Here is a 72,089-nt window from a genome sequence, read left to right as displayed (position 1 = left end):
CTTTTGAGCAGCAAATTGATTCTCTCATTGCACTTAGTCCAGGCCTTTTTATTTTCATATGCTTGTTTCTTACCCTCCTTGGAAGATTTGATCATTAGATTGGACATATGAGAAAACTCATCCAACACATTTTTGACAAATTCGGATATTTTGGAGGAATTAGAGGGATGATATTCATTTTCACTATCAGATTCCATTGAGCTTTTTCCTTTTTTCCCTTTCATTGACTCAGAAATCCTGCCTCCCTTTAAAGTAGAAACCCTGTTTTCTACAGGCTCATTGATTAAATCAATATTAAAGTATTCAAAAATATAGGTCAGAAAAATACCATAGGGTAGATTCGCCTTTTTATCACTGCGAACACAATCCCACATGTGTCGCACCATGAGATAAGCAAAAGAGATAGATGCAGAATTAAGAATGGCAAATAAAACCAAAGTATCATAGACTGTTACTCTTTGATAGGAACCGCTCTAGGGCATCAAAATGTGGTTGATGATGTGGTGAAGTAGCGCTCTCAAAGGGCCAAGAGCTTTGTGTGTTAGAGTAGTTCCATCAAGAGCTGAAAAATTCTCACAAACCCGAGACAAAGCAGTCTGAAGAGAAATCCCAACCTGAGAGTCTCATTTGCCAGACATATATACTCTTGCACCTTCATCTTCATACCCTAAGACAGCACTAACAGTCTCTCTGTTCAAAGTCAGATGCACCTTTTTGACATAAGAATGTAAGGCTCCATCATGGTACATCATGTTCACATAAAACCCGCGAACCAAATTTGGGTAGACCGGCTTGCGAATCTTAAACAGAGGAGTCCATTTGAGTTTATCAAAGAGAGTAGAAAAATTAATACCCTTGTCAGACAGATTCTCCAGATTGATAACATATGAGGCACACAAATGGCGGTTCACTAAAACTTGAGAATGGAACTCAAATGCAGCACAGGATGTGAACCGAGCAGGATCAAAGTGAGAATGATTCTTACTAAACTTATTTTTAAAGTCTAGTGAGTCCAAGTTTGGTGGCTCTCAAGTGTTGTGGAGGATGTAGCGCTTTGGATGCTGAGAAGAAGCAGTTCGGCCAGAAGGATGTGGAGTTGAGCACCGTGGAGGTGAGGGTGGTGGAGAGGACAGAGACGCATCTTCTTCTTCAGGTATAGGTCCCTTCTCTTTTCCAGTCTTCTTGCGTGAAGAGAATCTTTGATGAATCACCTTCTTCCTCATAGATGTGGTTGAGTGTGAAAAGGGGGAGGAGGATGAAGCAGAGTGTATATGAATATGGGTGTGAGTTTGGGGAGTATAGGAGGAAGGAGAATTTTTGGAAGAAGGAGTTCGGTTGCTTCTTCTAGTGGCCAACTTCTTTTTTCATGATGAAAATTGATGAAGAGGGGAGTGAGAAGATGAAGAGATGGTCGAATGGATTGGAAGGTGGAAAGGGGTTACACCCGCATTAAATGCTGAGTGGAGAGAGGATTATTTAAAATAATGAGCATTGATAAAGTGGTTATCAATCAAGGAAGATAAAAAAGTAACTAAAAGATCTTTTCGTTGAAACATGGGAGAGAATAAGGGAGAAGATTTTGATTTGACATAAACTCCCCCTATAAAGATATGATGTGATAGCCTCCAAAAATTATTTTAACGAAAATATGATGAAAAACTGAAAACGGGCCAGAGTCATAGAGTGGGTTCAAAAGAGTATGGTTGGGCTCAAGTTTAGTGACACCAAGGATCAGTCTCCCCCTGCTTCATGGCTTGTTTATCACATACCCAGATTTGTCTCCTTGTTTCCTACGAGAGAAAAACAAACAGACTCGTTAAAATCACAATTTTTCAACAGAATTTAACTCTAACATTCCCAAACTGTTCTTTAACGAACATAACCTATCTTCACACAAAGGTTTAGTGAATATGTCAGCCAGTTGTTCTTCAGATTTCAAAAATTGAATATCAATAGTACCTTTTTGCACATGTTCTCTAATGAAATGATATGTAACTTCTATGTGCTTAGTTCTAAAATGCAAAACAGGATTTTTAGAGATGTTTATTGCACTCATATTATTACAAAATAAAGGTATACTATTGATTTTCAATTTATAATCCTCTAATTGAGTTCTTAACCAAATTAATTGAGAACAACATACTGCGGCAGATATGTATTCAGCTTCAGCCGTGGATAGTGCAATAGTGGCTTGCTTCTTGCTTGACCACATGTTGAGTGAGCTGCCAAGGAAGCAACACATTTCGGATGTGCTTTTTCTATCCACTCGATCACCCGCATAATCTGCATCATAAAACCCTACTGCACAAAACTCATCAGATTTAGGATACCATAAGCCAAAATCACATATTCCCTTAATGTATCTAATGATTCTCTTAACAACTAAAAGATGGATTTCTTTTGGGTGAGACTGAAATCTTGAACATACACCCACACTTTGGACAATATCCGGTCTAGAGGATGTAAGATACATAAGTGATCCAATCATTCCTCTATACCGTGTTTCATCCTCATCTTTCCCACTTTCATCCTTATCAAGTTTAGTGTTTGGATGCATAGGTGTTCCTATAGGTTTGGAATTTTCAAGGCCACATTTCTTGATTAATTCTTTTGCATATTTACCTTTGTGAATGAAAATACTACTAGGAGTTTGTTTGATTTGAAGACCAAGAAAAAAGGTTAATTCACCCATCAAACTCATTTCAAACTCACTAGTCATAAGTTTTCCAAACTCTTCACACAAGGTTTCATTGGCCGAACCAAACACTATATCATCCACATAAACTTGAACAAGTAAAATATCATCATTAGATGCTTTATAAATAAAGTTGTATCGGTGGTTCCCCTTTGAAAATAATTTTCCAACAAGAAGGCACTAAGCTTTTCATACCAAGCTCTTGGAGCTTGCCTAAGGCCACAAAGAGCCTTTGAAAGTTTAAAAACATGATTTGGAAATTCTTTACTTTCAAAATCGGGGGGTTGAGCCACAAACACTTCTCTATCTATAAAGCCATTAAGGAAAGCATATTTAACATCCATTTGGAACATCTTAAACCCTTGTGGACAGCATAGGCAAGAAGCAACCTAATTGCTTCCATTCTAGCTACCGAGGCAAATGACTCATTAAAATCAATTCCTTCCTCTTGATCGTAACCTTGGGCCACTAATCTAGCCTTGTTACGAACAACACTACCATCCTCACCCAATTTATTTTTAAAGATCTACTTTGTACCGGTTACCTTCTTATCATTTGGATTAGGTACAACTGTCCAAACCTTATTCTTTTCAAATTGAGGTAGCTCTTCTTCCATGGCTTAGACCCATGAGGGGTCACCAAGAGCTTGCTTCACATTGAGAGGCTCCAATTGGGACAAGAAAGCAACATCGCTTTGATCAACTTGCTTCTTGCTTGAGGATCTTGTAGTTATGCCTTGAGATGGGTCACCAATGATGAAATCATGAGGGTAGCCTTTTAGGAACTTCCATTCTCTTGGCCTTTGAGGTAAGGCTCTCCCTTGATGAGCTTCAGTAGACTGTTCTATTCCGGATTCTCTGGCTTGTCCAGGAGACAAAACTGAAATGTCTCCTCTTTCCTGATGAGACATTTCTGGACGGACATATTCATCGCTTGGGATAGTTTTGGGATTTCCTTCATTGGTTCCTTGGTTGACATCAGCTTCACTACCTGCATCATCTTCTAACACAACATTGGAAATTGAATTAGTATCACAAAAGGACACGTGTATGGATTCCTCTATGGTTCTATGTTCCTTGAGGTAAATTCTTACGCTTTACTAGTGGTGGAGTATCCAACAAACATTCCTTCATAGGATTTTGGATCAAATTTTTCAAGATTTTCTTTATTGTTAAGAACAAAACTTTTGCATCAAAAAACATGGAAATACTTAAGATTAGGAGGGGTACCTTTCCAAATCTCATATGGAGTTTTCTTTAAACCTTTCCGAATGATTGTTCTGTTCAAAATATAACAAGCTGTATTCACAGCTTCAGTCCACAAAAATTTTGGTATATCATTTTCACAAAGCATTGCCCTAGTCATTTCTTGAAGGCTTCTATTCCTTCTTTCAACTACTCCATTTTGTTGAGGAGTTCTAGGACATGAAAAGTTATGTGCAATGCCAAAATCATCACAGAATTTTTTAAAATCTTGATTTTCAAATTCTTTTTCGTGATCACTTCTCAAGTGGGAAATTTTCAAATCTTTTTCATTTTGAATCTTTTTACAAATAGTGAAAAAAGCATGGAAAGCATTGACAAACCCCAATTTGACGGTTTGTTTTGCATTAAATTTAGAGTATTTTGATAACCTTTTGTCACATTTAGCCTAGGAATTAGCATGGTTTTGTTATCTCTCCCATATTTGTGCTTAAGTGTAAAAACATGCTTTTTAAGCCTTATTTTGATGAATTCTAGTTTCTCTTGATTCCATAAGATGCTTTGATGTGTTTGCTAGTAATTCCAGGATTGAAATAGGCTAGGCATGGATCAAAGGAAGCAAGGAAGAAAGCATGCAAGTGGAGAGAAGCACAAAAAGCCAAAGAATTGATCTCGGCCATGCACGCGCACGCGCACAAGGCGCTCGCGCGCACATTGCGATACAGGCCAAGGACGCGCACGCGTACCGTGCGCGCACGCGTCGATGATGGCACATGACCTCACTAATGCAACACGTGCCTGGCGATTTGAGAGGGTTTCTGAACCCATTTTGGCGCCAATTGCTAAGGGAAAGGAATAAAAGGATGAAGGATTAAGGGGAAGAGGGGAACACTCATTAGGAGAGCATTAGGATTAGTTTAGAGTTAGTTTCTAGAGAGAGAAGTGATGAGCGGATAATTTATATACTTTTTGGCATTGTTTTTAGTATGTTTTTGGTATGATCTAATTAGTTTTTAGTATATTTTTATTAGTTTTTAGCTAAAATTCACTTTTCTGGACTTTACTATGAGTTTGTGTGTTTTTCTGTGATTTCAGGTATTTTCTGGCTGAAATTGAGGGACCTGAGCAAAAATCTGATTCAGAGACTAAAAAGGACTGCAGATGCTGTTGGATTCTGACCTCCCTGCACTCGAAGTGGATTTTCTGGAGCTACAGAAGCCCAATTGGCGCGCTCTCAACGGCGTTGGAAAGTAGACATCCTGGGCTTTCCAGCAATATATGATAGTCCATACTTTGCCCAAGATTTGATGGCCCAAATCGGCGTTCAAAGTCACCTCAAGAAATCCCAGCGTTAAACGCTGGAACTGGCACCCAAATGGGAGTTAAACGCCCAAACTGGCATAAAAGCTGGCGTTTAACTCCAAGAAGAGTCTCTACACGAAAATGCTTCATTGCTCAGCCCAAGCACACACCAAGTGGGCCCGGAAGTGGATTTTTATGTCATTTACTCATCTATGTAAACCTTAGGCTACTAGTTTTCTATAAGTAGGACCTTTTGCTATTGTATTTTCATCTTTGGATTATTTTTAGATCCTTTGATCATCTTTGGACATCTAGTTCTTAGATCATTGGGAGGCTGGCCATTCGGCCATGCCTAGACCTTGTTCTTATGTATTTTCAACGGTGGAGTTTCTACACACCATAGATTAAGGTGTGGAGCTCTGCTGTACCTCGAGTATTAATGCAATTACTATTGTTCTTCTATTCAATTCCGCTTGTTCTTTGTCCAAGATATTCATTTGCCCCCAAGAACATGATGAATGTGATGATTATGTGACGCTCATCATCATTCTCACTTATGAACAAGGTGACTGACAACCACTTTTGTTCTACAAGCAACCAAGGCTCTAGTGAATATCTCTTGGATTCCTGATTGCACGATGCATGGTTGATCGCCTGACAACCGAGTGCTCGCCTGACAAACGAGCCAACCATTCCGTGAGATCAGAGTCTTCGTGGTATAGGCGAGAACTGATGGCGGCATTCAAGAGAATCCGGAAGGTCTAACCTTGTCTGTGGTATTCTGAGTAGGATTCAATGATTGAATGACTGTGACGTGCTTCAAACTCCTAGCAGGCGGGGCGTTAGTGACAGACGCAAAAGTATCGATGGATATTATTCCGGCCTGACCGAGAACCGACAGCTGAATTCCGCGTGCTATGACAGAGCATATGCAATCGTTTTCACTGAGAGGATGGGAGGTAGCCATTGACAACGGTGAAACCCTACACGAGCTTGCCATGGAAAGGAGTAAGAAGGATTGGATGAAGACAGTAGGAAAGCAGAGAGACGGAAGGGAAGGCATCTTCATGCGCTTATCTGAAGTTCCTACCAATGAATTACATAAGTATCTCTATCTTTATCTTTTATGTTATTTTCGTTCATCACCATATCCATTTGAGTCTGCCTGACTAAGATTTACATGATGACCATAGCTTGCTTCATACTAACAATCTCCGTGGGATCGACCCTTACTCACGTAAGGTATTACTTGGACGACCCAGTGCACTTGCTGGTTAGTTGTGCGAAGTTGTGTAATGCCATGGAATTGAACCACCAAGTTTTTGGAGTTCATGACCAGGGATTATGAGAGTTGTGAAAAGTATTGTTCACAATTTCGTGCACCAAGAAGCTCTCACTTCTCTCTAGAATTAGGATTAGGTTTAGTTCAATAATCTTAGGTCTAGATTTTAATCTTTGCTTTCTTCTACTTCTATCCTCTTAATTCCTTGTTGTTACATTCATCTTCCTCTATTCCTTTGTTGTAAATTCCTTTATGTTGTTTTTATACTTTGTTGTAGATCCACTTTTATTCCTTCCTTTCTCTTTCAATTCAATTCAAGGTAAATCATAATAATTGTGTTCCTTTTGGTTTGTGTTGTTAATTCCTCTCAATAATTGTTGTTAGATTTTGTTCTTGTTGTTGATTTACTATGTTTTCCTTTTATGCCATCCAAGTGTTTGATGAAATGCTTGGTTGGATTTTAGTGTAGGTTTTGTTCCTCTTGGCCTAGGTAGAGTAATTAGTGACACTTGAGTTATTTAATCCCTTTGTTGATTGATAATTGGAAGTTGCTAATTGATTTGAATGCCTCTAAAGCTAGTCTCCCCTTTAGGAGTTGATTAGGACTTGAGGAATCAAATTGATTCATCCACTTGACTTTCCTCCATGGTTAGAGGTTAACTAAGTGGGAGCAATACACAATTCTCATCACAATTGAGAAGGATAACTAGGATAGGACTTCTAGTTCTCATATCTTGCCAAGAGCTTTGTTAGTTGTTAGTTTACTTTCTTGCCATTTATCTTTCATGCTTCATATCAAAACCCCAAAATAACTCACAACCAATAACAAGACACTCTATTGTAATTCCTAGGGAGAACGACCCGAGGTTTCAATACTTCGGTTTATAAATTTAGGGGTTTGTTACTTGTGACAAACAATCTTTTGCATGAAAGGATTATTGCTTGGTTTAGAAACTATACTTTACAACGAGATTTCATTAGTGAAATTCTAAACCGTCAAAAATCTAATCATCAAGCATCATTCTTGTGAGCTAAGAAGAGAACCCAACCGAATCTAGAGTAGTCATCCACCACCACCAAACCATAGTGTTTAGCTCCTAAACTTTGAGTTCTATTTAGACCAAAAAGATCAATATACAACATTTCTAATGGCCTCTTGGTGGAAATTTCATCTTTAGGTTTAAAAGAGGATTTTACTTGTTTGCCTAGTTGACAAGCATCATAAGTAATATCCTTATCAAATTTAATGTTAGGAATTCCTCTCACCAAGTTCTTCTTAACAAGCTTAGAATTTTGGTACATGCTTGCATGACTTAATTTCTTATGCCAAAGCCATTTTTCAAATTCAAGTAAAGTAAAACATGTCACTTTTTGATCTTTTAAATCCTCAAGAGTCAATCCATACACATTATTACACCTTTTATCTTCAAACAAGATTTCACCAGATTTTTCACAAATAACTAAGCAATCCAATTTTCTAAAAATAACTTCATAACTGAGATCACATAATTGGCTAATGCTTAGTAAATTGTGTTTCAAATCATCCACAAGTAAAACATCATTTATGAAAGAAGATAAACTTTTACCAACTTTTCCTATGGTCACTATTTTTCCTTTTCGCTTATCACCAAAAGTGACAAACCCTCCATCATACTCATCAAGCTTGATGAAGAACGTTGCCTTTCCAGTCAAATGTCTAGAGCACCCACTATCCATATACCACATGTTGTCCTTTCTCTTGGATGCTAGGCAAACCTACAAAATAAGCTCAAGTGACCTTAGATATCCAAATCTTTTTGGATCCTTTGACGTCAAACCATCTTCTTTGTCCCCAGCCATTATAATCACAAATAATTTTACAAACTTTATTTCCAATCATTCTTTCACTAAAGAAATATTGAATAGGAAAATGATCATTCCGATTGTAAAATCTGCAAAATCTATGAGTTACTGTTTTCACAAAGCCTGTTGGATTTTGAAATCTTACATCATTTGAAGATGACGCCATGTTTGTAAAGGAAGGTTTTTCAACAGATTTTGAAGTTTTATGAAAATCCAAACCAGCTTTATCATAAAGAGGTTTTTGACTAGCCAAGAGTTGATTTAGATTTTCAGAACTTTGAGCAAAGTTGGCTAAGTCTTCTTTAAGCCTTTTTATCTCTTTATGCAGCCACTCATTTTCTTCAAAATAATTCAGATTTGCAGTCACAAAATGATGGTATTCACAGCTTTTAATTTGAACTTTTAACTGCTTGTTTTCTTCAACAAGTTCAATAGCAGTTTCAGCCTCCCTTAATTTATCTTTGAGAAAACCATTTTCAGCTTTTAGAATAGCAATTTGAGACTCAAGATCTTGGTTTTCACTTAGGAAGCATTTGATCTTTTTAGAAAGATGATCAATCATGAGATGAAGGTCTTCAATGTCAGGGTTATGAAATATTACCTGCTCTACGTGATCTGCCATGAGGCAAGTTTGAGACTTGGTTTCTAATTCTTCATCTTCATCAGAGTCATTTTCCAAGTCTTCCCAAGAGGCCATCAGTCCTTTCTTCTTTTCCTTCGTTGGCTTATCCTCCTTCTTCAATTTAGGGCAATCAGATTTGAAGTGCCCAACCTCTTTGCAGTTGTAGCAGATCACTTTATTGAAATCCTTCTTTGTCTTTCTTGAGTTGCTTTCTCTGTTTTTTCTCCTTCAACTTCAACATTTTCCTGAATTTCTTAGCAAACAAAACAAATTCATTTTCAGATGAGTTATCACTGGATTCATCATCTAGAGTTTCAGTAACATATTTGAGAGAAATTCCTTTCCTTTTTGTATCTTTTTTATATAAGTGTTTTCAAAAGTAAGCAAATTTCCTCTCAAATCATCATATGTCATATTATCAATGTTGCTACTTTTAGCTATCACTATTGCTTTTGTTTCCCACTCTTTTGTGAGACATCTCAATATTCTCCTCACAAGCACAGATTCAGGATATGTGATTCCCATAGCATCCAAGCCATTGATGATGACGTTGAATCTTTCGAATAACTCATCTATCGTTTCTCCTTCTTTCATTGAGAATATTTCATACTTTCTATTTAGCATGTCTATCCTGATCTTCTTCACTAGGGCATGAGTAATTTGAAGTTTGTCCTATATTTCCTTTGCTGTTGTGCATCTTGATACCCGTCGGTATTCCTCAAAGTTGACTGCATAGTTGAGCAAGTTGACAGCTTTGGCGTTGAGCTCTACTTTCTTTCTGTCTTCCTCAGTCCAATCGACTTCATGCTTGAGAGAAACCACACCATCAACTCCTATAGTGGTTGAAAATTGTGGACCTTCAAGGATTATCTTCCAAAATCTGTAATCCACAGACTGAAAAAATATCTTCATTCTTTCTTTCCAGTAACTGTAGTTCTTTCCATTGAAGAGTAGTGGTCTGTTGCTTGACTGCCCTTCTGTCAGAGTATAGGCAACCAAATTAGAGCCACTATTAGCCGCCATCAGGATCTTTTCTCCAAGCTGCAAAGCTTGATCTCTTTGAGACCAAGCTCTGATACTAACTGATGGTTATCAGTGACTAAGAGAAGGGGGGTTGAATCTTTGCCCCTTTTTTTTGCTGAGTAACACTTGCTACCTTTTAGAATGCTTTTAGGAGATATTTTTGTTGTTTGTCTCGTCACTAGTCAAGAAACATTTTTTTTTGTCTCATAAGCGATGAGGAGATATTTTTCAATTTTGTCTCCTACGCATCAGAAATAGAAATGGAGTTGAAGAGAATGAGAGAATCACACCAAGAAGTATCCTGGTTCAGCTGCTAGGTGAAATGCAGCCTACATCCAGTCTCCATCACAACAGTGACGGAATTTCACTATAATAATCTGATTACAAACACCAAATTCTCCTTAGGAACTACCCTTCCTATCCGGGACAAGTCCAGAAACTATTTCCAACACTGAACTTGACTTGGTCACCTACCAAGCTTTCAACTGCTAAGTGCTAACCTAACTTGCAAGGGAATTCTCACAAAATCATGATACACAACAAATAGATGTACAAAGGACCTCTAAGACACCTATGGCTTTTTCTTTAATTTTGTAGACTCTATCTTTTTTCCTCTTACTGGCTTCTTCTTACAAACCTCACACTGTTTGTCTTTTTCACCATGAGACTCAGACAAACAAAACTAAAGAAAAGAAAACAAAATGTAACACATTGAAGGAGAAGAACTTCTGTTAGCTTGGGTAGCTATGAGAACTATGTGCTTACTCTCCTTGTCTCAAGCCTTGGCCGTTCACCCTTATTATAGAAGGGGAAGCTTCCAAGGTTGAAATGGTTCAACCGAGCCAACTTCTTCTTCTTCAACACCAAAACTAGTTCGGACAGAGAGAAGAGAGAGAGAAAACCAAAAGCAAATCAACATGCATGTACCTCTCTCTCATTCCTTTTCATCAAGCTTCATCAATCTGAGCCTTCCATCTTGACTTTGTCCCCAAGAAAGATTTCTGACTCTTAATGAACTCTTGATCCTTGACAGCTCCATCTGTTCTATTTTTTATTCCTCCTCCATGTAGCCTCTGTAGCTACCTTCTGTGATGGATAAACAAAAGTAGAAATGAGCTTTCCCTCAGGGATCTTCTTCTCTGACTAAGGGTGATTGCTACTACTTTTGGCATGGAGATCTTGAAGCTTCTTCTTCACATCTTGCCTTTTGTGGAAAAGATCCTAGCCATGTCATGCATTGGATCTTCTTTTTGCTAAGGCCATCATCACCTTAGCCTCCTGCTTGTTCATAACTTCTCTGCTTCTTCCTCTGATTACTTGCTTCTACAATTTTCTTCCCTGACAGTGAAGTGACCAAAACAAAAGAGAGAATAGGGAAGAGAGAAAAGCTTTCAATAGAAGTAAAGAGAGATAATAAAATGAGTTAATTTTTCACTTTCCCTTCCCCTATGCATTGTAACGTGTGAACTCTTAATTGCCATCAAATAAATTTTAAACTTTCTCTTTCTTGTTACCAATGCAATTAAACCAAGTTAATTAAATTTGAATTCCATCAAAGAGGAGAGTGGGTAGACGAACCAAACGAACTCCATTTCCTTTCTTTCCTTTTTAATTTCGGACCAAGCAATTTGTTGGATCTAAAAGAAATATTTTTGGGCTTCAAATTGATTTTCCTGGCCCACTTGATACAAGAAAAGTTCAGCCTCAATGCTTAGAAAATTTTTGTACTAAAGGCTGAATATTTTCTCAACATATTGGGCTTTATGTTGCCAAAAAAATCTGCACACAAAACAAATATTATTAAACAAATAATTTTGAAGCCAAAATTGAATTAATAATTTCTAATTAATATTTTTAACAATGTTTATTCATCACAATAGTTTGAAGTTTTCCAAACTCATCAGAGTTAAATGAGGAGATTTATGCGCTCAAACACGGAGACATGTCCGTTATTGCCTATTTTGCTTGGCTTAAGAACCTTTGGGAAGAGGTTGATGATTTCAGATCGATCCCTGGATGTGACTGCGTTAAGTGTGAATGCGGTTTAGGCATAGTAAGGCAGCAAAGAGAAGAAGATAGAGTCACAAAGTTTCTTTGAGGTCTTGGAGAATAGTATTCAACCGTTTAGTTTCAAGTGATGCTTATGGATGAATTGCCTAGCGTTAACAAAATTATATCCATGATTACTCAGCAGGAGAGGCAACTCTTCAGTTTTGATAGTGCTTTGAATACAAAGATTTTGGTGAGCTCCTCAGCCTCTCCTTCTCAGAATGAAGTGAAAAGGAAGAGCAAAGGAAACAAAGGCCAATCTACCAGAGGGTGAAATAGGCTACAATGTACTCATTGTTGAAAGAGTGGACACATAGTGGATAATTGCTACAAGAAGCATGGTTATCCACCAAACTTCAAGCCTAGATTTGATAAGAAAAATCATGTTCTTAATTGCTTAACAGCAGCTGATGCTTCTGAGGATGATAATGACAATCTCAGCGTTCAGCAACTAGCAAGGAGTGAACCGACCATTAATGAATTCACTCCAGAGCAAAGAGAAGCGCTTCTAGCATTGCTCAGCAGACGAGATCAATCTCATTCTCATAGCATTAGCCAGATTTCAGCCAAAAATAATCATTCACCTCATAAAGGTAGAGTGGTGCACATTTTCCATTTTGAATCTCATATCATGGCTCTAAACATTTCAATTCAGAAACACAAGCCTTGAGTTATAGACACTGGTGCTACAGACCATGTGTCATATTCTTTGGCAGATTTTCAAAATTATTTTAAGATAGATCACATTGTTGTTAGATTACCCAATGGTGCTCTCACGACAAGCAGCTGCATCATGGGAACCATTGTGTTTTCTAATGATCTTTACATTACAAACGTATTGTTCATCCCTACCTTCAATTTCAAACTTATTTCAGTTTCAAAGCTCACTACATCACTGCACTGTAAAATGCATTTTACTGACAAAGATTGTGAGATCCAAGATCTGCACACTTTGAGGATGATTGGTGTAGCTAGTAATGTTGATGGTCTATACATTCTGCACAAGAAAATCAGGACTCTTCCTTATATCACAGCAATTTCTCGCAACCATCACATTTCAAGCTTCTTGTGGCATGCTAGACTAGGGCATCCATCACATGATAGGCTAGTTATTGATAATGCAATTATTGTTAGTCTAGAAATTTCTCTTATAGAAAAGAATTCCTTCGTTGTAAGTATAGTTCCAAACTAACTAATAACTCTCAATCAAATTTTAATTGCTTTGGTTGTTGATGAGCGGATAATTTGTATACTTTTTGGCATTGTTTTTAGTATGTTTTTGATAGGATATAGTTAGTTTTTAGTATATTTTTATTAGTTTTTAATTAAAATTCACTTTTCTGGACTTCACTATGAGTTTGTGTGTTTTTCTGTGATTTCAGGTATTTTCTGGCTGAAATTGAGGGACCTGAGCAAAAATCTGATCCTGAGACCAAAAAGGACTGCAGATGCTGTTGGATTCTGACCTCCCTGCATTCGAAGCGGATTTTCTGGAGCTACAGAAGCCCAATTGACGCGCTCTCAACGGCGTTGGAAAGTAGACATCCTGGGCTTTCCAGCAATATATAATAGTCCATACTTTGCCCAAGATTTGATGGCCCAAACCGGCGTTCAAAGTCACCTCAAGAAATCCCAGCGTTAAACGCTGGAACTGGCACCCAAATGGGAGTTAAACGCCCAAACTGGCACCAAAGCTGGCGTTTAACTCCAAGAAGAGTCTCTACACGAAAATGCTTCATTGCTCAGCCCAAGCACACACCAAGTGGGCCCGGAAGAGGATTTTTATGTCATTTACTCATTTCTGTACACCCTAGGCTACTAGTTTCTTATAAGTAGGACCTTTTACTATTGTATAGAAATCTTTTGATCACTTTTAGATCTCTAGATCATCTTTTGATCACTTTTAGATCTCTAGATCATCTTTGGACATTTTAGTTCTTAGATCATTGGGAGGCTGGCCATTCGGCCATGCCTAGACCTTGTTCTTATGTATTTTCAACGGTGGAGTTTCTACACACCATAGATTAAGGTGTGGAGCTCTGCTGTACCTCGAGTATTAATGCAATTACTATTGTTCTTCCATTCAAATTTCGCTTGTTCTTTATCCAAGATATCACTTGTTCTTCAACATGATGAAGGTGATGATTGACGCCCATCACCATTCTCACTCATGAACAAAGTGACTGACAACCACTCTTGTTCTACAAGCATTTGAGGCTTGGTGAATATCTCTTGGATTCCTGATTGCACGATGCATGGTTGATCGCCTGACAACCGAGTGCTCGCCTGACAAACGAGCCAACCATTCCGTGAGATCAGAGTCTTCGTGGTATAGGCAAGAACTGATGGCAGCATTCAAGAGAATCCGGAAGGTCTAACCTTGTCTGTGGTATTCTGAGTAGGATTCAATGATTGAATGACTGTGACGTGCTTCAAACCTGTAACCTACTGGGCGTTAGTGACAGACGCAAAAGAGTTATTCTATTCCGGTAGGGGAGGGAACCACACCGGTGATTGGCAGCACTGTGACAGAGTGTGTGCATTAGCTTTCACTGCGAGGATGGGAGGTAGCTGCTGACAACAGTGAGACCCTATACGAGCTTGCCATGGAAAGGAGTAAGAAGGGTTGGATGAAGACAGTAGGAAAGCAGAGAGACGGAAGGGAAGGCATCTTCATGCGCTTATCTGAAGTTCCTACCAATGAATTACATAAGTATCACTATCTTTACCTTTATGTTATTTTCGTTCATCACCATATATATCTGAGTTTGCCTGACTAAGATTTACAAGATGACCATAGCTTGCTTCAATACTAACAATCTCCGTGGGATCGACCCTTACTCACGTAAGGTTTATTACTTGGACGACCCAGTGCACTTGCTGGTTAGTTGTGCGAAGTTGTGTAATGCCATGGTATTGAGCGCACCAAGTTTTTGGAGCCATTACCAGGGATTATGAGAGTTGTGAAAAAGTATAGTTCACAATTTCGCGCACCAAGTTTTTGGCGCCGTTGCCGGGTATTGTTCTAGTTTTGAGCAAGCCTTTGGTAACATCAGTGCCAAGATCCGGCAACAACATCAAAATTTTTGGTGTTATTGCCCGGGATTGTTCAGGCTGGACAACTGACGGTTCATCTTGTTGCTTAGATTAGGTATTTTTTTTTTTTCGAAATTCTTGAAGATGAATTCTAGAGTTTCATGATGATTTGTTGAAATCTGGCTGGCTGAGAAGCCATGTCTAATCTGATTGGACCGAGGTTTCAACTTATCACCACAAGAGCTTGTTGATTTCGTATCAATCTTGCTTTTGGAGCAGTGATTTGCTAAGGCTTGGCTGACCTTTGGTCATGTCTAGTGTTTTGGACCGAAGCTTTCTTTGGAAGCTTGGCTGGCTGTGAAGCCATGTCTAATTCCTGGACCGGAGTCTTAGACTAGCATTGCACTGATTCCTGGAATTCTCATTAAGAATTTTGATACCTTCTTTTTCCACTTAATTTTCGAAAAACACAAAAAAATTAAAAAAAATTAAAATTAAAAAAAAAAATCATAAAATTCAAAAATATTTCTTGTTTGAGTCTAGTGTCTCATCCTAAGTTTGGTGTCAATTGCATGCATTCATATGTCTTAGTGATCTTCAAGATGTTCTTGATGATTCACTTGCTCTGATCTTTGAATTCTATTGACTTGAGTATTTTGTGTGTCTCATATGCATTTTCAGTTCATTAGTGTCAGTAGTATACAAACTGCTAAGTTTGGTGTCTTGCATGCATTGTTATTTGATTCTTGTTGCATTCTAATTATTAAAAATCCAAAAATATTTTTAATTTGTGTCTTTTCAAGTCAATGATACAAGGGATTGAAGATTCAGAACATGCTGCAGAGGAATTATACAGAAAAAGCTGAGCATTCAAAAATGCCCAGTGAAGAAGGCAGACTGGCGTTTAAACGCCAGCCAGGGTACCTGGTTGGGCGTTTAACGCCCAAAGAGGTAGCATTTTGGGCGTTAAACGCCAGAATGTATACCATTCTGGGCGTTTAACGCCAGGATGGTGCTAGGGGGAAGATTTTGTTTTCAAAATCAATTTTTTTTTCAAGTTTTCAAAGTTTTTCAAAATCAAATCTTTTTCAAATCAAATCTTTTCACTCAAATGTTTTCAAAATTAATTTCTTTCCTTTCAAAGATACTTACTAACAATTAATGATTTGATTGAACATTTTTTGCCTTTTCTGTTAAGGAAGGTTTTATGTTTGAATCATATCTTTTCTTGTTAGGCAAGTCACTAATTTTCCAAATCAAATCTTTTAAAATAATTTTCAAAACATATATTTTAAAATGGTTTTCAAATCATATCTTCTCAATCACATCTTTTTAAGACAATAACCTTTCAATCATATTTTTTTTATCATATCTTTTTCAAATTAGTTTTCAATCAAATCTTTTTAGTTTCTAATTTAAAAATCTTTTTCAAAAAAATCACTTGATTCCTTTTCCAACTTCAATTTTCGAAAATTATCAACATCTTTTAGATTGAATTTTCGAAAATTCTCTTCCCTCCTTCCCACATCCTTTATTTATGGAGTACCACTCCTACTAAATGCACAATTCGAACCTTATCTAATTAAAGTTCGAATTCTTCTTCTCCTTCTTCTTTCTATTTCTCTTTTCCTCTGACATTTCAAGGAATCTCTATACTGTGACATAGAGGATTCCACATTTTCTTTTTCTCTTCTCTTTCATATGAGCAGGAGCAGAGACAAAGGCATTCTTGTTGAAGCTGACCCTGAACCCGAGAGAACCCTGAAGAGAAAGCTAAGAGAAGCCAAAGCACAACTCTCTTTAGAGGACCTGACCGAATTCTTCAAAGAAGAAGAACCCATGGCAGCCGAAAATAACAACAATGCCAACAATGCAAGGAAGGTGCTGGGTGACTTTACTGCACCTACTCCCGACTTCTATGGGAGAAGCATCTCTATCCCTGCCATTGGAGCAAACAACTTTGAGCTTAAGCCTCAATTAGTTTCTCTAATGCAACAGAATTGCAAGTTCCATGGACTTCCAATGGAAGATCCTCATCAGTTTTTAGCTGAATTCTTGCAAATCTGTGACACAGTCAAGACTAATGGGGTTAACCCTGAGGTCTATAGACTGATGCTATTCCCTTTTGCTGTAAGAGACAGAGCTAGAATATGGTTGGATTCTCAACCTAAAGAAAGCCTGGACTCTTGGGAAAAGCTAGTCAATGCCTTCTTGGCAAAGTTCTTTCCACCACAAAGATGGAGTAAGCTTAGAGTGGAAGTCCAAACCTTCAGATAGAAGGATGGAGAATCCCTCTATGAAGCTTGGGAAAGATACAAACAATTAATCAGAAGATGTCCCTCAGACATGCTTTCTGAATGGAGCATCATAGGTATTTTCTATGATGGTCTCTCTGAACTATCCAAGATGTCTTTGGATAGCTCTGCTGGAGGATCTCTTCATCTGAAGAAGACGCCTGCAGAAGCTCAAGAATTGATTGAAATGGTTGCAAATAACCAATTCATGTATACTTCTGAAAGAAATCCTGTGAACAATGGAACTAGTCAGAAGAGAGGAGTTCTTGAGATTGACACTCTGAATGCCATATTGGCTCAGAACAAGATATTGACTCAACAAGTCAATTTGATTTCTCAAAGTCTGTCTGGAATGCAAAATGCACATGGCAGTACTAAGGAAGCTTCATCTGAGGAAGAAGCTTATGATCCTGAGAACCCTTCCATGGAAGAGGTGAATTACCTAGGAGAACCCTATGGAAATACCTACAATTATTCATGGAGAAATCACCCAAATCTCTCATGGAAGAATCAAGAGAGACCTCAACAAGGTTTCAATAACAATAATGGTGGAAGAAACAGGTTTAGCAATGGCAAGCCTTTTCCATCATCTTCTCAGCAACAGACAGAGAGTTCTAAGCAGAATACTTCTGACTTAGCAACAATGGTCTCTGATCTAATAAAGACCACTCAAAGTTTCATGAATGAAACAAGGTCCTCCATCAGAAATTTGGAAGGACAAGTGGGTCAGCTGAGCAAGAAGGTTACTGAACTCCCTCCTAGTACTCTCCCAAGTAATACAGAAGAAAATCCAAAAGGAGAGTGCAAGGCCATCAACATGGCCGAATATGGAGAGGAAAGAGAGGAAGAAGACGCCACTGAGAAAGACCCCAGTGGGCGTGCACCACTCTCCTCTGAGTTCCTCAATGAGGAACAATGGGAATCTGAGGCTCAAAATGAGACCATAGAGATTCCATTGGACTTACTTCTGCCATTCATGAGCTCTGATGAGTATTCTTCCTCTGAAGAGGATGAGTATGTCACTGAAGAGCAAGTTGCTAAATACCTTGGAGCAATCATGAAACTGAATGACAAGTTATTTGGAAATGAGACTTGGGAGAATGAACCTCCCTTGCTCACCAAAGAACTGGATGACTTGTCTAGGCAGAAACTACCTCAAAAGAGGCAGGATCCTGGGAAGTTTTCTATACCTTGTACCATAGGCACCATGACCTTCAAGAAGGCCTTGTGTGACTTAGGGTCAAGTGTGAACCTCATGCCCCTCTCTGTAATGGAGAAATTAGGGATCTTAGAGGTGCAAGCTGCAAGAATCTCATTAGAGATGGCAGACAACTCAAGAAAACAAGCCCATGGACTTGTAGAGGATGTTCTGGTTAAAGTTGAAGACCAGTACATCCCTACTGATTTCATAGTCCTAGAGACTGGGAAGTGCATGGATGAATCCATCATCCTTGGCAGACCCTTCCTAGCCACAGCAAAGGCTGTGATTGATGTTGACAGAGGAGAGTTAATCATTCAAGTGAATGAAAAATCCTTGGTGTTTAAGGCCCAAGGATATCCCTCTGTCATCATGGAGAGGAAGCATGAAGAGCTCCTCTCAAAACAGAGCCAAACAGAGCCCCCACAGTCAAACTCTAAGTTTGGTGTTGGGAGGCTACAACCAAACTCTAAGTTTGGTGTTGAAACCCCACATTTAAACTCTAAGTTTGGTGTTGGGAGGTTTCAACACGGTTCTGAGCATTTCTGAGGCTCCATGAGAGCCCTCTGTCAAGCTAATGACATTAAAGAAGCGCTTGTTGGGAGGCAACCCAATGTTTTATAATTAATTATTTTCTTTTGTTATTTTATCTTTTTTGTAGGTTGATGATCATAAGAAGTCACAAAAACAATGAAAAAAGCAAAAACAGAATGAAAAACAGGAAGAAAAATAGCACACCCTGGAGGAGAAGAAACTGGCGTTCAAACGCCAGTAATGCTAGCTGTTGGGCGTTTAACGCCCAGTCTGGCACCATTCTGGGCGTTTAACGCCAGAAAGGGGCACCAGACTGGCGTTAAACGCCAGTAAAGGGCAAGAACCCGGCGTTAAACGCCAGGAATGGGCACCAGCCCGGCGTTTAACGCCAGAAATAGCTCAAAACGTGATTTTGAGCAACATTTGGTGCAGGGATGACTTTTCCTTGACACTACAGGATCTGTGGACCCCACAGGACCCTACCATCACTCTCTCTCTTCTTCCCCCATTCACCAATCACCTCAACACCTCTTACCCAAAAACCCTTCACCTATCAAATCCCATCTTTCTCTTCATCACTCACATCCATCCTTCATAAATCCCCACCAACCTCACCCTTCAAATTCAAACCACTTTCCCTCCCAAACCCACCCTCCATGGCCGAACCATTACCCCCCTCTCTCCTATATATACCCTTCTTCAACCTTTCATTTTCACACAACCTAAACACCCTTTCTTCCCCCTCTTTGGCCGAATACACCACCATCTCCCTCTTCTTCATTTCTTCTTCTTCTACTCCCTTCTTTCTTCTTTTGCTCGAGGACGAGCAAACATTTTAAGTTTGGTGTGGTAAAAGCGTTGCTTTTTCATAACCATTTATGGCATCCAAGGCCGGAGAAACCTCTAAAAAGAGGAAAGAGAAGGCAAAGGCTTCCACCTCCGAGTCATGGGAGATGGATAGATTCCTCTCAAGGGTGCATCAAGTCCACTTCTATGAAGTTGTGGCCTTGAAGAAGGTGATCCCCGAGGTCCCCTTTTCACTCAAAAAGGGTGAATATCCGGAGATCCGCCATGAGATCCGAAGAAGAGGTTGGGAAGTACTCACCAACCCCATTCAACAAGTCGGAATCTTGATGGTTCAAGAGTTCTATGCCAATGCATGGATCACAAAGAACCATGACCAAAGTGTGAACCCGAATCCAAAGAACTATCTCACTATGGTTCGGGGGAAATACTTGGATTTTAGTCCGGAGAGTGTGAGGGTGGCGTTCAACTTGCCTATGATGCAAGGAGATGAGCATCCTTACACTAGAAGGGTCAACTTTGATCAAAGGTTGGACCAAGTCCTCACAACCATATGTGAAGAGGGCGCACAATGGAGGCAAGATTCAAGAGGAAAGCCGGTTCAATTGAGAAGGCATGACCTCAAGCCCGTGGCTAGAGGATGGTTAGAGTTCATACAATGCTCAATCATTCCCACTAGCAACCGGTCCGAAGTTACCATAGACCGGGCCATCATGATTCATAGCATCATGATTGGAGAAGAAGTAGAAGTTCATGAGGTTATAGCTCAAGAACTCTACAAGGTGGCGGACAAGACCTCCACTTTGGCAAGATTAGCCTTTCCTCACCTCATTTGTCACCTCTGTTATTCAGTTGGAGTTGACATAGAAGGAGATACCCCCATTGATGAGGACAAGCCCATCACCAAGAAAAGGATGGAGTACACAAGAGACCCCTCTCATCATGAGATCCCTGAGATTCCTCAAGGGATGCACTTTCCTCCACAAAATTATTGGGAGCAATTAAACACCTCCCTAGGAGAATTGAGTTCCAACATGGGACAACTAAGGGTGGAGCATCAAGAACACTCCATTCTCCTCCATGAAATTAGAGAAGATCAAAGAATCATGAGGGAGGAGCAACAAAGACAAGGAAGAGACATTGAGGAGCTCAAGCACTCCATAGGATCTTCAAGAGCAAGAAAGAGCCGCCATCACTAAGGTGGACCCATTCTTTGATTTCCTTGTTATTGTTCTTCTGTTTTTCGAATTTTAATGCTTATGTTTATCCATGTTTGTGTCTTATGATCATTAGTGTCTTAGTGTCTATGCCTTAAAGTTATGAATGTCCTATGAATCCATCACCTTTCTTCAATAAAAACGTGCCTAATTGATAAAAGAAAGAATTGCATGAATTTTGAATTTTATAATAGTTTAATTATTTTGATGTGGTGGCAATATTTTTGTTCTCTGAATGTATGCTTAAACAGTGCATATGTCTTTTGAATTTGTGGTTCATGAATGTTGGCTCTTGAAAGAATGATGAAAAACCGAGACATGTTACTGAGGATCTGAAAAATCAATAAAATGATTCTTGAAGCAAGAAAAAGCATTTCAAAAAAAAAAAAAAAAAACCGAAAAAAAAAGAGAGAAAGGAATAAGAGTTGTGATCCAAGGCAAATAAGAGTGTGCTTAAGAACCCTGGATACCTCTAATTGGGGACTTTAGCAAAGCTGAGTCACAATCTGAAAAGGTTCACCCAATTATGTGTCTGTGGCATGTATGTATCCGGTGGTAATACTGGAAGACAGAGTGCTTTGGGCCACAGCCAAGACTCAATAAATAGCTATGTTCAAGAATCATCATACTTTACTAAGAGAATCATTAACACTATCTGGATTCTAAGTTCCTAAAGAAGCCAACCATTCTGGATTTCAAAGGATAGAGTGAGATGCCAAAACTGTTCGGAGGCAAAAAGTTAAAAGCCCCGCTCATCTGATTAATGCTGATCTTCACAGATGTTTTTGGAATTCATTGCATATTCTCTTCTTTTTATCTTATTTGATTTTCAGTTGCTTGAGGACAAGCAACAATTTAAGTTTGGTGTTGTGATGAGCGGATAATTTGTATACTTTTTGGCATTGTTTTTAGTATGTTTTTGATAGGATATAGTTAGTTTTTAGTATATTTTTATTAGTTTTTAATTAAAATTCACTTTTCTGGACTTCACTATGAGTTTGTGTGTTTTTCTGTGATTTCAGGTATTTTCTGGCTGAAATTGAGGGACCTGAGTAAAAATCTGATCCTGAGACCAAAAAGGACTGCAGATGCTGTTGGATTCTGACCTCCCTGCATTCGAAGCGGATTTTCTGGAGCTACAGAAGCCCAATTGGCGCGCTCTCAACGGCGTTGGAAAGTAGACATCCTGGGCTTTCCAGCAATATATAATAGTCCATACTTTGCCCAAGATTTGATGGCCCAAACCGGCGTTCAAAGTCACCTCAAGAAATCCCAGCGTTAAACGCTGGAACTGGCACCCAAATGGGAGTTAAACGCCCAAGCTGGCACCAAAGCTGGCGTTTAACTCCAAGAAGAGTCTCTACACGAAATTGCTTCATTGCTCAGCCCAAGCACACACCAAGTGGGCCCGGAAGAGGATTTTTATGTCATTTACTCATTTCTGTACACCCTAGGCTACTAGTTTCTTATAAGTAGGACCTTTTACTATTGTATAGAAATCTTTTGATCACTTTTAGATCTCTAGATCATCTTTTGATCACTTTTAGATCTCTAGATCATCTTTGGACATTTTAGTTCTTAGATCATTGGGAGGCTGGCCATTCGGCCATGCCTAGACCTTGTTCTTATGTATTTTCAACGGTGGAGTTTCTACACACCATAGATTAAGGTGTGGAGCTCTGCTGTACCTCGAGTATTAATGCAATTACTATTGTTCTTCCATTCAAATTCCGCTTGTTCTTTATCCAAGATATCACTTGTTCTTCAACATGATGAAGGTGATGATTGACGCCCATCACCATTCTCACTCATGAACAAAGTGACTGACAACCACTCTTGTTCTACAAGCATTTGAGGCTTGGTGAATATCTCTTAGATTCCTGATTGCACGATGCATGGTTGATCGCCTGACAACCGAGTGCTCGCCTGACAAACGAGCCAACCATTCCGTGAGATCAGAGTCTTCGTGGTATAGGCAAGAACTGATGGCAGCATTCAAGAGAATCCGGAAGGTCTAACCTTGTCTGTGGTATTCTGAGTAGGATTCAATGATTGAATGACTGTGACGTGCTTCAAACCTGTAACCTACTGGGCGTTAGTGACAGACGCAAAAGAGTTATTCTATTCCGGTAGGGGAGGGAACCACACCGGTGATTGGCAGCACTGTGACAGAGTGTGTGCATTAGCTTTCACTGCGAGGATGGGAGGTAGCTGCTGACAACAGTGAGACCCTATACGAGCTTGCCATGGAAAGGAGTAAGAAGGGTTGGATGAAGACAGTAGGAAAGCAGAGAGACGGAAGGGAAGGCATCTTCATGCGCTTATCTGAAGTTCCTACCAATGAATTACATAAGTATCACTATCTTTACCTTTATGTTATTTTCGTTCATCACCATATATATCTGAGTTTGCCTGACTAAGATTTACAAGATGACCATAGCTTGCTTCAATACTAACAATCTCCGTGGGATCGACCCTTACTCACGTAAGGTTTATTACTTGGACGACCCAGTGCACTTGTTGGTTAGTTGTGCGAAGTTGTGTAATGCCATGGTATTGAGCGCACCAAGTTTTTGGAGCCATTACCAGGGATTATGAGAGTTGTGAAAAAGTATAGTTCACAATTTCGCGCACCAAGTTTTTGGCGCCGTTGCCGGGTATTGTTCTAGTTTTGAGCAAGCCTTTGGTAACATCAGTGCCAAGATCCGGCAACAACATCAAAATTTTTGGTGTTATTGCCCGGGATTGTTCAGGCTGGACAACTGACGGTTCATCTTGTTGCTTAGATTAGGTATTTTTTTTTTTCGAAATTCTTGAAGATGAATTCTAGAGTTTCATGATGATTTGTTGAAATCTGGCTGGCTGAGAAGCCATGTCTAATCTGATTGGACCGAGGTTTCAACTTATCACCACAAGAGCTTGTTGATTTCGTATCAATCTTGCTTTTGGAGCAGTGATTTGCTAAGGCTTGGCTGACCTTTGGTCATGTCTAGTGTTTTGGACCGAAGCTTTCTTTGGAAGCTTGGCTGGCTGTGAAGCCATGTCTAATTCCTGGACCGGAGTCTTAGACTAGCATTGCACTGATTCCTGGAATTCTCATTAAGAATTTTGATACCTTCTTTTTCCACTTAATTTTCGAAAAACACAAAAAAATTAAAAAAAAATTAAAATTAAAAAAAAAATCATAAAATTCAAAAATATTTCTTGTTTGAGTCTAGTGTCTCATCCTAAGTTTGGTGTCAATTGCATGCATTCATATGTCTTAGTGATCTTCAAGATGTTCTTGATGATTCACTTGCTCTGATCTTTGAATTCTATTGACTTGAGTATTTTGTGTGTCTCATATGCATTTTCAGTTCATTAGTGTCAGTAGTATACAAACTGCTAAGTTTGGTGTCTTGCATGCATTGTTATTTGATTCTTGTTGCATTCTAATTATTAAAAATCCAAAAATATTTTTAATTTGTGTCTTTTCAAGTCAATGATACAAGGGATTGAAGATTCAGAACATGCTGCAGAGGAATTATACAGAAAAAGCTGAGCATTCAAAAATGCCCAGTGAAGAAGGCAGACTGGCGTTTAAACGCCAGCCAGGGTACCTGGTTGGGCGTTTAACGCCCAAAGAGGTAGCATTTTGGGCGTTAAACGCCAGAATGTATACCATTCTGGGCGTTTAACGCCAGGATGGTGCTAGGGGGAAGATTTTGTTTTCAAAATCAATTTTTTTTTCAAGTTTTCAAAGTTTTTCAAAATCAAATCTTTTTCAAATCAAATCTTTTCACTCAAATGTTTTCAAAATTAATTTCTTTCCTTTCAAAGATACTTACTAACAATTAATAATTTGATTGAACATTTTTTGCCTTTTCTGTTAAGGAAGGTTTTATGTTTGAATCATATCTTTTCTTGTTAGGCAAGTCACTAATTTTCCAAATCAAATCTTTTAAAATAATTTTCAAAACGTATCTTTTAAAATGGTTTTCAAATCATATCTTCTCAATCACATCTTTTTAAGACAATAACCTTTCAATCATATTTTTTTTATCATATCTTTTTCAAATTAGTTTTCAATCAAATCTTTTTAGTTTCTAATTTAAAAATCTTTTTCAAAAAAATCACTTGATTCCTTTTCCAACTTCAATTTTCGAAAATTATCAACATCTTTTAGATTGAATTTTCGAAAATTCTCTTCCCTCCTTCCCACATCCTTTATTTATGGAGTACCACTCCTACTAAATGCACAATTCGAACCTTATCTAATTAAAGTTCGAATTCTTCTTCTCCTTCTTCTTTCTATTTCTCTTTTCCTCTGACATTTCAAGGAATCTCTATACTGTGACATAGAGGATTCCACATTTTCTTTTTCTCTTCTCTTTCATATGAGCAGGAGCAGAGACAAAGGCATTCTTGTTGAAGCTGACCCTAAACCCGAGAGAACCCTGAAGAGAAAGCTAAGAGAAGCCAAAGCACAACTCTCTTTAGAGGACCTGACCGAATTCTTCAAAGAAGAAGAACCCATGGCAGCCGAAAACAACAACAATGCCAACAATGCAAGGAAGGTGCTGGGTGACTTTACTGCACCTACTCCCGACTTCTATGGGAGAAGCATCTCTATCCCTGCCATTGGAGCAAACAACTTTGAGCTTAAGCCTCAATTAGTTTCTCTAATGCAACAGAATTGCAAGTTCCATGGACTTCCAATGGAAGATCCTCATCAGTTTTTAGCTGAATTCTTGCAAATCTGTGACACAGTCAAGACTAATGGGGTTAACCCTGAGGTCTATAGACTGATGCTATTCCCTTTTGCTGTAAGAGACAGAGCTAGAATATGGTTGGATTCTCAACCTAAAGAAAGCCTGGACTCTTGGGAAAAGCTAGTCAATGCCTTCTTGGCAAAGTTCTTTCCACCACAAAGATGGAGTAAGCTTAGAGTGGAAGTCCAAACCTTCAGACAGAAGGATGGAGAATCCCTCTATGAAGCTTGGGAAAGATACAAACAATTAATCAGAAGATGTCCCTCAGACATGTTTTCTGAATGGAGCATCATAGGTATTTTCTATGATGGTCTCTCTGAACTATCCAAGATGTCTTTGGATAGCTCTGCTGGAGGATCTCTTCATCTGAAGAAGACGCCTGCAGAAGCTCAAGAATTGATTGAAATGGTTGCAAATAACCAATTCATGTATACTTCTGAAAGAAATCCTGTGAACAATGGAACTAGTCAGAAGAGAGGAGTTCTTGAGATTGACACTCTGAATGCCATATTGGCTCAGAACAAGATATTGACTCAACAAGTCAATTTGATTTCTCAAAGTCTGTCTGGAATGCAAAATGCACATGGCAGTACTAAGGAAGCTTCATCTGAGGAAGAAGCTTATGATCCTGAGAACCCTTCCATGGAAGAGGTGAATTACCTAGGAGAACCCTATGGAAATACCTACAATTATTCATGGAGAAATCACCCAAATCTCTCATGGAAGAATCAAGAGAGACCTCAACAAGGTTTCAATAACAATAATGGTGGAAGAAACAGGTTTAGCAATGGCAAGCCTTTTCCATCATCTTCTCAGCAACAGACAGAGAGTTCTAAGCAGAATACTTCTGACTTAGCAACAATGGTCTCTGATCTAATAAAGACCACTCAAAGTTTCATGAATGAAACAAGGTCCTCCATCAGAAATTTGGAAGGACAAGTGGGTCAGCTGAGCAAGAAGGTTACTGAACTCCCTCCTAGTACTCTCCCAAGTAATACAGAAGAAAATCCAAAAGGAGAGTGCAAGGCCATCAACATGGCCGAATATGGAGAGGAAAGAGAGGAAGAAGACGCCACTGAGAAAGACCCCAGTGGGCGTGCACCACTCTCCTCTGAGTTCCTCAATGAGGAACAATGGGAATCTGAGGCTCAAAATGAGACCATAGAGATTCCATTGGACTTACTTCTGCCATTCATGAGCTCTGATGAGTATTCTTCCTCTGAAGAGGATGAGTATGTCACTGAAGAGCAAGTTGCTAAATACCTTGGAGCAATCATGAAACTGAATGACAAGTTATTTGGAAATGAGACTTGGGAGAATGAACCTCCCTTGCTCACCAAAGAACTGGATGACTTGTCTAGGCAGAAACTACCTCAAAAGAGGCAGGATCCTGGGAAGTTTTCTATACCTTGTACCATAGGCACCATGACCTTCAAGAAGGCCTTGTGTGACTTAGGGTCAAGTGTGAACCTCATGCCCCTCTCTGTAATGGAGAAATTAGGGATCTTAGAGGTGCAAGCTGCAAGAATCTCATTAGAGATGGCAGACAACTCAAGAAAACAAGCCCATGGACTTGTAGAGGATGTTCTGGTTAAAGTTGAAGACCAGTACATCCCTACTGATTTCATAGTCCTAGAGACTGGGAAGTGCATGGATGAATCCATCATCCTTGGCAGACCCTTCCTAGCCACAGCAAAGGCTGTGATTGATGTTGACAGAGGAGAGTTAATCATTCAAGTGAATGAAAAATCCTTGGTGTTTAAGGCCCAAGGATATCCCTCTGTCATCATGGAGAGGAAGCATGAAGAGCTCCTCTCAAAACAGAGCCAAACAGAGCCCCCACAGTCAAACTCTAAGTTTGGTGTTGGGAGGCTACAACCAAACTCTAAGTTTGGTGTTGAAACCCCACATTTAAACTCTAAGTTTGGTGTTGGGAGGTTTCAACACGGTTCTGAGCATTTCTGAGGCTCCATGAGAGCCCTCTGTCAAGCTAATGACATTAAAGAAGCGCTTGTTGGGAGGCAACCCAATGTTTTATAATTAATTATTTTCTTTTGTTATTTTATCTTTTTTGTAGGTTGATGATCATAAGAAGTCACAAAAACAATGAAAAAAGCAAAAACAGAATGAAAAACAGGAAGAAAAACAGCACACCCTGGAGGAGAAGAAACTGGCGTTCAAACGCCAGTAATGCTAGCTGTTGGGCGTTTAACGCCCAGTCTGGCACCATTCTGGGCGTTTAACGCCAGAAAGGGGCACCAGACTGGCGTTAAACGCCAGTAAAGGGCAAGAACCCGGCGTTAAACGCCAGGAATGGGCACCAGCCCGGCGTTTAACGCCAGAAATGGCTCAAAACGTGATTTTGAGCAACATTTGGTGCAGGGATGACTTTTCCTTGACACTACAGGATCTGTGGACCCCACAGGACCCTACCATCACTCTCTCTCTTCTTCCCCCATTCACCAATCACCTCAACACCTCTTCCCCAAAAACCCTTCACCTATCAAATCCCATCTTTCTCTTTATCACTCACATCCATCCTTCATAAATCCCCACCAACCTCACCCTTCAAATTCAAACCACTTTCCCTCCCAAACCCACCCTCCATGGCCGAACCATTACCCCCCTCTCTCCTATATATACCCTTCTTCAACCTTTCATTTTCACACAACCTAAACACCCTTTCTTCCCCCTCTTTGGCCGAATACACCACCATCTCCCTCTTCTTCATTTCTTCTTCTTCTACTCCCTTCTTTCTTCTTTTGCTCGAGGACGAGCAAACATTTTAAGTTTGGTGTGGTAAAAGCGTTGCTTTTTCATAACCATTTATGGCATCCAAGGCCGGAGAAACCTCTAAAAAGAGGAAAGGGAAGGCAAAGGCTTCCACCTCCGAGTCATGGGAGATGGATAGATTCCTCTCAAGGGTGCATCAAGTCCACTTCTATGAAGTTGTGGCCTTGAAGAAGGTGATCCCCGAGGTCCCCTTTTCACTCAAAAAGGGTGAATATCCGGAGATCCGCCATGAGATCCGAAGAAGAGGTTGGGAAGTACTCACCAACCCCATTCAACAAGTCAGAATCTTGATGGTTCAAGAGTTCTATGCCAATGCATGGATCACAAAGAACCATGACCAAAGTGTGAACCCGAATCCAAAGAACTATCTCACTATGGTTCGGGGGAAATACTTGGATTTTAGTCCGGAGAGTGTGAGGGTGGCGTTCAACTTGCCTATGATGCAAGGAGATGAGCATCCTTACACTAGAAGGGTCAACTTTGATCAAAGGTTGGACCAAGTCCTCACAACCATATGTGAAGAGGGCGCACAATGGAGGCAAGATTCAAGAGGAAATCCGGTTCTTGATTTTAATGAGGTCACGTGCAAGCTGTGACGCGTACGCATGGGTCATGCGTACGCGTCGCTTGGCATTTTACTTCCCACGCGTATGCATTATGTCACGCGCGTGCATCTGTCACGCGTGCATGTCGATGTATGCACTCCAAATTCTTGATTTTCCATGAATTCTCCACTTTGCATGCTTTTCTCTTCACTCCTTTGATCCATTTCTAGCCCTTTTCAACCTGAATTCGCTAACAAACACATCAAGGCATCTAGTGGAATCAAAGGTGAATTAAAATCAGCAAATTAAAGGCCTAAAAATAATGTTTTTACATTTAAGCACAAATTAAGGGAGAATTACAAAACTATGCTATTTCATTGAATAAATGTGAGAAAAAGGTGATAAAATTCTCCAAATTAAGTACAAGATAAACAACAAAATTGGGGGGTTTATCAGTTACATTGCACAAGTATTTTAAATTCATTGATTGTACATAGAGTGACACACCTTGTCATTCATGTCATCTAGGTAAACAAAAGAGATCACCATTTTCTGTTAGTTCAAATGTAGCAGCTGCTGTGTTTGACATTCTTCATATTAACATTTAGGGACCTGTGTCCATTCCCTCTTTTACTGGAAAATGTTACTTCCTGACTATAGTAGATGACTGTTCTCGTTTCACTTGGATTTTATTCATGAAAACTAAGGCTGAATCTTCTCAGTTGGTTAAGGACTTTGTTGTTTTTGTTAAAACTCAATTTTCTACAAGCGTCAAGACAATTCGCACAGATAATGGACCTGAATTCTTAATGCCTACATTTTACAGCTCTACTAGTATCACCCACCAAAGAACTTGTGTGAAAATGCCACAACAGAATGGGATTGTTGAGCGCAAGCATCAGCACATTCTTGCTGTGGCTCGTGCTCTCATGATTCATGCTCATTTACCAAAATTATTTTGGAATTATAGTGTTGTGCATGCAGTTTATCTAATAAATAGATTGTGCACTCCTTTTTTGAAAAATCAATCTCCTTACCAAGTTCTCTACAAGTGTCTACCAGATATTTTAAATTTCAAAGTCTTTGGTTGCTTAGCCTATGCTAGAACTCTTAATAGGCATAGAGATAAACTTGATCCAAGAGCCAGGAAATGTCTGCATCTTGGATTCAGGAAGGGTACAAAGGGCTATTTGCTATTCGATTTGCAAACTCGAGAAATTTTTCTATCTCGAGATGTGCAGTTTTATGAAAACTATTTTCCTTATTATCATAAATCAGTTTCTCATAAATCAGTTTCTAATAACAAAGTCACTTCTAAATTTTCAGCAAACTTATCTCATTACTTTGACTATATCTTTTTGGATGGAAATGAAATTCAAATTCTAAATCAGAATAATTTCAACCCTCAAGATGATGTGAATCAGCTAAATTTAAAAACTCAACTTGATGAAGCACCTCATAATTTGAGTGATAGTGATGATGTCTTGCCTTATGCAGAAATTCATGATCATATAGACACAAGTTATGCATCAGCATCTGCATCTGCATCACATGATCATGTAGACACGAGTTCTTCATATGTCCCTTGTCAACTCGTGCCTAAAACTGCTAGGATAAGGAGATCCACTATGCATACTAGAGCTCCTGTATATTTGGCAGACTATGAATGTAAGACCATCCGCACTTCTGCATTCGATTCCAAGCTCATTGCTCAAAGATATCCAATTTCAAATGTTCTGTCCTATTCTAGACTTTCTTCTATGCATCTTGCATTCTCTCTTGCTATTCAAAATTTGGAACCTAAAAGCTATGAGGATGCTATAACTCAAGTCTGTTGGCAAGAGGCTATTCAAGCTGAGCTACTTACTTTGGAGGAAAACAAGACATGGAAGCTAACCTCCTTGCCATTTGGTAAGAAGGAAATTGGTTGTAAATGGGTGTTTCGCACCAAATATCACCCTGATGAAATGGTTGAAAGGCACAAGGCCAGACTTGTTGCCAAGGGTTTCACCCAAGTAGCAGATATTGACTACAGAGACACTTTTAGTCCTGTAGTAAAGCTAGGGACATTGAGAATTGTGTTGGCTGTTGCAGTAGTCAAGGGCTGGCATCTCAAACAAATTGATGTGAACACGGCTTTCCTGCATGGAGAACTCGAAGAATAAGTATATATGCAGGTTCCCCAAGGCTTAGAAGCTTCATCAGGGCAGGTTTGCAAACTTGAGAAGTCCTTGTATGGACTGAAACAAGCAAGCAGGCAGTGGAACTGCAAACTAAAATCTGTCTTGCTTGAGATGAATTATACTCAATGCAAATCAGATTATAGTTTATTTACCAAACAGACTTCTTTGGGATTTACAGCAATTCTTGTATATGTGGATGACCTGGTACTAGCGGGTGATGATTTAAATGAAATTGAATTAGTCAAGAGAATCCTTCATGACAAATTCAAAATTAAAGACATAGGAAATTGAAATATTTTCTTGGGTTGGAAGTGGCAAGATCAGAAAATGGGATTGCTTTGTATCAAAGAAAGTATGTCCTTGATCTGCTCAAAGAAACTGAATTTGAAGGTTATAGACCGGCCACCACTCACATTGACTATGCAGCAAAACTCAGCAAAGGTGTTGGGGAATTGCTTCATGATTCTACTCAGTATAGAATAATCATTGGCAAACTTCTGTACTTATCTAATACCAGACCTGACATTAACTATGCAATTGGCAAGCTTAGTCAATTTCTGGATTGTGCTACCAATGCACATTTAAAGACAGCTTATCAAGTGTTGCGCTATGTGAAGGGATCCCTAGCTACAGGTCTCTTTTTCTCGGCAAAGTCGAACTTGCACCTCACCGGTTTCTCAAATTCTGATTGGGCCGGATGCCCTGATTCTTGCAGGTCTACTTCTGCATATTACTTCTACCTGGGACCCTCTTTGGTAACATGGAAAAGTAAGAAACAACTCACAATTGCAACCTCCTCTTCTGAAGCTGAATATCGAGCTTTGGAGTTGGCAACCCGAGAAGCCCAGTGGTTAAGCTATGTTCTTCATGATCTTGGTGCTCCAATTGAAAAACCAATCAATATATACTGTGACTAGGGGTGGAAACAGGCCAGGCCAGGCCAGGCTTTACTCTTAACAGGCCAGGCCTGTAATAGAGTATATTGGCCTTAGCCTGGCCTGTAGCCTGGTATAGGCTTTTTAATGAGTACTGAGCCTGGCCTGTTGTTAAATCTGGCCTGGCCTGGCCTGAAGCCTGTCAATAGGCCTGTTTTTTTTTTAAATAATAATTAAATTTAAGATATAATTTAATTTTTAAAATTATAAAATATAAAATAATAAATTTATGAATAATATTGATACAAAATACACATATATAATTAAAGAGACAAATGGCTGAGTAGATAAAGGTATTATTATAAGATAAAAGACTCAAGTTCAAATCCTTCTAATAACATTTTTACTAGTATAATAAAATATATATATATATGTATATATGTATATATATATATATATTTGCAGGCTCAGGCCGACCTGACAGGCCCAACAGGCTATTTCAAAAGCCTAGGCCTGGCCTTTTAAAGAATATAGGCTTTTTTAATAGCCTGAGCCTGGGCCTATTTCCTATCAGGCCAGGCTAGGTCAGGCCAAACACAGGCCAGGCTGCAGGCCCCTGACAGGCCGCCTGGCCTATTTCCACCCCTAACTGTGACAGCAATTCAGCAATCTATATTGCCACCAATCCTGTATTTCATGAGCAGACAAAGCATATAGAAGCTGATTGCCACATAGTTCATGACAAGCTACAAAAAAAGCTGATCCACCTTCTTTCCTTCTCTGATCATGTGTTCTTTTCCAATCTCACATGCAATTTAACAGAGAGTAAAGAAAAAAGTAGTTGTTGCTCGTCAAGTAGGCTGTTATTTTAAATCAAGGACTCCTTTGCAAACCCTCATGGAAATGAATATCCATTCTTGCGAATAAATAAGAACGAGGAAGAATATCTGTAAAATCTTTACAAAGTGTAAAATTATCAAATACCCTTCATTTATATATTTTATGAATTTGCTTTTTAGAATTTTAAAATCTTATTTTGTTGTTTTTAATTTTTCTTTTAGACTTTCATACAATAACACAATTCTCACTTTTAACCACACAAATCTCATTTTCAACCTCTATTTTTATTGTAAATGTCACATTCTCAGCTAAAATTTTTTATATATAGGTAATTTTAATATGAAATACAAAAATATTTGATTATTTTAATATTTTACATTATTATGATACCATTGAAATTTTATAAAAATAATATTTTTAATTATAAGAAAGACAAAATATCACTGACGTTAAATTTTTGAGGTAAATACTACATCGATACCTGAAAGATTCTAGGCTGATAAAATAGTACCAAACTTTTATTATTAATAGAATAGTCTCTGAAAGAACTTAAAATTTGACAAATGTATCCCCTGAACTCATTAGAGCACATCTCCAGCAAAAATATTGCTGAATTAGTTACCGTATTTTGCTAAAATTATAACTTAGACCTAGTTAAAAATTTTAATTAAACAACCTAATCCAACCTGAAAAATCAAAACACCAAACACGTCCCTTCTAGAACCCTAATCTCCCCTTCCCCAAAACTTCATTCAGCATGTTTTTTGATAATGATCATTGATAGACTAAAATTCATCCTCAATCGGATCCCTAAATTCAGAAACCTCCTCCTTATGCTTCTTAGACTGCTCAAGGTTTTTTCACTACTTCTCACTCTTAAACTTCTTTCCACATAACACAATAACTCCTTTTCACCCCTTTCCTCCTCCTCCTCAAACCACAAACCATTCTCCTTGTCCTCGCCTTCATCCATCTTCGCCCACTTCCGAATACCCCTTGTAGAAGTCTCTACCGGAATCGGAGTAGCTGGAAAAGACAATATTAAAAAATTAAAACACTAAAACCCCTTGTAGCCAACAGTTGTGCCTCATTTCCCTTCTTTGCCTTTGCTTTTGCTTTTGGGTGCCATGCCTCTTCTGTCTGTGGTGTTTTTCTTCTGTTTTTGTTTGATTTCGCATCTTGTTTCTATAGTGTTTATGTTGAGCTTTATTTTTCTTTTGTATATAAATTTGTTTGCTTTCTCTTGAGTTTTATTGTTATTCATTTTTTTGAATTGTAAATTAATGTATAAATTTAGGACAATTCATGGTCGAAATCGCAAGAGAGTGCGTTAGGGGATCTTTCACTGAATTAGGGTTCAAAGATTTTTTTCCCTAGGTTTGGGGTAACTTATGGTCGAGAGAGTGCGTTAGAAAAGGGGGATTAGAGTTTTTGAAAGGGGATTTTAGTGTTTTGATTTTTTAAGATGGATTGGGTTGTTTAACTAAAATTTTCAACTAGATATATACATTAACAATGTTCAACATTTTTCATTGAAAATGTGCTCTAATAGTCTAGTGAGTTCAGGAGAATGCTTGTTAAATTTTAAGTTGTTTTAGGGACTATTTTATCAATAATAAAAATTTGGTACTATTTTGTCAATATTAAAATCTTTTGAATACTAATTTAGTATTTACGTCAATGCTCAATTTTTTTTAATTATGAACGAATAAAATGTCGTTGATATTTTGTAAAAACCCACAGCAATATATAACACATAATTTATGTTATTTTTTAAAAATTTATTCTTAATAATTTAATATTAAAAAAAATTTCACATTTTTAATTTTCACTTCAATTTATATTATTCTTTATAATAAATATATTATAAATTTTTAATATGCAAGTTGAATTGATTCATTTGATAATTATTAAATTATGTTTTTTATTTAATTCTTTTTTTTTAATAAAAGTAATATCCTAAATACTCGCGGATATTCGTCTTTTTGCATGGACAAATATGGGGACATGCGATAAGATTAGAGAGGGTACAAGAGTTATTTTCTTAAAAATGATGAAGGCAAGGTGAGGGATATCCACTCCTACAGAACCCTATTGTCATCCCTAATATTGGAGGGGATTGAAACATTGGATAACTCCTCAAGACTATATGTGCAACTTGACGCTCCACCTCAATGATAGAGGTTAGTTATTACTTATTAAGAGACATATAATCGTGGACTGTTATGACTAATGGAGTTAAATGTGAGAAATTTAGATGTTTTAAATTTTATATTTTTATTTAAGAGGATAAAATATGATTTTTTTATTTTTGAATTTTTTTATTTTATTTATAAAATAAATTATAAAAAATTATATTTTATCTTTTTAAGTGAAATTTAAAATTTAAAAAATCTAAATCTAAAATATATGTTAAAATATAAATACATATTAAAAATAAATTAAATTATATATATATATATACAAATATATTAGTAGTTAATTTTAGTGACTAATTTTAGTATACAGATAATATTTTTATAAAAAAAGTTAGGAATCAAAGTGTTAGAACAAAAACTTCTGCCACTAATAAAATATGAGTTTAATTTTAAAATATTTTATATATGAATTTAATTTTAAAATATTTTATATAATCGTGCAATTACTTCCGTTTTTTTTTAATGACTATTGACGCAATCTATGAAAATAATAATTTTTTTTAACGTAGTGTATTAGTATTATATGATTATATATATATATATATATATATATATATAATTATGCATCAAAATAAAATTCTTAAAATATTATTTTAATACATTATTATACTTAAATCATTTAAAAAAATGAGTAAGTACGATTTTGGTCCTTAAGATATAAATCGAAAATTTTTTTATTTTTAATTTTTTTGCATACAAAATCGTCTTTAAAGTTTAAAATCAAATTCTAAAATCGTTTTTTTACTTCCACAATTTTAATCTCTAAGATAAAAATAATTTTAAAATCAAGTTAAACTTTAAAAATAATTTTATATAAAAAAATAAAAACAAAAAAAAAATTCGAACTGGGCTTTAAAAGATTAAAATCCTACTTAAACCTTCCAGCAATAAAGTTTTTGATTATTTAAAAGGATGAGTTTTATTAATGGAGAAATAATGGAAAAACACATTATAGTGTTGGATGTAGATTGATGATTGATTGTTGATTTCCGGCTCCGCTCCTTTCCTTTGTTAGTCTTAACTGGTTTCACGACCACGGCGTTTGTCTCTCTCTGGGTCTCACTCTTACACCCTGTCTTGTCTTTTTAGAAACACAACCCTTCCCCATCACATCACGCACATGCTCCCTATCACCACCACCGCCACCACCACATTTCCCAGATCCAACTACTCACGCCATTATTCCCCACTCTCTCTCTCTCTCCAACCGCAATGGTTGGTCTCACTGAATCCTGGTGCTTCTGCAAAGGCCTCAGCAAGTCCGAGCGGATGAAGGCCGCCATTTTCTCCGGTAAGGCCCACGCCATGGCCACCATCTCCGCCTCCGCCTCCGCTGCCCCCTCCGGCACCGGTTTCTTGATCCACCGCAACCTACTGCTGACGACGCACGCCAACATTCCGTCTGCTGTCGCCGCCGAGACCTTTGAGATCCGGCTGCATAACGGCGTCGCTGCCACTCTTGTTCCTCAAAGGTACTCCCAACCTGAATCAGAACTCTGATTTTGTTTATCTTATCTTATGAGCTCATTTTAATGCTGAAATTATGAGCACTTGCTATAATAGAAATTAACTCTTATTTTGTTTATTAAAAAAAAAGTTATTTTATTTTATTTCATAGTAAAATTAATCATTATAAAATGTAGTGATAGATAAACTCCTTTTCCTTTGAGTGGTTGAATAGGATCGTTTTTGATAGGAAGATATATGTTTCCAACAAAAAAAAAAAAGAGTATCAGGAAATAGTTTTGTTAGGGAATAAAATATCAGGAGCTTAATTGCTGAGAGTGATAGTAGAAACTACATTGAGAATTGTTGGTGTATTTTGCAAATTAAAGTCTGTCTATTTCTTGCAGATTAGGTTTCTGAATTGTTAGAGAAATTAGTCGGTTAAAATCATTTGGTTTCGGTTCTAGGATAGAGAAAATGGAGATGGCTGGTGGCTATTTAGAAGATCAATCATCAATATGTTGACAAATTAGTCTCTAAAATAGCTTTTGTTAACATTAAGAGAACTTTAGGGTGATAATTAAATTAATCATTGTAGCACTGCGAACTAAAACCACCTTTCAAGAACTATTCTTTCAACAAAATGATTTTTTACAGTTCAAAATGGCGGTTCCCCCCTTTTCTTATGTGTTTCTATGACTGTTTGTTACTTTAAGCCAGTGGTCATAATGGCATTATGTGTTTGATGTAGCTTTTTGAATTGTAATTTATTTATTTATTTTTGGTTAATGAATTGTAATTTATTTTATTTGAAGTGAGATTGCTTTTAGAAATCTTTGTAAGCAGATGGATTGATTAGATATTTACGTGCCAAATGATTTGTAATGATTCCAAAGCTAGAAGGTGACATTGTTTTCTTGTTAGCTTTATTATTGATTTCAATTAGCATAAGTTGTAGGTGGAGCTTATCATTTGATTGACTTTTATTTACAAAAGTAAAACATAATTATTAAACTGGTTTTGTTCACTTGTTGAACTACAATAATAGTAATTTTACTCTAATTGAATATTTCATGATTGTTATGAACCATGCCTAGGCTTTTATCTATGAGTTTGCCAAGTCTGAAGACAGTTATACCTATAGTTAGTTTGCCCTTCTTGTCATCTTCAGCTAAATGTTCCTTTGACCAATAAATACTCGGCATCTTGGTGCTTTCATGTTCAAGAGATCAAGCAAGACGTGACTTTTAGTGCATTATAGAGTTCATAACAAGAAAACAAGTCAGAATGTTAAAATGGTAAATATTATACTAGACCTGGGAATCTTAGAAGCAAGGTGAATAATGCTTATAAATAATTTTGTTAGAATATTGTGCTTTAGAAGTTATTGGAAAATCAAAGCTAAATATATAAATAATTTAGTGTTGTCTTTATCTAATGTTAACACCTACCGTTTCTTTTCATTTCCTATATACCATCGCAATTTTCTTTAAGCAAAACAAGCTCTAAATGTTACAGACCAAAACACTATCTTGTGCTTTAATTGGTTTATAATAAATTATAATGATAAAAAGTTTGTTGGTATAGTCTTTTTTCTCCCTTACAAAGCTTTAGGAGAAATTGACACCCTGAATAGAATTATAGAAAATTTGGTTTTAATAGGGTTCAATGCACTGATTGAGCCTTTCTTGTTCATTTATTCCTTTCACCACTCTCTGTTGAAATACCATTCTTTCCTTGCTTGTTCTTTATATGATGTTTCTCATGTTTCATAAACTCAGCATTACCCATCAGTAACTTACTCCTTCTATTCCATATTGATGAGTCGTTTTGACTTTTATGATACATTCAAGGATTAATGTATCTAGATACAAATTGCATCAATTTATGAATGTGTTAGAAAATTTTAAACAACTTACCAGTAGTGAATGGAGGAGAGTATTAATTTAATACTCAGCCACACATGTGATCTTAAAATATTCCTTGAATGTATCGGAAACTCTATTATTATTCTTCACTAATGATCTAATACATAGGACAAATGTGTTGACGCGCAAAACCTAGTTATTAGTTATTGCAGATGATTTCGAATGGTATTTGCAAAAGTAAATTCATAGGTTTTACCTAGTTATTACTTAATTAAGGCTAACACTTACTCTATGACAATTATGAACTGCTTAAGGTTACTATTTTTTTTCCAGTTCATTAATTGTCACATCCATCATTAACTTGTTTATTACCCAAGTAGCCTTTATAAATATTCAGACACTCCTTTCCCCTTAAGCTAGCTTTTTTTTGTTGGGGGGGGGGGGGGGGGGGGGATATAAAATTAGTTATTTAGTTCACGCTATGTTGTTGGCATGAGGCCAAAAAATAATGAGATTTTGTCCTCTATCCATGTTATATCGTATGTTTTCTTGCTTGTTGAGCTGAAATTACTGCTAACTGTCCCTTACCTTTGTCATTCAAAGTATTAGCATGTTTCTCATTCCTACTTCGTTTTTGTTCGTACATTAATTTATAGACATTTTCATTTTGGACTATCACCATTTTTCTCTCATAATTATTTATCTTTATTTCATTATTTGATTGTTTTCCTCGATTCAATTCTCTAGAATATTGATCATCCAAGGCTTTCTTCATGTTTGAAGTATGCCTTTTTTTTTTTTAATACTGCATTAAGCTATTGGTACTCTCTTGATTTTGTTTCCATGAAGATACCATCTTATCAAATGAACTTTTTTCGGTTATATATAGAAATTTCCATAGATAGAAAACTGGCTTCGCTATGCTGGTATTGGGTCATGTTGCCGCAACCTTCTTATTCCCATGAGAAGGACACTGCTTCTAAGGAATGTCTTTGGCAGATACGCAAAGAGATTCACAGCCATTCTTTCATGAAGTATTTTCTTTCTTGTTTTTTTTTTCTTTTTCTTTTTTCTTTTTTCTACATAGGAAAATCAAATCCATAACTTTAAGGTCTCTTTGGTGTTCCCTCAAAAATAGTGGTAACAAATACAACAATAACAAAGCCTTATCCCACTAGGTAGAGTCGGCTACATGGATCAAACGATGCCATTGCGTCCTATTATGTATCATGTCTACAATGAGACTATTGACACATAGATCTCTTTTGATTACCTCATGTATGGTCTTTTTAGGTCTTCCTCTACCATTTGCCACGTGTCCATTTTTCATCTCATCCACACTTCTAACCGGGTCTTCTATTGATTTTCTTCCCATATGTTCAAACCACCTAAGACAAATAATTTATATTTTTTTTGAAAGAATAATTTTATTTATAGATTTCATCTATGATGTTTTCAGGCCTAGTTTTAGAGGGTTTACCATAATACCAAATTTTACATTAAGGGCGTACATAGTTTGTTTTCTTTTATAAGTTCTTGTGTAATAAAAAGCAAAGAATGATCTGTATTGAGAGCAACGGCCTTTGCCAATCTGAAAAAAATAAAGTGTTTATTATTGTGACAGTGATCTAATTCTTTTGACATTGTTGCAGGTTTTTCATTACGAGTTCAGTATTAGATCTTACAATTGTGGGTTTGGACGATGCCGATGGAGAATTGATTGCCCAGGGTCAGTGTCCTCACTACTTGAAGACCTCTTGTAAAACCACCCTGGATCTTGGAAGTGTAGTTTACCTTTTGGGCTTCACTGAGAAACAGGAGCTCACTGTTGGAGAAGGGAAAGTGGTCATAGCCACTGATAATCTCATAAAACTGTCAACTGATGGGATTCCATGGAACCAAGGTTCTGCTGGTTTTGATGTACATGGCAATCTAGCATTTATGGTTTGTGATCCTATGAAACTAGCCACGTCGCCAAATACCAAGTCCTCTTCGACTTCTTCGTCATCCTCATCATCTTTGAAGAAGGATCTCCCCATGCAATTTGGTATACCTATTCTTGTTATCCTTGATTGGTTAAACCAGCATTGGGAAGGTAGCCTTGATGACCTTAACAAACCAAAATTACCTCTTATTCGGTTGATGTCTGCTGGTCCAAAGAGTGAGCATTCGTGTGCTTCATTCTCAATGAGGCAAGTTTTCAAGTCAACTGCTGATAATGATGGCACCACTCCATCTTCATCGAACACTATCTCGAAGACAAGGGATCAGGGACAGAGTTCTAATGCTGTTGCTAATACCATTGAAGAAGAAAGCTTAATCACAAACCTGAATGCTGAACATGTACAGGGGATTCCCACTCCAGAAATATATGAATCTCCGAGAGTAAATGCTGCGCCACTCGGAAAGAAAGAAACTCCACAAAAGCAGCTTTTGGACATTAATTTTCCTCCAAGAAACTCTCAACCTACAGTTTTGCCGAAATCATCAAGGTTACCTCTTCCAAAGTCTGCTGAAAACTTTTTGAAGGGTCCTTTACCAGAAAACCGGTTAGACAAACAGAACCAAGACCGAAGACCAGCGACCCCTAGTGAAGAAGTTGCCTCAACAGGTTCTGTTAATGTTGCTCAAAGTCAGGTTCAGTCTAGTTCATCTCCCATAGAAGTATCAGAAATGCACAATGGATATAGCAGCGAAGGAGAGACTACTATGTATTCAGCCGAAACGGCGGAGAGTCGCAATTATACATCTCCAAGGGAAGTGAAGTTTCAACAAGTAGGGAGGAGCCAAAGTTGTGTTAGTTACAATAGATGGGGTGCTTCTCAAAAGAACCAAGCTTCTCGCCGGACAACACCCGAAAACCAGAGGAGCTTTGGTCAGGGGAAGAAGATATATTCACAAGGAGCTACCTCTCAGAGGAGTAATGACTTTTTCAGCCCCACTGTCTCGTCGATCATGAAGCGCAACCCTGACCATATTATTAGACCCCGGCAAACTCCTGTGCATTCTTCTTCGCCGAGATGGATGTTCTGATTGATACTTCATTTTAATAAAGGAAACAAAATCAGAATAGTATAGTCATCCTTACATTTTCTTTCTCTATTTTATAACATTGATTCTTTTAGAATAGAGTACTCTGCGTCGATGGATCCATATAACCAATCCTATACAGGGGGATAAGGCTTAACTGATGTTCGGTATCTACTTGCTAACCTTTTTCGTTGTTTGGTGAAACATGTGAAAAGACGAGCATGGTTTATAAGAAATTTCTGCCAGAATGCAAATTTCTTCTTAAGTGAGTTAGAGCTAAGGTGATTTATATTTCATATAGAGAAATATTTTCTTGTCTTAAGATAAGAATAGTAAAAAGTAATTATTGGTAAATATTTCTTAATATAAGCTTTGATACATTGATAGTACAAAACAGTTTACATAGTCATCTAGTTCTACCTACTTATTGCCTCGCTTTCTAATTGAGACAATCTATTTGGACATGGTTGCATCACAGAACATCAAAAGCAAAACAAAATGAATTGACCAATTCATTGAGAGAATGAGAAAGTTCTGTATGAATTAAGTCCTCTCAAAAATGCAATAAGATACAAAGAGTCAAACACTCAACTAAGTTATGGATTTCCCATGTGTAATATCGAGAAAGGGAAGAGGAAAAATCTTCACACAATCCAAAAGGTGACTAGAACTTAATTCTCAACAGTTCCGAACCTCTTATGAAGACATTGCTCATCATTCATCAACTATATTAGAAACTAATAATGTTGAGAAGGGGAGAAGGGTATATAGAGTTTTAACAGTGAGGAGTTGGACCATTAGAAATCCAAGGCATGCATAATCATCACATCCAAAAAATAGTGTACAGTTTTTCAAGATTCTTCTTCCCTTAGACTACGAATCCTTGCCCTCTGTGCAAGAAACTCCTCTTCCTGAGCTCGTTTTTTAGCAAGTGCTTCCTCATCAAGTATCCGTATCGGGGACCATTCTGGCAATCTAAACCATTTTCCATTTTTCTGTGAATTCTCATGATCCTGATGTATTATTTTAGTTTGATCTCTCAAAAAGTCTTTCGCTTTGAGAGTAGCATAATCTATTGTTGTCCCTACAACAGCGAAGATGACAGAGTATCGAACCGCCCCAAGTTGACCGCCTGAAATTCCAGAATAAGAAAGCAATTTTAAGTGACAAATTTATCCATACATTTTCACAGCCAAGCAATGCAATCTACTTAAAACTAACAATATCTTTGCAGAACCAGATCGGAACTGATCTCTATTTGGGACCCCAAGTTGGTCAAATTTTCCCTACTCGTGGGGGCAGTATGGAGATAAAAGTTTTCTCGGCAACCTTCGAGGATAGGCATCACAATCACCACGCCTAGGTCCCCATATATAAGAAATTATTTACCATTATACAGGTACATATATAGCATAATCATCTTAGTCAACTATATATGACTAATAGGCAATTAGACAACCCACCTTTTTCTAAAACTCAATGTGTGTAATAGCAATAAGTGTGAGATAGCAAGATGGTAAATGGTTTACTCTTCTAATAAGAGGTTTTGGGTTCAAATGAGTCTTAGGAATAACAAAAAGCTTTGGTTTTCTATAAATATATGAGAAGGCTACTTTAGAAAAGAAAATTTGTGCATCAAATCACTCTCAATCCTCTTTATATATAGTAAATATTATTTTTAATAAATATTAAATAGTTAATTTCCCAATCTTAATCTTTCTTATATCATTTTCATACTATAGAAATATATTAGTTTTACTTTCTTTGTTTAACTTTCTAAAATTTTAGTAACATTATTTTTCTAGTTCAGAGACATCCTGAAATGGAGATTAAGGATGAACAAATGAGGTGGCGGGGACTTCTACCAACGTCAACTGCTATCCCTGCTCCTATCTATTGAATTTGAGTTCTTTTGCTTGAGTGTGTCTCTGATTCTTGTTCTACTCTCCAACATTGAATTGTGTCATTATTTTTTAATTTCCTCTCTTTCAGTCTAACTAGTTCATCCTTATTTCCATTTTCAACATCTAAACTTAAACATATCGGCTTTAATATACACTTTTTTCTACATTAGATGTACCCTGTGAAAGGAAGTTTGAATGTAATCTAAATTCTAAACATAATACCCTAAGCACAAATAGAGTGATACTCGCAAATCTATGTTCACGACCAACATGATCAATCATCTTTGAAACCAGTTATTAATGCCAAACTATATAAATATGTTGGAATCGTTAAAAAAGAGTTAAGGGGATGGGGTGGAAAAGTTGAAAGTAAATCTTTTTCTCTATAAAATATGTCATCCTGTCAAGCAAACATGAAATTTATATCATTGCTACAATAACAAAAAAACACCATGTACCAAGAGGGAGAGTGCAAAAAGCAGAACCAGACCTTGCAGACGCCCTAGAAGAGCACCTGTTCCAAATCCAGCAACTACAGAGTTCCATAAATCATCAGGTCCTGTTTTTCTAGTTTCTGTCACAAATTCTCGTGCCCCTGACAATTTAGACAAACCATAGTTGCAATTTAATCCAAAATAATGACCTGAATTATCAAATGTCCATGCTCCATCCACACTTCTAATGTTGATATTTGACTAAAAGATGTAGTTCTAACACAGATAATTGAAGATTTACGATATTTATTCTTACTGAAAATAAACATGCTGATATTTTACAAAAATGTATCAAATTTGAGCCCTTGAAATTGATAGTTGAAGTCAAACATAATTTAGAATGACATTGATCATAGAAAGAAGATATAATAAAGTGATAAATACACAAATAAGTTTTCTTGCACAGGTAATGGTATTGCTAGCAATGAAACTTGAAACTTTTATCTTTTTCTCTCATCACATGATACTGTTATGTGAAACAAACTGTTATAATCTATGATAACAACACAATCAAACACAATACATGAAAACATATTTACAAAACTCTTAACTGATAAGGATCGGATCATAAGAAAATCAAACAATTACCGCAATAGCAACCAGTGACGATGGCAAAATTAGCAGCATAGCTGGCAGTAATATTTGCAAGACCAAGACTCTTCCGATGCTTCGAGATTAATCCAGTTCCAGCACCAGCAACCCCTAATCCAAAAAACAATCATAAAGGTAACAAACAAAAACAAATAGAGACCAGTATCAACACTCTGAGCATTCTATTTATTCCCATTAAAACTAAACATAAAATAGAAATGGGTAAAGATTCATCATAGACTATTAGGCATGATCCTCCAATTTAAGCATGTTTAGATTAATTAATTAATTAATTAAGTAATTAGGCATGATAGACACCCAAAAGGAATGATAAAAGTTCACAATCAAACACATAGGTTGCACTTGGATTGACAGAAAGAAATAGGATCTCTCTCTCTCTCTCTCTCTCTCTCTCTCTCTCTCTCTCTCTCTCTCTCTCTCTCTCTCTCTAAACACGTAAAACTCCAAATATCAAAAATAAATATAAAATTAAAACAGAAGTGAGTAAATATTGATCATAGAGAACATGGCAAGATACACCAACATAGGAAAACAAGTTTATGAGAAGTGATAGAAGGAAGAGAAGAAGAGAGTGATACCTGCAAGAAGGGTTGGGATTAAGATGCGGTTTTTCCATCCATTAGAAGGAGGCAAAGTGTTGAGCTCTCTCTCAGGGGCTTCTTCATTTTCAGCGCCCATTTCGAATATACTCTTCAATTCTTGTTGATTCCACGGGTTTTGCGTTACAGTGCCAAATGCAGTGACACAGGTTTTCTGAAACGGAACTAGGAACAGAGTGGAGCACCAGTCATCTCCCCATATAATGAATAAGCTAAAATTTAAACTATAATTTTTTTTCCCTTTTGTACAACACTGAATTAATAATTTAATTTAATAGTAATATATAAATATTATTTGATACTATGAAATATTGAAAAACTAAAAATTATATTTTAATGAAAATAATTTTTTTTTTAGCGATTGAATCGAATATGATCAGGTTGAAAAAATTAAGATGCAAATAAGGTTGGAATAGAGTTTAAATTCTATGTACCTTATTCATTCACATTCTTATAAATAAATAACAAGTTCAAAATTTTATACATAATTATCAAAATTGAACTGCTAATTAATTTAGTCAGAGTACTTTAACAGGTCAGTTAAACTAATTGACTCAATTATAATTAAATAAATTATATAAATAATTAGTTTATATTTATTATATTTTTCAAGTATTTATTAAAATAAATATTAAGAAATATCATAAAATTATAAAAATAGAAGAATTGTGTACAATTAAAAAATATTATTAATTTGAGAAAAAATAATATAAAATAAAAAATAAAAAATAACACTTGATTGAAGATTTTAAAAATATATATATTAGTGCACATCATAATAAGTGTAAACTTGGTCTGGAAGCAAGGCTATAATAAGCTTGTTAGCTTCAAGTTGCAACTTTGAATTTTGTGGAATACATTTTGGAATGAATTCCCCCGTCGCTTAGCATAGAATGGAATGATAGATAACAGCCTTGAGAGGAGACAAAGTGCACTGCAGCAATTGCATAAAGAGAATAGATCTTCTCAATTGTTGAAAAAAATTAAAAGCGTAAAATATTATCTCTAACATTTTATCGTTCTTTCTCTCATATTTATTTTTTATCCCACTTATAAAATTAACGATAGGAGATCACATTTTACTCTCTCAATTATTAAAAAAAAAATAAGAAAATCCATTCCTATAGGTAAGCATCTCACTTCCATCAGTGTGCCCCCATGGACCCGCACTACAAGCAATCGAATTTTTCCTAGTTTTGACCCTCAATGACCGATTCTACAATGTTGAATATAAGCGCAATTAGAATTCCCGAAGAGTTATACATTTACGTATTGATAAGACTATTCATTATTTCTTAGAGCTCAATCCCTCCTCCAGATGAACCATATAGCCAAGAAAAACCATGAACCAGATTAAAAAAACTTGCCCCATGCATGAGTAAATATTTCGTAGTAACCTCATCATATCTAGGTCTGGTCCTGACAGAAAATTGAACAGAACAGACTGTCAATTTTTTGTCAAACTGGCCGGTTCAATCCAATCATCAATGATCAACAACCTTACTAAGTTAGTATTGATGTTTCTTCTATTGTGATGATCACGATTGTATAGATTGGTTGGAACTTTTTTCTCGTAGTAACAAAGATATGGATATCGTATTAACTAACAATAGCACTTCAAAAGGATTTCTAAAACACCCCTAAAATGCAACTTCAGTCCAAAACAGGAGTCACAAAAGCACATACAACCCTAGCAGAGTAAAATTTATTACAACGCTAAAACAATCTGTCGGCGAGGATTATGCCTTGGCTTTCGAAGTCTGAAGGGACTGAATTCTCTGTTGCAATTTTAGTATCTACAACAAGATGGCAAATGAAGAAAAATATGCAATCAATCATTATTTAGAATCCATATAACATCAAGTGAGCAATAGCAAATCAATCCAAGTATGTTCACACACAAATAAAACACAATTTATTGTCCGTCCTCTTAAGTAGCAATGAATGATCACATCCAGAAAATAATCCTCAAGCATTATTCATTTTAGTTTATTTCTCACTAAGCCTCCCAATTCAAAGTAACAGGGTTGGAACTCCCACTGGATAAGGTGGATGAATCACCAAATATTATTTTGTTAACTACTAGAATCTCTTATTCTTTTCGCAAAAGATCATTTTACATATATAATAAATAATTAAAATTTTTATCATTCCTTATAAAAGAATGGGAATAGTGTAAGAAAGTAATCCCTGAATAATAAAACAATATCAGACACACTAGTTTCCGAACTCTGAGGATTGAGAAATTTAAACTACCAATACAGTGTTTAAAAGTGTTGGTTACACAAGTCCTTGAGACAAAACATTGTTATCTTGAAATACTATTTCAGAGTTTCTAATTTCTCAACAACACTAATGTAGTTGTTGCTGTATTAATCAAGGGAAATTTTAGGGGGTTTAAATAAATGTAACTTTATGATCTTGAGATGGAGAGGCTATGCGACTTATCCGAGTTAAGTATCACAATCCAAGTGCAATAAAAGAAACCATAAGGAAGATGAAACTAGAACTACAAAATAAGCATGGAAGAGCTAGTACAAACCGCATCTTTCTTGCTATTCTGCTTCTCTTCCAAATCTTGAACAGTTGCATCGAGACGCTTCCTGTCAGGCAGAGACCATTTAACACATATTTCACAAAAGTAATGTTATAAAATGCCTAACTTAGATAAACCAATTGAAATATTTACAAAGTGAAAATGATGAAGAAAACAAGCGGCAAGCCATAAACAATAAAGCAGCATCACAAATGAAGTTGATGGAGGAAGCAGAGAGAATAGGTATTGGCAGGCTTTGGTATTGATAAACTTTTACAACAAAATTTCACCGCTTACTCTCGCTCAACTAAATAAAATAATAAATTGAACAGCATTTCAAAGAATTCTTGTTTCACTTCCAAACTTGCTAAAAGTGATGAATGGTGTTTACATGGAAAATTTTCAGTTTAGCAATAGAATTATACATCGGTTGGACACCATATTTTGGATATCTTTGATCGATGAGTGATTTTGCACAGACACATATCTGGTATGGTAGTTGTTGGACATTGGTATTTAGTTGCCCAACATTTTGGTTTCCACTTTCCAGTTTTCACAATCAAATGCTATTGGCAGATATCAACCAATAACTGCAATGTATTGTTGATACAAGTTAGTTATACAACTAAGTTGATTATGTAACTAGCTAGTGAGTTCCTTAAATAATAAACTTGATGGATAGCTAACTTGTATCTCCAAATACAATTAACAAACGCTATAAAAACACATTCCAATCCAATCTTTTTGTTGCAACGCAAACAATAGGAATAGGCATGAGAAAAAATTAAAGAGAGAAGAATCTTACAATTCAGCAGTGATGTATTCGATTCTCTTGCGGACATTAGAGTTGGCCTCAGCCAAATCTTGCTTAACCAGCACTGGACCAATCAGCTTGTAAACATTTGCATCTTCGTTCAATAAATCCAATTCCTTAATTAACAAAACAAACAAACATAAAGTTAGAAAAGAAACGAAAAATATAGTTTCTGAGGTAATTGGGAATAGGAATGGATTAGGGATAGGTTATACCTTAAGGACCAATTCGTTCTCTCCAAGTTGGACAGTGTACTTCTTTCTAACTTGGTGATTCTTTGCAATATCTGAAATTGGAAGAATATTAATATATCAAAAACCAAAGAGACGGGGATACAAAGGAATAACGAATGAATACCCTTTTGAAGCTTGGAGAGATCATTGGTTTTGTTCTCTAATTCGCGTTGAAGATCTCGCACCGCACTGCTCAACGAACTCATTCTCAACACTCTAGTATTTCAAAATTAAAATATTTGGTCATAAGGATTAACATAACAAACAATTACATTTCTCATGAAGGCAGAGAGCATAAACACCATTTCAACAATAAATTCAACTATAATAATTTTTAACAACAAAATATTTATACCAAGAGATGATTTACAGATTTACAACAACAAAAAATTTAGATAAGTGGTTATTTCAGCAAGACAACAATAGATTCGATCTTCAGTGATGATAATAAGTAACAAATTCAACATGATTTACAGATTTACAACAACAGAAAAATTTAACGAAGTCATTATTCAGCAAAACAGCACCGAATTCAAGGTTCAATAAAGTCAGCAATGATTTTCAGCAACGAACAAACTTAAGCTAAGTTAAGCTAAGTGATTATTTTGGCAAGTCAACAACAAATTCAACGTTCATAATAATCAGTAACAAATTTCAGCAACACATTCAACTTTCAGCAAGAAAATCAGCAAACAAAATTGAAACAGAAAGAACAGGGGGAACTCACCAAATCCGGTTGGGCGAAGGAAGCTGACGGCGAAGGAGAACCTGATGGCGAGGGAGAAGATGACGGCAAGGCTCGAAGCAAGAAGACCCACAACGAAGACCAGCCCACCGGGATCTGTTGCCTCTGCTACCGGCGACGAAGAGCGCAGGGAAGGGAGAGATCGAGACCAGGTGCGAGACAGAGCCCGTAAGAAGCAAGAAGACGACCACCACCACCACCCGAGGGACCAGATGCTGTTCAGTCTGCTTCTGCCGCCGGCGAAGGGAGCGCAGGGAACGGAGGGCTTGACCTGACGAGAGCTTGACAGACCGGAGACGAGAGGTGAGAGACCGGAGATGAGACGAGCTGACGAGAGCTTGAGGTCGTGGGAGAGAGTGACGAGAAACTGAGAAAGGGAGTCGAGAGAGGAGATAGCGGGGGCTGGGGGTGATCTTCAGCAATTAGGGCTTCAGAGAGGGAAAGGGGAAAAAGGTGGGCACCTGAAAGGCTGAAACGACCCCGTTTCAGTATTGAAAAAAAAAATAAATAAACACGACCCGGACCGGGTAAAATTAACCGGCCGGGTAATCGGGTTTAATGAAAATCTGTCAGGTTGAACCGAATTTCACTGGGTCTGTAATACACAGCCGATTTAACAAGTAACTCGGTTTGGTTAAGTGACCGGGTTTCTAGTTGAACCAGTCGATTCGAGCTGAATTTGATAACAATGCAAGAAAATGTGAAACTAGACTGGAGCGTAAACCTATCCGGCTAACTTTCGTTTTCTCTCTCAATCAGACCGGATCAACTGAGTTATAAGTCATCACAATACAAATAATTTATCAATTTGGATTGGTTAAGTATTTACATTCTATCCTGTGCATGTAGCAAAATACCGGAATAACAAAAAAAATACATAAATATGAAAATAAATTCACAACCAAGATCAAATTCGTAACAAAATCCATAGAAACAAAATTTGCAATTAAATTGTAACAAATGTTTTGGTTTAAATAAATTCGCTAAACAATTCTCATGAGAATCAGTTTTAATTTAATTGCGAAAATTGACACAATTTATTCTCAATCATTTTCACGAGATTTTTAATTTTGATATGGAGGGAATGATGGTGTATAGTAGGGATATGGGAGTATATGGTATATCACCAAGCTGTGATGACTGTGCAGAAGTAATCGAACGGACCGATTGGGAAAACTGAAATCGAACGGTCTAATTTCACCAATCGGACGGTACACAAATCGGCGGGTCCGATTTGTGTACTCCTTCCACGTGGCCCGCATGCAGATGGCTTCCTTGGTTGGCTTTGTTGCACTATACCCCCAAATACGAGTATTTTCTCCCTCCCAGCAGACATCTCTTTCACTCTCATATCCCTCTCTTCATGCTCCCCAACCCCACAACTTTGCCCATTATTCATCATTGTTAGACCACAACAAATCTCGAAAAAAATTGAAAGACAATACCAAGAAGACCAAAAATCAAAGAAGTAAATCAACTAGAGTTTTATATTGTTAATTATCTTGGGCATCCTAATTATGTAAGTTTTTATTTTTTTTAATAATTTGATTTAATAATAATAATAGTGATAATATTTGATTTTATTAGCAATATATTATAATGGCACTAAGTAGAGATTAATTATGTATGTGTATGATATTGTTACTGTTAAGTGGTTAGAAATAGAGATTAAAATAGGAATTAGTCATATATGTATATATGTATGATAAGTCTGTATATCGTTGATTTGGGTTTATTTATGATTGTTGGTTAAAATGAAATGAAAGAATGAATGAATGAATGTGAATGAAAGAAGGAGAATGAGATCTATAGATATTAGATATTGTTATGGGTATTAGTATTAGTAATTGAGTTTAATAAATTATTATGATTAATAATATAAATTTAATAAATTATTTATGATCATTAATAATTGAATTTAAAATAATTTAGTAAAATTTAGACAATAAATTAGAAAACACTAAACCTAAATTGGAAAATTAGAATGTTGTTTTATGAATAATAATAATAATAATAATAATAATAATAATAATAATAATAATAATAATAATAATAATATATTATATATATTATTATTATTATTATTATTATTATTATTAGAGGTTAAAAGAAAAAAAAATTTACGAATAAATAATTTATCAGTAGTAAAATTATTCTGGTTAGTTAGTTAAGGTTAATTAATTTTTGTTATAAGGTAATGAATATGATTGAAGGATTTTTGTATAATAGATTTACTGTGTATGTTTGAAATGTAATTATGCTGGTAATTAATTATAATGGACATGTAAAGATAATTGTGTTTTCGTTAATATAGTTATATTATACTGGTACTTGTAATGAAAATGTGATATTGTAGGGTTCATAGATGTTGATATGTGATCACTTAAAACCGCCGGATCTATACAATCAAATTGTTGAGTCACATTTACGCGAGACTGAATTTTATTATGTTTCTCAGATTGGAGTTACCCAATGTCAGTCAGCAATGATTAATGCTCTAATTGAGAGATGGCGGCCTGAGACTCACACATTTCATTTTCCGGTTGGTGAGTGTGCCGTGACCTTGGAGGATATGGTGATAATTCTCGGTCTGCCAACAAATGGTCTTCTAGTTACAAGACCAACCATGAGTAGTTTTGAGGCATTGGAGGCCGAGTGCTTGCATCAGTTTGGGGTTGCGCCGAGGAAGACTGACTGTAGAGGAAGCTTTATAAAATTAACGTGGTTTAGGGGTTTGAAAGATCGTATAGTGTTGACTGATGATGTTTACATTCAGATGTATGTAAAGTGTCACATAATGTTGTTATTCGGGACAATTTTGTTTGGAGATAAGTCGGGTGCAGCGGTGCACTGAAAATTTTTGCCTCTGCTCCGTAACTTTGCTGGGATCATACAGTTTAGTTGGGGTTCGGCATGCCTGGCACACTTGTATAGATTATTGTGTAAGGCAACTCGTGTCGACTGCAAGGAGATGGACGGTCCGCTGACACTGTTGCTTACTTGGGATTGGATCCGGCTACCATTTCTTGCGCCGATTTCCGGCAATCCCGAGTGTTTATGATTGCCAACAGGTAATTTTGATTAAAGTATGCATTGAAAGAAGTTCTAGAAATTGTATTTTGTTTTCCACAAAATAAGTTAACTAAGGGATTGTCTGACGACATCTACTACGACTATGGCCTTCGGCACCGCATTGCTTGCATCGCCTAGGACGACGCAACATACGAATGTCCATCTCATTCAAGAAGCGGGTCATCTTAGGCCGACCTTTGGCTATCCGTCTGAGGAACGGGTTGCCAACAAATCGAGGTCCATGATAAGCAGGCCACGTTGCAGGATTTTTCAGTGGTCTAAACCTAGCCCTGTATACTCTTCGAACTTGGTCCATCTTGTATACATCATGAACGTACACTTGCCAATCCAATCGCTGATTTGCACAACAAGCAAACACATGTCGACACGGAATTCGGTCAACCTGGAATTCACCACAGTCGCACCGATGTTGGCGTAGGTCAACTGCATACTCAACCCCACTAGGCATCTCACGTACTTCAAAGACTTCATTTTCTCTATCAAAACAGCTAACCTATATGTTTCTCGATGCTCGTTGATTTGCATGCAACTTGGAGGTCACCATCTCAGATAACACAAGTCCAACATTAATTCAAGCCTCAGCCTCGGCTCTTTTTCTAGTGAACAACTCATTCAGTCTGTAAAATGTAGCCTTAACAAGTGCAGTGACCGGGAGATTGTGTGCACCCTTTAAGACGGAGTTGATGCACTCCACAAGATTGGTGGTCATATGACCCAATCAGTATCCACCATCAAATGCCAAAGCATACTGCTCACGTGGGATCCGATCAAGCCAGTTGGTGTAAGCCTCATCCTGTTCTTTTAATCGTTGATAGCGCATCTGGTACTCTCTAATCGTCCTCGAATATCCTGTGAAAAAGAAACAATCAACTATGAACACCATTCTATTCAATCATACTTACAATAAATACAAAGTTCATTCTATTCAAACTTATCGATGTTGATGATAAGCTTCTGCAAATAAGGTGCCTTGAACTTCCTCAAGAAGTTTGACTCAATATGCCAGATACAAAACATATGGAAAGCTCTAAGAGGATACCAAGCCCTATTACTCCAATCAATAATTGACCTAATAGAATCGTGTCAATCAGAGATAAGTCCCACACAATCACGTGTCACCACATGTTGACGCAAGTTACTTAGAAAAAGTATCATGCATCAGAAGTCTCTCCCTCCACTATGGCAATTGCAATGGCACGATGTTGTTATTACCATCTTGTGAGACTGCAACCAATAAATAACCCTTATATTTTTCATACAAATGAGTCCCGTCCACCTGCACCACTGGCTTGCAGTGTCTGAAGGCCCTAATACAAGGGTAATAACTCCAGAAGACTCTATGTAGTACACGTATATCAGGAACCAAATCATCTCCCTCGTATGCAGGCATTGTTTCAAAGTGAACCACCGCTAATGACTCCTTGTGACACAATCAAACCATATAGGCAAAGTTTCATACGATGCTTCCCAACCTCCGAAAATTGATTCCACCACCTTTTGCTTTGCTAACCAAGCCTTGCGATAACTGATGGTGTAGTTAAACTTTGACTGGACTTCAGCAATGACTGATTTCATATTTATAGACGGGTCAACCTCTACCAACAGCTTAATTGCTTCTGTAACTGTCTTGGAATCCAGTTTCGAATAGTCTTGAGAAATAGTAGATCTGGTACAAGTATGACTACCATTGTACCTCCTTATCTCCCAACAGTACTTCTTCTGCATTTTGGTAACCCTGATCAGTCAATCATAACCACCGTCATATTGTGTACATTTAGCATAGAATGTCGTCGGTTCCGAATCATACATCTCTACGGATGGCATAATCTTTCATTGCCTTGATTACTGTCTCCCTTAAACTGAATTCCATCCCCACCATGAACTCACCATCTACCATAACAGGAAGTGCTGCATACATCATAAGTAATAAATCCTTTATTATGTAATTAGTAATAAATCATTTATTACATAAATAATTGATAAACACACTTTACCATGTATGATCATAATAGTCTTTTTTTTTTTGCTATTCTATCTACGTAAAGAACTACTAAATATAATTCATAATAAAGAACTATTAACTAATAAAGTAATCAAATGCTATGCTCACAAATTACTATCCACATATCACATATATTACTCATATGACCTTATTAATCTCCTACTTCAGAGTATCACAAAGCTATCTTTCTTTACATACCTGCATTCATAAATTGGGGAAACTCCGGTGCATGCATAGCCTCCAAATCCAATGACCACATGAAAGAAGGCTCCTGAAACGGATGCGGGTTTGCTAGTGTATTTGCAACTTCCGCCACATTTGCGTTCATGGCGCCGTCAGCTTCATCTTCATCTTCACCTGGATCAACGATCTCATAGTTACTTTCAAATTCCACCTCGCTTTCACTATTATAATCTTCCAATTCAATATTACGGTCTCTTCTGATTGCTCGAACTCAATATACAACTCAATGCACGACATTTGATGGCGATTTTTCATATACATTGAAAACATTTCATGCATACTCGCTTCATCCGTCACGTATTTGGTTTGAAATTGAACGAACCCACCAAACACAGATAAAGGATACTTGTACAAAATACATGATACTCTCCTAGATATTTGAGAATCTATCTTCTCACAAATCACACCTTTCAATTCCTCAAATGACAATGTGAACGGAATAACAACATCTAATAGATTTTCACACACAAATTGAACTCCCTCATATGTTTGTAATAAAATCTGCCCGTAACAATAAATTTTCAACACAACTCTATCATCCATAACACTATACGTACTTAACTACTCTCAATCTCACTAAAATTTATTCTGCAAGAATGAAGGAGAAGAATGAGAGAAGAGGAAGAACATGAGCTGAGACACACGGTGAAGAAATGGGATTTTTGTGATTTTTTTGTCTATGTATGCATTACAATCAAATCGGACAGACTCACCGCATCCTATCAATTCAATTTTTTTTTGCAACACAAATCATTGGGTCCGATTGGTGTACTCTCGGATTAAAAAAAATTTGTCCCCCAAAAATCAGTGGGTCCAATCAATGCACTCTTGGATTTAAAAAAATTTGACAACCAGAAATTGGTGGGTCCAATTTCATGCAACAAAAAATTCTTTCTCACATAAATTGTATCCGATTTGTGTTCCTTTTTCTTTCTACAAGAAACCAGACGGTCCGATTTCTTCTCCCTAAATTTCTAAAAGTAACGCATCATAACAGTGTAATTCACCCCCTAATCATCATAACCAAGCATAATTCACAATGCTAAATCATATAAAAAAAAAAAAATGAGCCTCATTTTCACTCCTGCCAGCAAAAATGCCTGATAAAAATAAAAAATAAAAAATGCTTAAAGTAATGCGCCGACACCGAGTCTGACTCCCACTAATCCCGCGTTACCGTCATCGCTAGTTGGTTATTAACTCCCGAATGCCTGCCAAACAAACCCATTAATTAACACACTCACACTCAAGCCGCGATTCTTCTGAATTCCCAAGCGCTGATGGCGAACTCTCCAACCTCTTTCAGAGTCTTAGCCTCTGCTATTTCCCTTGCTCTCTGCATTTTCTTCACCACTCACCACCACCACCACCACAACACAATCGTAAGCTTCATTTATTTTAACACTCTCTCTTTTATTTTTTCTTTTTCTCTATTTTCCTTGTAATTTTAAACCAACGGATTTGTTCTAGTTCTTTTTTGTGATTATGTTACTGTTTTTATGCTCCTCCTTCGCGACATTCAACCGAAAGCTGGATCTTGTTACATGAGTTCAAGTGGAAGCAACGATTTGACTCTAGCTGTATTCTGTATTAGTTCTTAGTTGGTGTGCTATTTTCTCGGGAAACTAACAGAATTGAGTGGAGATGCTACTAAAAGGGGAGATTTTTTCGTCTTTTTCTTCTTTTGCAATCTTTCTTTTAACTTTTGGGAGGTGAAATTGACTTGAGATGTGTAAGGCAGCTAAGGCAGAACCAGATTCCTTTGTTATTTCTCGAGAAACAGATGGAAAATCCAAGTGAAAAGAAAATGCCACTAAATAGGGGAAATTTTTTAGAAATAAATCCTTTGGTTTCCAATTTGTCTGGTAAATGAAAAGAGATCTTTGACTAATCTGATGACTTGATTATGAACTAGGGTTCTGATGGAGTTTCACATGGATTTGAATCCGTACGGAGATCCATTCTGGCTCTGAAAACAGATCCACTGAAGCCTCGGTTGGACCACATCAAGAAGCAAGCTGAGGATCACCGGATGCTTGCATTGATGTATGCATCCTATGCAAGGAAGCTCAAGCTTGAGAGCTCCAAGGTTGTTAGAGTTTTCGCCGAACTCTCGAGGGACTTCTCGGATCTAATGAACAAACCCCAATACACTGCCCTCTTCAGCTCTGATGGCGCAATCGACGAATCAGTGCTTCGCCAATTGGAAAAGGAAGTGAAGGAGCGGATTAAGACTGCTCGCCAAGTAATTGGCGAAGCCAAAGAGTCATTTGATAATCAGCTCAAGATTCAGAAGTTGAAGGACACAATTTTCTCCGTGAATGAGCAGTTGACCAAGGCAAAGAAGCAAGGAGCCTTCTCCAGCTTGATTGCAGCTAAGTCAATCCCAAAGAGCTTGCACTGTATCTCAATGAGGCTGATGGAGGAGAGGATTGCACATCCAGAGAAGTATTCTGATGAGGGGAAGCCTACTGCTCCAGAACTCGAAGATCCTAAACTTTATCACTATGCCATATTCTCGGACAACGTCGTTGCAGCATCTGTGGTGGTCAATTCAGCTACAAAGAATGCAAAGGAACCGTGGAAGCATGTATTTCATGTTGTGACCGATAAGATGAATCTTGGAGCGATGCAAGTGATGTTTAAGTTGAAGAATTACAATGGGGCACATATCGAGGTTAAGGCAGTTGAAGACTACAAGTTCCTGAATTCATCATATGTGCCGGTGCTTCGACAGCTGGAGTCTGCTAACCTGCAGAAATTTTACTTTGAAAACAAGCTTGAGAATGCCACAAAGGACACAACAAATATGAAGTTCAGGAATCCGAAGTATTTGTCTATACTAAACCACTTGAGATTCTACTTGCCAGAGATGTATCCAAAGCTCCATAGGATTCTGTTTTTGGATGATGACATAGTGGTTCAGAAGGACCTTACCGGGTTATGGAAGATTGATATGGATGGCAAGGTGAATGGAGCTGTAGAAACATGTTTCGGGTCATTCCATAGATATGCACAGTACATGAATTTCTCACACCCATTGATTAAAGCGAAATTCAATCCGAAGGCTTGTGCATGGGCGTATGGAATGAATTTCTTCGATTTGGATGCTTGGAGAAGGGAAAAGTGCACGGAAGAGTACCATTATTGGCAGAATCTGGTAAGACTATGAGATTATTTGTTACTTTGACTATGCCATAACTGTTTAAAACAATTGCATTCTTAAATCTCAAATCTAGTAAAGTACCACTACATGTGATCCCATCCCATGTCTTGGAATGTTATTTAATGTGCCAGAAGTTGCATCTTCAGAAGCTAGGATACATTAATATTTTGTTTTTAATCTTTCTGCATTAGAATCATGCCTCACAAGATTCTTTACCATATTTAAGTTGGTCTATGCTGATGTTGCTGCAGAATGAGAACCGGACATTATGGAAACTAGGGACATTACCTCCGGGTCTTATCACATTCTACTCAACCACAAAGCCACTAGAGAAATCATGGCATGTTCTTGGGCTTGGTTATAACCCAAGCATCAGCATGGAAGAGATCAAGAATGCAGCAGTGGTGCACTTCAATGGTAACATGAAACCATGGCTTGACATTGCTATGAATCAGTTTAAGCCACTTTGGTCAAAGTTTGTTGATTATGAGTTAGAGTTTGTTCAAGCCTGCAATTTTGGTCTCTAAATTTGGTTATGATGGCTTCTTCGACAAAGAGCTCTTAATCTGCTTATTAGTTTTTATTAATTATGATGCCCTAATGCTTATATTATACAGTTAGTTTAAAGGAATTCCTTGGTGGGGCTGGAAAATCCATGCCTCTTTCCAAGAAGAAATATTGTTACTTAAAGGATGTTGATTCTGAAGTAAATGAATGTTGTAGCTTACAATTGGCCTTGAAATGTTTTTCCTCAAAGTGAGAAATATCACATTTGTCACCTTATAGGCTTTGTATTCATTAATTTCTAGAATAATGTGAAAATGTTATATTAACGGGTTTAGTTGAGTAATCATTCGTCAATCATTTGTAAATGTATAACAGTGTAAGTTGATACTTTCTATTTGGTAAACATACTTCCTTTCTTCGGCATTAAAAGACATGGTGATCTTGAGAGCTCTTGTGGAAAGCTTTTTAGAGTTGATTTATGCTCTCCAAAACAGAGAAGATTAATATAATTTTTTAATAAAGGAACTTTCTTTTGCTGGAGTTCAAAGCACACTATATCTCGTGTTTTCTTTTCATAAAATATTTGGTTCAATTCAACCAAATATTTGTTACAGTTCAACCAAACCAAAATTAGTGAAAGTGCCACTGCCCCAACCGAAAAATTTTCTAGGCAAAATTGTGGCGGTCAGCCATATACTACAAATCACTAATTCAACACAAGATATATGGTAGTTGATTTGATAATTAACTTTCGTGTATTCATGATATTTTTTTTCTAACATATATGCCCCTTATGTTTTGGTCTCAAGGGTTAGTGTTAAGCAATAGATATTTTGTACATGATCTGTCATCTGTGCCAATAATCATGAGAATAATCATTTTTTATATACTCCTGATCTTAATTTTTTATTAACTCATCGCATTATTTCATCCCTAAAACTAAGGAAATAACTTCTCTACCAAAAGAAATTGCTCCACCATTTCTTCTTTTTTCTTTTCTCTTACCCGTTTCACACCCATAATCTTCTTCGTCCCCTTCTTTCTTCTTTTTTCTCTTTTCTTATCCTAATTTTATTGTTTAAAACTTTATTTCTTTCCCGTAAAAAAAAAATCAGAGTAAAATTACTAATGGAGAATCTAACCCAACGAAAAAATAGAAGACATTTTTCTGCTCTCAATTTTAGAAATTATTAAAAAATATGTAAACTTTTGTCTCTACTCCCTACAACAAAAAATAGAATAACGGTGAGACAGCTACGCAGTACCACTAGTAATAGTATAATAAATGGTGAGTTCTATATGCAATCTCATTAGATACGGACATATACACATGCACGCGAGTTCAAACGCACACGTAGATTTAAGATTAAATGGCATTTGTTGATTTAAGTTTAAACAAAGTTACACTATATATGTGTGTGTATTTTGTAAGGTGAAATATATGGTAAAGATGTTTTAAAGATGTGCTTATGTGGCAAAATCTAAACTACACATTCTAAAATAACACTTTTAACTTAAAGCCGTAACCCTTCACAAAGAAAAGCGTCACCTAATGGAAAAAAGTAAATTAGAAGATTTAAGAGAAGAAATAATTAAATTATCAAAACTAATAGATCAAAAATTAATGATTTTAACCAATGTTAATTGTAATGACACTGAATTCTTAAAATCAATACAAAATGATTTTTCTCAAAATCTTTATTTTACTATAAGTTTTATTGAGGGACTTCAAAAACCTGAAAAAACTTATTTTTCACATGGAATTTCTAAAAAATGCTACCATGGAAATGATTCCCCACATCTTCATCATACTTTTAACCCACAATTAAATTCTATAGTAGATATGCTTGAAGAAATATTAGTATCTATAAAATTTCAAAGAAATAAGAAAAAAGAGAATCCCAAAGAAGAAAAATTTCAAAATATAATCAACATAACAGACTTAAAAGTAAAACCACCATTGAAATTATGAATATTGAAGAAAAATTAGAAGAAGTTACAATGCTTTTTAAACAATTAAAAATGGCTCAAGAAAATAATATTATGGAACATGGTTTTCAAATAGAAGAAGAATTAGTAAATGATGAAAATATAGAAAATGAAGAACATATTCTAGACTATTCAAGTGACGAAGAACCAGCAATTCCAATACAAGTAAAAAATGAAGCTGGAACATCTAAGGATAATCAATCTCAATTTAAATGGGAAACAGGTTTTGATAATTATGCTTTTAAAAAAGGATTTATAAATAAAGATTCAAAATATACAAAAATACCATCAAAATACGTTCCTAAAATCCAGGAAATGGAAGGAGAAAGAATGCTCGATTTAGACTGCAAAAAGAACGAAAAAGAAATTTTCGAAAACTGGTTGAATTCCTTCTTATTAGAAGCCTTTACTAATCCAAAACTTAGTGAATTGTCTGGAAGAGACATTTGGAATTACATAGGATTTCATACTAAAGGAACTATAAGAGATTATATGACATCAATAGAAAACCAAATAATAGAAGAACTAGAAACAAAAACAACAGCTTATGATAAGATATTATATATAATGATGATTCTATATAAAGAATTTTTTGGAAAAAATATTATAGATCATAGACAAGAAGTCTATAATAAGGAATATCAAGAAACAAAAAACCATTTAGCTAATATTCAGATATATGATTTATGTAATGTGGAGTCTTATATATGTGAATATAGAATACATTATTACAAATTAAAAGAAGAAGATAAAAATCATTATCTCAGTATGTATATAACAAAACTTCCATATCCTGCTAATGAATTTATAATGGGAAGATTTATAAGAGAAATAAATAGAGGAACAATTGAAAATAATTTTGGTGGAGCAACCTCTGCAATAAGAGAGGAAATAAAAGAACGTTGTATGCAAGAAGCAACTCAAAAAAGATTTGCAAATATAATTAGAATTTGCTGTCAGGATAATGAAGAGATACCTCAAAAATATGGTCTTAATAAAAATTTTCAAAGAAAAAGAAAATATCAATTTAGAAGAAGAAAATACTATCCAAACTGGAGAAAAAAGAGATATTTTAGGAAAGAAAATAACAATAAAAACAAAAGACAAAGAAATAACTATTGCCCGAATAAAAAAGAAAATTGTAAATGTTGGTATTGCCAAGAAGAAGGACACTACGCAAATGAATGCCCAAAAAAGAAGGATAAAAAGGATCTTACTAAACAAATAGAAATCGCTAAGTCTTGTTTCATGGAACCATTAGAAGAATCTGATGATAACTTAGACTATATTTTTGAATATGTCTCAGAAACAGACTCAGAGACTGAGTAATAATGCTACATTTATTACTATAAAAATAACAGAAAAATTTATAAATGCTTTCATAGATTCTGGAGCAACACAATGCTTTGCTAGTTCAAATATAAAACTTGATTGGAAAAAATTAAAGAAACCATTAAGAGTTAGAATAGCTGACAAATCAATACATAAAATTGACCAAAAAGCAGAGATGGTTGAAATTTTTATTCAAAATTATAGATTCATTGTTCCATCTATATATGTTAGATTCTAGAATGGATTTTATCATAGGAAATAACTTTTTAAAGCTATATCATCCATTCATTCAAGAATTAACATATATAGTTTTAAAAGCTCCACACGATTCTTCAATAAATCAAAAATCAAAACGTATAAAAATACCAACTACTACTATAGATAAGATCTTAAAATTTAAAATATTTTCTATATTAGAAACATGTTATTTAAATCTATACTTTCAGATAAATATTCCAAAAAATAATCTTGAAATAAAGATAGAAGAACTTTTAAATGAAATTTGTGCTGAAAATCCTTTAGATATTAAAAATACAAATAACGAATTAGTAAGCATTAAATTAAAAGATCCCACAAAAGAGATAAATGTTCCAAATAAAATTCCTTATTCCGCAAGAGATAGAAAAGAGTTCTCACTAGAATGTAAAGATCTTTTGGAAAAAGGAATTATAAGATTAAGTAAAAGTCCTCATGCGGCTCCAGCTTTTTACGTTGAAAACAATAATGAAATTAAAAGGGGAAAACGAAGAATGGTAATAAACTATAAGAAAATGAATGAAGCAACCATTGGTGATGCTCATAAACTTCCAAGAAAAGATTCTATTTTAGAAAAAATCAAAGGAGCAACTTGGTTTTCATCTCTTGATGCAAAATCAGGATATTGGCAACTTCGTTTAGACGAAGAAACAAAGAAATTAACTGCTTTTACTTGCCCAACAAAAGAATCAACAAGTGTGTTGCTCTATGAATGGAATGTATTACCATTCGGATTAAAACAAGCCCCAGGTATTTATCAAAGATTTATGGAAGAAAATCTAAAGGAGTTAAATGAATTTGTTTTAGTGTACATTGATGATATACTAATTTTTACAAAACAGGATAAAGAAGATCATCTTCAAAAATTATTAATAGTTTTAGAAAGATGTAAAGAAAAAGGATTAGTTCTTAGCAAAAAGAAAGCAAGAATAGCAAAACAAGAAATAGAGTTTCTTGGATTAATTCTATCCACTGAAGGAAAGCTAAAACTACAACCAAATGTTCTAGAAAAAGTAAATTTATTTCCTAATAAAATAGAAGATAGAAAACAATTACAAAGATTTTTAGGGTGTATAAATTATATTTCTGATCAAGAATTTTTAAAGAATATAACAGAATAGACTAAAAGCTTATTTCCAAAAATAAGTACTAAAAAAGAATGGAAATGGGATGAAAAAGATAGTATGCAAATTCAAAGAATTAAAAAATTATGTGAAAAACTTCCAGAACTTTATATTCCAGAAGAAAATGACTACTTAATAGTAGAAACAGATGCCTCAGACATAACCTGGTCAGGATGTCTAAAAGCTAAGAAAGCTATAAAAAGCTTAGAACAAGAAAAAGAATCACTAGATTCTAAATATCCCCCAAAGGAATTACTTTGCAGGTATATTTCAGGAACTTTTACTCCAACAGAACAGAGATATACCACTCATGAAAAGGAAACTCTGGCAGCAATTAAATCTCTTAAGAAATGGAAAATCGATTTACTACCCAAAGAATTTACATTAAGGACAGATTCAAGTTACCTAACAGGTTTTATACGATATAATTTAAAAGTTGATTATAATCATGGACGATTGGTAAGATGGCAATTATTTTTGTTACAATATCCAATAAAAATTGAATATATTAAGGGTGACAAAAATGTTATTGCAGATACATTAACAAGAGAATGGAGTTCGTCTATAACGCATTAGATCAAGAAATTCAAAAATACGAACAAGAACTCGAAAAGTGCAAGCATTGTCAGCAAATAAGGATACAGATCCAATCCCTCAAGAAGGCCATCGAAGCAATGAAATCAACACAACAACCAAAACCATCAGAGTTCAGCCAGCTAAGCGTGGTGGACAAATCAGGTGAAGAAAAAATTCCAGAAAACAAAACAATTGCTGAAATTATCAAAAAATCCACCCAAGATAAAAAATATTATGTAATTTATAATGGCCCCATGAAAGGAGTATATGATGCCTGGGAAAAAGCAGCACCATTTACACATCAATCAAGGATAATTCATAAAGGAGGGTTTTTAACACTGGAAGAAGCAAAAGAATCCTTCAGGGAATATGAAGCTCTTCATCCAGAGCAAACCCTAAAAAGAGCAAATAAAGCTCCAATTCAAACCCAGAGAACAGGGATAATAAGAAACATTCCTACAAGGGTTGAAATCAAAGAAAAGAAAAGGGTCTGTAGATCAAATCTCAGAGAAACCCTTAACATAGTCCTAAATTGGACTGAAGAAAAAAGGACAATCTTGGGATATTATCCTATTGCCAAAGAACAGCTAACAAAGCTGGTTATATTTCCAGATGCTTCCCCATCTGACACCTATCAGTTTTTCCAGTATGGATTAATTGATACAATTTTAATTTTTAATGATTTAAAAATTATTAGTGAGTTTTCTGCAGGATTCGTTGATACAGTAAAGAGATTTAAAAATATGATTGACAACGTAAATCCAAGGGATATATCCCTAAAATTTACGAATAGTCAACCTATTTTTAATGAAGAAGAAGAATGCTTGGTTCCATCACATCAAGTAATTTTCATGTCCGTCTTCCCAGGAAATTTTCAACCAATTGATCAAGTTCAAGATTTAACAATCTACAGTCATGAAGGAAGACTAGCCAGCACACTAGCAAGGGTCTTCGAAAGAACTCAAAGGATAACAAGGGAATCTCATACAAGAATCAATTATAAAAGCAGAAATACTTTGCTTGTATCCAGTAAAAGGAATGAAATTGAAGAAAGAGAGATGAGACTCTTAGTGAAATTTGAATCAGCATTCTACAACTTATCTGGGCTCTTAGAAAAGCTCCCCGAAGGGATAAAAAGGAATCTCTGCTATTTGATAAAAGACAGAGAAGACCACAAGTGCCAGCTATGTGTCTCAGAGTTATCTGAAGAAAGCAATAATGAAACGGAATCAACCCACATGATAAAGGAAGGAGACAACGCATCTGAAGGCCACATAATGAAAGAGGAGGACAGCACATCTGAAGCATCTCTCAACATTATTGCATAATGACGTAAGCGCTTAGGTCATAGAGCACCAACAATGCAGCTGGTGCAAAATAATAAACAATGACGTAAGCAATGACGTCATAAGAAGGGTAAGGATGGGAATTGTCCATCAGACCCAACCATTATAAATAGGTTGCTTAGGCAATTGTAGAGATCATCAAACCATAGAAAGCAGGAGGCTAAGAGTACTCATATGCTAGGAGAGCAAAGAGGAAGCTGCCGAGGCGATTCTATAGTTTGAAGAAGAATTCCCTTAGGAAAAACCAATTCTAAACTCCCCTCTGGAGTTAGTATCTACAATCTCCCCTCTGGAGATAAAAAACATCTTATGTAAAATATTCTAAATAAAAAGAAGTTTTTCTCCAGAAAGGTACGCCTTTATCCTAATCTCTTAGTTATGAATTATTTAGAAAGTTTAGAATTACCGGAAGAATCTGACTATTATAGATTATCTGCATTATTAGATAATGAAAAACAGGCTGTTCTAAAAACAGAATTAAATCTCAAATCAAATGAAAATTTTAATAAACAAAATCTTTTAAAAGAAGTTTTTAATAGGAAAAATATAATATACTATGGAAAAATTCAACTTGAAGTCCCTATAAAGATAAAATCTGCCAATGGAGAACTTGAAATAGCTTTGATAAATGATGAAGAATTGAGTAAACAGATTGAGAAAATTAAGGATCAACAAAAAAGATCTAAAATTGGATGGATCCATATTAGTACTATACAAGTCTTAATCAAATCTACATATATGAAAGGAATTAATTCACCAATAAGCTTAGCAATCTGTGACAAAAGGATTACTGATGACCCAATAGATCAAATAATTGGAATTGTTCATGGAAACTTGGCAAACGTAAATGTTAAATTCAATGCCCATCTTGGATATGCTATACCTTTGTCAACTGAAAATCTTGGAAGATCTATAAGTTTGGCTTATAAATTTCACAGAAAGAATCTAATGGAACAAGATGATGAACCATTTTCAATTACATATGCAATAAATTATGCTTTAACAAATAGCCATCATAGTATAATATTTAAAAACAGAGAAAGAATTTATGTTGATGAATTATTTCAGAAAATTGTAAAGACAGAAATACCAAAATATAAAGCTATTGAAAACCCAGTTCTTTTACTAAAAGAACCATCAGGAAAATTAGTTTCATCGAATTTTCAAATAAGAGAATCCAAAATTAATAGCCCTTTAAGTTTATCTAAGTTAAAGTCTAAAGAAGAAAATTCTGAAATAAAAGAATTAACAAAAAAGGTCGAAAAATTAAATGAAACCCTAAACACTAAGTTATGACAATAAATAAAGAAAAAATATATGTAACCTACCAAGACAAGAAATAAGAGCTCTTTGAAAGAGAAAATCGGTTGAATTATTTACAGTTTTCTGAAATAAATCAAGGAGCATTTAAAGCTCTAAAAATAATCTATGACAAATTAAAAGGAGAAGTTGAAGAGTTAGAAAAAATAATAGAATCTCTAGAAAATAGTGATGAATCGATGATAGAATTTGCAGAAATTCTAAGATAAATAATGAAGTTTACAAAGATTGAAAAACCAGAAAACAAAATAAAAAGAAAAAGAGCGAAAAAATTAAAAAGTAAAATAAAGGAGTATAAAAAGGAATTAAATAATCTTCAATTCGAAATTAATGACCTTATAATAAAAAGGATAGAAATAAGAACAAATATAAACAAGTTAGAGCTAAACTTAAAAAATTTATAAATGTCCGGAAAACCATATTATGACTTAAAAGAATTAAAGCTGTTGAAAGAAAAAATGGAAAATGAAGTTGAAAAATTAAAAAGATATTTAGAAACAACAGAAAGTGTAGAAATAAAAGAAGTTTTTGAGGATTTGAAAAATTATATTAAAGAAAAGGACAAACAGATAAAAGATCTTATATACAATAATCCATGCAAAAAAGAATGTTATAAATTAAAACAAGATTGAAAAACTATAAAAATCAGAATTAGTAATAGTAGAAATGGTCAATACTTTTGATTATGAAACTGCAAATTATAAAGTACCACCAACCAAATCTATACAAATTATAAAAGCAAACTACGAAGAGTTAATAGAAATTTTGAAAAAGAAATTACATTTTAAAACTTTACGAAGAGTTAATAGAAATTACATTTTAAAAATTGGTATCAGAGCCAAGTTAACGATTAAGGGTAACACTTTCTCTTTAAGCAACACTTTTAGTGATACGCTTTTAAAAACAACAAATAACCATAAAAGACAAACATCTTTACAAATGCATCTGTACACTAGATGCCCCCATTTTGTAAATCATCTTTAAATCATAACCTATCAAATACGCTAATTCTGCAAAAAAAAAAAAAAAGTTTGACGCGTGCATCCAATAATGTTATATCAATCAAAATAACTACTTTTTACATTGAGACAAGAATGCATCAAAATTAAACTCTTACAAGTTTAATCACTCGTGCCATACACGTGATAAGATTGAAATTATAATTTTAAGTTATGTTAAATTTCATTTTAATTATAATAATTTAATTAATAAAAAAATAACTTGTATGCGTTATTTTTCTTTTCTTAATATAGTATTAATTGTATTAACTATAAAATAGTTATTTAATCTATTTTTTCAATAAATCAGACATATATACTCAATGTGACCATAAATAATCTAGTAATACTTAAATCTACCAACAAAGTTTTATATGTTGGTATACTGTAAAGTAAGAAAATATCAAAATCAGCTCAAAATGAAGAATAAATTAATAGAGAATCCTAATGCAGAAAGTTTTATAATAAACAATAAATAATTTAAACCTATTGAATAACAATTCAATGCTATCCTTTGATACCTGCAAAATATATACATGAAACAACACTGTATCAATGTTTGTATATAAAATTATATGATTAACGTAATTATAAAATTGTTTGTCAAGAAAATAAAATTATACGAATTTTTATGATAATTTCAATATTCTCAAACTATTAATATACAATAAGAATTCATCTATTAGTTCCTAGAATTTTTAAATTTTTTTAAGTGATAGTAATAAATTTTAATAAATAAATAGATTTAGTAAGATATTTTGTTATTACCTTTTTATTATAGGCTCTCAAAAACTTCTCTATGTACCACATTCATCGTGCAGTAATTTTCAAGTGTATTAACCCGTGTCATGCACGTGATAAGATTAAAATTATAATTTTAAATTATTTTGTTAAGATTAATTTAAATTATAATAATTTGATTAATAAAAATATAACATGTTATGTATTATTTATTTTTTCTTAAGCTAGTGTTAAATATATTAACTCTAAATAGTTATTAATTGGTTTTAGTAATCTACTTTCTTCAATAAATCAAACATATATACTCAATGTGACCATAAATAACTTAATAATACTTAGACCCACCAACAAATTTTTATATGTTATTTTACTGTCAAATAAGAACATATCAAAATTAGCTCAAAATAAATAATAAATTATTAGAGAATTCTAATGCACAAAATTATCTAATAAACAATGAATAATTTAAATCTACTAAAAAACAACTCAACACTTTTCTTTGATGCCTGCAAAACATATACCTAAAATAATATTATATCAATGTTAGTATACAGTTTTACAATCATCGACCATATTTACTATACATGACTCCTTCTTAAAAGTTATTCTATACACGTGTGCAGTCAGAAGATAAATTACTGGACTTTATTTTATTTTTCTAAATGATTATAATTATGCATTATTTATTAAATGCTAATTGTAATATTGTAATATAATTATAATAAAGATATTTTTCTAAAATAAATTTAGAAGAGAGAATAGTACTTTCATTTTGGAGGGAAAATGAATTTATGAGGAATTGACACCTCACTTTTATTAGTTGATAATGTATTAAATATTGATTTTATATAATTATAATAAAAATATTTCTCTAAATTAGTATAATCATGCATTATTCGTTAAATGTTAATTGTAATATAATTATAATAAATATATTTTTTAAAATAAATTTAGAAAAGAAAATAGTGATTTCATTTTAGAGAAAAAATGAATTCATGAGGAATTAACACCTCACTTTTATTAGTTGGAGAAAAAATCCAGTTTTAGTATATTTTGTCATTATTATACATTTTTCTCTAATCATATATCCACTGTTTTCTTTTCTTTATTTCAGCATTTTGAACCTGGGTTTAACTTCTTGTAATTCTCACTTCTCAATCATTCTATTAGATGTAGTTGATAACTATTGAAATTCTTTGATTAATATAGGAGAAAAATATATTATTATATGATAGAATTAATATGAGTATATTTTATTATTAAATAAACAAAGTTAATATAAAATAAAATTATACATAAAAAACAAAGAAAATAAAATTAAAATAGCAAAAGTGATAAAAAAATTATTTTTATAATTTTATTTTGTCATTTTTATTTATAGAAGATTAGAAAATAGTAAATTTTCAACTAAATTAATTTATATTTGTTGTATTCAATTTAAATAAGTAATAAATTATCTTATTTTAATTTATTCCTTAAATTTATATATCATAAAAATTAAATCAAATAATTAAGATACATAATTTTAAATTGTGTGATACTTAAATATCTATTCAAATCAATTAGTTGACATAATTAATTTATCATAATGAATTGACTTTAATGAGTTAAACAAAATAATACAGAAGCATGCTACGTTGATTCTATCATTAAAGATAAAAATTCGATTTTTATATGATGATAGGATAGATAATATAATAGACGGCGAGAAAGAGAAAGATAAACATTTTAGATCTTAAGTTGTTTCATTTGAATGTTGCAATGTGGGTATCACATTATTTTACTTATTCTACCCTATGGACCCTTTTGTAACTTTATTTCAGTATCAATAGAATTTCACTACCTTTGAGTACTAAATTAAAATTCAAAATGAAACTAAAAAAAAAAAAGTAAAGAGTATAAAATTATTGATTGAAAAACACTCTAAATAATAAAAAGTGAATTAACTTTAATATTAAATTCATTAAGACGATTTTAGTTTTATATAATAGTTAGAAAATATATTAGTAAAAGCAAATTGAAGAATAGCTTTAATTAGTATTTGATAAAATATTCATTTAGAATAATTAAAAAATATAAAATTATGATATTATTAAAAATAATACAATTTTATGTTAAAAAAATTATATTTAAATAAAATATTTATAAAATATAAAATTTAGAGTAACATAGCTTTATAAATATTAATCATTAATCAATTATGAACTAACATAAAATTATAATATAATTTATTTATAAAAAAATAATCAATAATTAATATTAATAAATATAAAAATCATCCAAACACTTTAATTAAAAGTATGAATGGTTAATTATTATTCATTATTAATAATATTTTGTTTTTAAAAAAACTGAAAATATAATTATTCAGATTTAGATTTTAGAAAAATAAACATATAAGTAACAAATGATCTATTTTATCATGTATATTATAAATTAATGAATTAAACTAACTGATATAATGAATTATAATTAATTAATTGATATAAATTATAATAAATTATATAATATTTAAAAAGAAAATAAAATGAATAAAAGAATAAAAAAAATAGAAGAATAGAAGACTACAATAAAATAAATTAAATGTAAGTTTTTTTTCTTTTTACAAATTTTATATCACATCTGCTTCAATAATAATAAATAAAAATACATCAACTTAATATATAAGAAAAAAGGATGAGATAAAATCATAACACAATTCTAAAATAAAAGCTTAAATTAAACCATAATATCATTGCACAACACAAATTAAAAATAATTTCACACTACAATATACCACACAAATAGATAAATGACTTAAGCTTAATTATGGATTTTTTATTTATTTATGCAAATATGATAACACCATGGTCTATAAATGCTTAATGGATAACATATCATATATTGCTCTAAATGATGAGCACGGAAGTTGAAGAGTGTGTGCTGATTTGTGTTCATGATAGTTGCCTTCTTGTGACGGCGCCTCATAGGACGAAAAAGAATTATTGTAAAAGCTACCCAATGAAAGACTAATTGGTAAATGAATGATATTTTCTTCTAGCGTATATAGTCTTTTATAGTGGTAAAATAAAAATGGAATGAATAAAATTTTGTTTTTTTATATTAGAAATAGAATTTGATATTTTGATATTTATCCTAATAAAATTAAATAATTAATTAGTTATATTTAAATAAATAAAATAAATTAAATAAAAATATTTTTTAAGAATTAATCAAATCAATTAGTCAATACAAATAATTAGTATAATTAATTTTATTTGATTTATTGAATTCAAAAAATAAATTAGAAAATAATTGATTGAATTAATTAGTTGATATAATTAATTTATTATAATTGATTGGATTTAATGAATTAAAAAAAAATAAATAGAAAAACATAGAAGACAGTGATTTTTTTAACTAAATTAATATGTATTTATTGTATTTAATCAGTATAAGTAACAAATCATCTATGTTATTATATATCTTATTTAATCTTACATGGCATGGATAATTATAAGTTATATTTTGATTTCTAATTATTTACGTACATAAATAATTAAAATATATAACATAAATATCGTAATTATTATAATTCTTTGATATAATTATAATTAACATATTTTATCATAATTAAATATTGATTTGATATAATTATAATGAAAATACTTTCCCAAAATAATATAATCTACTATTATTTATCCACTAATTATTTGGCAATAAACCTTAATATGATTTTTTACATCTCCGCTATGGAAAATAACTACTTAGATATATCAAATAATATGTAACATATTACTACCTGTATAAGTTAAGGCACAAACACAGAATTTAATTAAGGTGATTGAAACT

The 72,089-nt window shown here is 35.0% G+C and overlaps 5 protein-coding genes across 5 annotated transcripts; 2 read left to right on the top strand and 3 right to left on the bottom strand.

Moving 5' to 3' along the window:
• The first annotated feature begins 36,260 nt into the window (after nt 1-36,260).
• On the top strand, nt 36,261-41,904 carry LOC130951417 (uncharacterized). The gene is made up of 2 exons (XM_057880064.1): nt 36,261-36,757; nt 40,252-41,904. Exons 1-2 carry the CDS (start codon nt 36,498-36,500, stop codon nt 41,630-41,632), a joined length of 1,641 nt encoding a protein of 546 aa, XP_057736047.1. The 5' UTR covers nt 36,261-36,497; the 3' UTR covers nt 41,633-41,904.
• An 80-nt stretch (nt 41,905-41,984) lies between these two features.
• On the bottom strand, nt 41,985-45,460 carry LOC130951418 (uncharacterized). The gene is made up of 4 exons (XM_057880065.1): nt 45,218-45,460; nt 44,616-44,729; nt 44,024-44,128; nt 41,985-42,761 (listed from the first exon to the last, which is right to left on the bottom strand). The coding sequence occupies exons 1-4, from the start codon at nt 45,315-45,317 to the stop codon at nt 42,481-42,483; spliced, it is 600 nt and encodes a 199-aa protein (XP_057736048.1). The 5' UTR covers nt 45,318-45,460; the 3' UTR covers nt 41,985-42,480.
• Nucleotides 45,461-46,812: 1,352 nt separating this feature from the next.
• LOC130947298 (prefoldin subunit 6) lies at nt 46,813-50,030 on the bottom strand. The gene is made up of 6 exons (XM_057875960.1): nt 49,549-50,030; nt 48,946-49,037; nt 48,804-48,874; nt 48,580-48,704; nt 47,781-47,841; nt 46,813-47,034 (listed from the first exon to the last, which is right to left on the bottom strand). The coding sequence occupies exons 2-6, from the start codon at nt 49,025-49,027 to the stop codon at nt 46,978-46,980; spliced, it is 396 nt and encodes a 131-aa protein (XP_057731943.1). The 5' UTR covers nt 49,028-49,037; nt 49,549-50,030; the 3' UTR covers nt 46,813-46,977.
• Nucleotides 50,031-52,708: 2,678 nt separating this feature from the next.
• Nucleotides 52,709-53,107, bottom strand: LOC130949137 (uncharacterized). Its single transcript, XM_057877946.1, has one exon. It carries the CDS (start codon nt 53,105-53,107, stop codon nt 52,709-52,711), a length of 399 nt encoding a protein of 132 aa, XP_057733929.1.
• A 2,971-nt stretch (nt 53,108-56,078) lies between these two features.
• On the top strand, nt 56,079-58,853 carry LOC130950757 (galacturonosyltransferase 8-like). Its single transcript, XM_057879337.1, has 3 exons — nt 56,079-56,286; nt 56,820-58,064; nt 58,322-58,853. The coding sequence occupies exons 1-3, from the start codon at nt 56,185-56,187 to the stop codon at nt 58,595-58,597; spliced, it is 1,623 nt and encodes a 540-aa protein (XP_057735320.1). The 5' UTR covers nt 56,079-56,184; the 3' UTR covers nt 58,598-58,853.
• The last annotated feature ends 13,236 nt before the right edge of the window (nt 58,854-72,089 follow it).

Source organism: Arachis stenosperma, chromosome 9, assembly GCF_014773155.1.
Source record: "Arachis stenosperma cultivar V10309 chromosome 9, arast.V10309.gnm1.PFL2, whole genome shotgun sequence".
Taxonomy (NCBI): Eukaryota; Viridiplantae; Streptophyta; class Magnoliopsida; order Fabales; family Fabaceae; genus Arachis; species Arachis stenosperma.
This window is presented reverse-complemented; position numbering and strand designations above follow the sequence as displayed.

What these genes read in the sequence shown, in the direction of transcription:
- LOC130949137 (XM_057877946.1), bottom strand. Translation starts at nt 53,107, where the DNA reads ATGCCTAGTGGGGTTGAGTATGCAGTTGACCTACGCCAACATCGGTGC.
- LOC130950757 (XM_057879337.1), top strand. Translation starts at nt 56,185, where the DNA reads ATGGCGAACTCTCCAACCTCTTTCAGAGTCTTAGCCTCTGCTATTTCC. An exon ending in ACCACCACCACAACACAATC is followed by an intron (nt 56,287 to 56,819) that starts GTAAGCTTCATT and finishes ATTATGAACTAG; the next exon opens with GGTTCTGATGGAGTTTCACA. An exon ending in ACCATTATTGGCAGAATCTG is followed by an intron (nt 58,065 to 58,321) that starts GTAAGACTATGA and finishes ATGTTGCTGCAG; the next exon opens with AATGAGAACCGGACATTATG.
- LOC130951418 (XM_057880065.1), bottom strand. Translation starts at nt 45,317, where the DNA reads ATGGGCGCTGAAAATGAAGAAGCCCCTGAGAGAGAGCTCAACACTTTG. An exon ending in AATCCCAACCCTTCTTGCAG is followed by an intron (nt 44,730 to 45,217) that starts GTATCACTCTCT and finishes TTTTTGGATTAG; the next exon opens with GGGTTGCTGGTGCTGGAACT. An exon ending in CGTCACTGGTTGCTATTGCG is followed by an intron (nt 44,129 to 44,615) that starts GTAATTGTTTGA and finishes CTAAATTGTCAG; the next exon opens with GGGCACGAGAATTTGTGACA.
- LOC130947298 (XM_057875960.1), bottom strand. Translation starts at nt 49,027, where the DNA reads ATGAGTTCGTTGAGCAGTGCGGTGCGAGATCTTCAACGCGAATTAGAG. An exon ending in TCTCTCCAAGCTTCAAAAGG is followed by an intron (nt 48,875 to 48,945) that starts GTATTCATTCGT and finishes TTCCAATTTCAG; the next exon opens with ATATTGCAAAGAATCACCAA. An exon ending in AGAACGAATTGGTCCTTAAG is followed by an intron (nt 48,705 to 48,803) that starts GTATAACCTATC and finishes TTGTTAATTAAG; the next exon opens with GAATTGGATTTATTGAACGA.
- LOC130951417 (XM_057880064.1), top strand. Translation starts at nt 36,498, where the DNA reads ATGGTTGGTCTCACTGAATCCTGGTGCTTCTGCAAAGGCCTCAGCAAG. An exon ending in GCCACTCTTGTTCCTCAAAG is followed by an intron (nt 36,758 to 40,251) that starts GTACTCCCAACC and finishes ACATTGTTGCAG; the next exon opens with GTTTTTCATTACGAGTTCAG.